This window comes from Microtus oregoni, unplaced genomic scaffold (genome assembly GCF_018167655.1).
Source record: "Microtus oregoni isolate MIOR12 unplaced genomic scaffold, Mior012 000033F_ref0000390, whole genome shotgun sequence".
In the NCBI taxonomy this organism is placed as follows: domain Eukaryota; kingdom Metazoa; phylum Chordata; class Mammalia; order Rodentia; family Cricetidae; genus Microtus; species Microtus oregoni.
Window position 1 is genome coordinate 15,036,313 of NW_024543092.1, and position 72,089 is coordinate 15,108,401.

Here is a 72,089-nt window from a genome sequence, read left to right on the forward strand (position 1 = left end):
TCAGCTTATACAATGTTACTTATATATATGCATATATATATATATATACACACACATACAACACACATACACACATATATTTCAGGGCTGGCCACTTGGTATTGAGTAATCAATTTTGGGGCTCTTAAGACTATTTTTCCCACTCTACTCATCAAAAACTATCAACTGACAGAGGGCAGTAAAAAAAAAAAATCCACAACCAATCAGAATGCAGCGATCATGCAATACGTAATCCCAACTGATACCCCCACAACAGGACTTCTGCCCCTAGGCTCAGGAGCCCCATCAGGAGAGGTTTGGGGAGATTGTAAGAGAAAAGGTACAGGAAGTTTTCTGTGAGATTTCCACTTCTAGAGATGCCAGAGAAGCTACACCCATGAAGCCTACCTACGTGGCTTCCTAAATAGGATCTGAACAAGGGTGACACCAACTGACAGGTTAACGGGAAAAGGGGATTGTTTTTCTTCTTCTTATTTTCAGGACAGATCAAACTCTGCTTGATGGGATTTTAACTCTGCAAATTCCCCATTTTCTCTGTCCCCCACTTCATTTCAGTAGGAAGTCATACATCACAAAGATTATTATTTTTTTAATATCATGTTGAGTGAAAAAAAAAACTGGGGTTGGGTATGTATCTCAGTCGACAGAGTGCTGGCTGAACCTAAATGCAGCCCAGAGTTTGAACATTAGCATAATCAAAATCCAATATGGTTGCACACACCTGTAATCCCACCACTCGGGAAACAGGGCCAGAGTGCTTGAGGTCCTGTCTTGAAGATGAGGCCAAGCAAAAAGATGGGACTGAGTGCTAATAACCTACTGACTGGTGGTCCTCAGTCCTGGGAAATTCGGCACCGTTTACACTCACATCCAGGAGGGAAATCTGGCAATAGTGGAAGATATCTTCAGTTGTCTCAGCTTGAAGAAGGAGGCTCCTGCTAGAGTTACTGAGAGGCCAGGGTGCTACTTAGCCCTACTGCAACGCAGAAAACCTGCCCCCCAGCAATGTCATCCAGCCAAAAATGCCAACAGTAAGGTGTTGAGACAATCATATGCTTTGCTTAAACCGACCATCACCTTGACCTCATCTGATTCATTCTTAGATAGCTCTGCATCCTGGACACTCAGAATACTGCCTGGGATATGATCATTTGTTTGAGAACCTTTTTGTTAACCTCTCCTTGGCGGTCTCATGGTATGATAATTTTCATCGCGAAAATCTGTTACTGACGATCTACCTGGAATTCTTCTTTGGAGCAATTGAACCCTGTCTTCCTTGCTTGGTCCTTGCTGAAGGTGGCAGACAGGTGCTCATAATCTGTGCTGTAGAATGCCTTAACAGTTTTGATACTCATCATTTGAACCTTGGCATACGGAATCAAGTCATACAAAGGGTCCTTTATATCTTGAGGGTGACATGGTTTGGAAGGATTCCATCAATGATCCTTGAGGACTGGTACTGATATTCCTTTAGACCTATTCTCTTTAGGGTCCCCTAAAGAGAGGGTAGGCGCTACTGTAACTAAGCTGATTAGGGTCTCTGGGGTGGAAGCAAGGGTTACATGGAAGAGACATGACAACCCAGTTTGCTGTTTGGCCAACCACTCATGTCATTCCAGACTTTGCCCATGAGATCATGTTAGTGTCCTGCTCCTCCGTATCATGCATTCAGAAGTTAAGTGCACTTGTGTCATGTATGAGAAGAAAGAGGAAAAGGTGGAAATAAGATAAAATGTCACCAGAAGTTCCAGCCAGTTTTGAAGGATGAACCTAGTTGATGTGGTCTATGTCACATGAGCATGTTTAGAAGATATTTCCAAAAACCGTAAGTCCTCAGTCAAACACCAGACCCTTCTACTGGCTTTAGGTCCTTATAAGCTGCCATCACTCTGCACTGTAAATCTGTCTGTCTATCTGTCTATCTATCTATCTATCTATCTATCTATCTATCTATCTACATCTATGTGTGTGTGCATATATACATACAATTATTTTAAATTGTAGTTATTTAAATTGTTGTATACTCGGGCAGAGAAAAGCTCTGAGGTGTGGATTCTTGTGCCGTCCTAAGGGAAACTCCCAATGAAGGCTTAATTCTTTTTTCACATTTTTCCTAATTACAGAAATGATGGATACTCATTGTGGGGAGTCTGAGGAGTTGAAATTATAAAACCTCATCACTCTGAGATAACTATGGTTAATATTTTAACATACTTCTTTTAAACCTTGGGCTCTAAGATTAACACACACACACATACTTACAAGTCAATTCCTCATATGTATTCGGTTTGGTTTTCAACTTTTATCACCAATTACCGGCTCTTCATAAATTCCAAATACAGTTCTGGTTTACTATAGAAAATTCTAGAACAGAATAAAGGTATGCCTTCTTTAATCCCTCCATCTAATGATATCCCACTGTGAAAAGTAAAGTATTTTATCATTCTGTACATTCTAAAGTTTGAGATGAAGGTCTGGAGCTCTGCACAATAGTTTTTTAAACATAATATTATGAAAAGTTTTTCCACATAATAAAAACAGTTTCAGTGTGTGTGTGTGTGTGTGTGTGTGTGTGTGTGTGTGTGAGAGAGAGAGAGAGAGAGAGAGAGAGAGAGAGACTACACAGCTCTTTTATTGGAATACGTTTTTCCTCAATAAAAATCAGAACATTATATATATGAGATTATAGTGGAAATTGATCTTATTTTCACCCTTTTCCTTTCTCTCATACAATATATTTTGTGATTTTTTAAAAGGCTTGAAAATGTACTCAACTATCAAGAAGAACATGTTTTTTACATAGGTGGCACATACATGCAACCTCGAAACTCTGGAGACTGGGGTTGGGGGAGTACAAGTTGGAGACCAGCCTCGTTTACATAGCAAGATGAGAGAAAAGAAAAGAAAACAAAAACAAATAAAAGAGGAAGAGAGAGGGGAAGGAAGAGGGGAAAATATGAGAGAGTTAAAGAGAAAGAAAAAGAAAGAAAACAAAAAAGAACAAGAGAATGAAAAAAGGATGGGAAAAAGCCGAGAAACGACCCTGGGAAGGTCTTCTGTGTGTTCTCCCCTAAATGGCACTATAAGCACATTAATAACTGGATACCATTAAAAAACATCTATGCCTTTATATCCCACATCTTCTGGATCTTTGAAGACTTAAGAAAGAATGCTCAGGTCTTAAAGAAGACCTTCAACAATGCACCTTGTTCTAAGAAATTTTGGTTGGCATGTTTATTTATGGTAGAAGGTTCTAAAAGACTTCTTTCATAGTTAACTTTTAGCAATCAAAAGATTTTTGACTTTATGATGCTTTCATTTCTGCTTTGTCTGATGTTAATTCTGTCTTCACACAGCTCTTTGTTTTTCCAATTAAATGTTTAACAAACATTTAATTTTTACTTTTTTGGCGCATTGCAGATAGGTCTTTTTTGAGATTATAGTGGAATTTTATCTTATTTTCATCATTTCCCTTTTTCTCATACATGACACATATGGGGTTATTTTTGTCATCCTTTAATATTTTTCTGCTGTTACCTTCGTGGCTTGTTACACAGAATATGCCAGGATCTTGCTGGTCTTATCATCCTTAGTCTTTTCGCTGTGTATTTTTATTTATTATTTTATTAGGAATTAGATTCATGCTTTCGTAAACATTGTTAGTTAGCAACCAGACCGAGTGACCAGAAATAGAACCTCGTTTCGACTGGCCGCACAAAGCTGGGACTTGCTGTTCTCACATCACAGGAAGTAAGGTTACGGGTCCCAGGGGTCATATCTGGTCTTTACGCACTTCTTCAGTCACTGCTCTGTCATCCTAATCTAAAAGATGATCCCATGGGATGAGGACGTGCTCAGCGTTCCAAATGTGGCTGCCCCATAGCCTCAGTCCACATCCAAGGAAAAACAATGATGAGGAGGAGGAAGAGGGGGAAGAGGATGAAAGGGAGGAGGAGAGAAGAAGCAACAAGAAGAAAGCCGTTGCTGTCTATAAAACTAACTGGATGCTCCATCCAACTTCTTACCAAACATTTCCAGAGCCACCTCTAGTTACAAGGAGGCTAGAAAATGTGTGTTTGTTTTTGTTTGGTCCTATATTTATTATTCTCTATATGCTATATTATATTTTTATTCTATTTTAATCCCATGAAGTTTTCTACCATGTATACCTAGATCTTTGTTAGTAAGGATGAAAGAGTTTGTGTCATCCACATGATAGGAATCTCATAAGAGCCTTTCTAAGGCTGGGAAAGTCCCTGGCATGAAGGGAGAGGGGCATGGAGGTCCACCTGTGGCCAAGGACCTATGGGCGCTGTCAGCACTGGGGAGGGAAAAGCAGCTCCCTGAGGGGGCGCCATTGTAGGGTCTAACCGAGTAACTGGACGGCCACACACACACAAGAGTATATGAGAAGCAAACATTGACAGCTGTATTGTTTTCACAATAAGGATGCAAAGTGGGGTGAGTATGGAATAGAGGTAGACCAGTTAGGGGATCAGGGAAGTAATGGAATAGATGGATCTGGGAGGAGATGACAGAGGTGATGAGTTTGACCAAAATCCAATGTATGAAACTCTCCAAGATTTAATAGTTTCTGTTAAGACTGTGAAAGCCAAGGGTGAGATAGTGTCTGTTGTCTTTCCAAGCCCTACTTAGGGAGCCACTAATACGCAAACATATTTTAATGTTTGATGCTCATGAAGTCAAACATGTTAGAAAACATTTTTATTAGCAAACCAAATTGCAATGTTAGATTCTATGGCATCTCTTAAGTGAGTTAAAAATCACATTTAGTTCTTAAAACATCCACAGACATTTTATTTTTAATTACTGATTTTTTATTTGATTACACTATTTTTTAATTACTGATTTTCATGTTTTACCTTGGCTCCTTACAGTTTTTAATTTTACTTTGGTTTTATTTTGTTTTAATTGCCTGAAGCGTGTGTCCAATTGTTCTGGGTGGTTTTGTGTGTCAACTTGACACAAGGTAGAGTCATCAGGGGAAGGAGCCTCAGCTGGGGAAATGCTTCCCTGAGATTCAGTCCTAAGGCATTTTCTCATTTAGTAATCATGTAAGGACCCAGCCATGGTGGGTGGGGTCCTCCCTGGGCTGCTGGTCCTGGGTTCTATAAGAAGGTGAGCTGAGCAGGCCAGGGGAAGTAAGCCAGTAAGCAGCTCCCCTCCATGGCCTCTGATCAGCTCCTGCTTTCGGGATCCGGCCCTGTTATGAGCTACTGTCCTGACTGCCTCCGGTGATAAACAGCTGATGGATGCTGATGTATACACCTAATAAACCCTTTCTCCCTAACTTGCTCTCTGGTCGTGGTGTTTAGTCACAGCCATAGAAACCTTAAGACACCAACCAACTTTGAAAATATGTTGATTTCCGTGGTATACATGCTTAGCTACGCTGTGCTGGGCTTGCTTTGTATGTTCACAAACAGGAGGAGACAAGTGTCTGGCTTAACCAGAGAGTTTAAAACACTGCCTTTCTTCTGCCCTTTTTATCCATTCAGGCCTATTTATGTCAATCTGCTCGACTCAGTTTATTCAAATGCTAACCTCCTCTGGAAACACTCTCACAGACACACCCAGAAATTATGTTTTACCACCTATCTTGGCAACTCTTATCCTGGCTTAATGCTGCAAAATTAATAACACCATAAATCCTTCCAATGCCCCCTCTCTAATTCCCAATCTGGATGACTTGCATGTACTCTCTTTTCTATTAGTCAGTATGCCTAGAGGTTTTCTTCAAGTGTCCTTCAGGTTTTCTATTACTATCATATTTTCAGTGTTGTGGCTCTCATAACTTTATTACCTTTATCAATAAATTTCACTGATTCCACTGTTCTTTATTTTAGTGTCCAGAGTAGATTCATAGATATTTATCTCATGTTTTCTTTTATTCCAAAATAAAAACGGAGACAATCTTAAAGAAATTAGGACATACATTAAATCTAACAAAAGCAAAAATATGAAATATCAGAAATTGCAAAACCTACCTACAATAGCACTGAGAGGGAACACCATAGCATTAAATTGTTTAAATAGACACTTAGGATTTGCATTGTTGAACCATATGGAAGCTCTATTTTAAATTTTTAACGTACATAAAAGAGTTTCAATTTCTCCACATTCTTGCTAGCTGTTGATGTGGTCCTGCTTAGAAGAACCATGCTAATAAGTGTGAGGGGGCAGCTCTGTGTGGCTTTCATTTGCATCTTTCTGATGGTTATGGATGCTGAACATTTTCTTGGAACTCCATTGGCTATTGGTTGGCCACCTTGGAGAAACATCTGTTTGATTCTGTTCCTTAATTTATAGCTTGATTTATTTGGGGGAGCTCCTTGACTTTCTTCCAGGAAAGTCAATGACATAAATGTTCGATACTTCTGTACAAAGCCTTCAGCGTCTGCCCCATTTCTTTTCAGTTTTTCCTCCTCATTCTCCAAAACAGTTTGATTGTATGATGATGGCCTAGCATCTACATCACTCTATTGGGGTTAAATGATGCTTTTTAATACTATGTGCCTTGTTTACCTGTGTTATAAAAATTTACCTTAATTTCCTTTTAGTTATTTCTCTTCCTAGTGAGAGACTGTATCTTCTTGTTTCAAGAGTGTTTGCTTTTACCTTGAGGTACAGAGACATAAAGCATTCTTAAGAAGCTTTATTTGATAATTTCAATGTTTGGCTCTTCTTGATATTGTCTTGTCCCTTGAATCTTATATTTCTGACTCTGCATGCTGGGAGATTTTGTTCTGAATCCTGGATATACAGAACACAGTGTTGGATGACTGTGTCCTATAGTCTTCCTCTGGAGGACCTTAGTTCTTGCTTCTTACCACAGTTTGGATACTGAACATTACTTGAATGTCTATGTGTTAAAAGGATCTGGGATCCTTGGAATGGTGCCACTGGAAATTAGTCATCTCGCCGTCACCAAGATGTCTAGGAAATGCAGCTCCATGATGGGATCAGGCTATACACAGCCAAGGAAGAAAACAGGGAAACCACAGAACTATTAAGATTGTAGCCCCCATCTTCTAGCTGTTGAGAACTATTGCTGGATTCCCGGCCACCGGATGGCTTTCTTTTGGACCTTATTCTCTACTGCCATTGAATAGCTCTACCTCTCAGACTATAGACATTCTGTGAATAAAAGCTGAGATGTAAATGAGGGAGCAAAATGGGGGCTGTATCAGCACTGGCTTTTCATGCACCCCCAAATTGTACATGTTAAAGCCCTAACCCCCAGTGTGACGGTCTTCGGAGATAAGGTTTGTGGGAGCTGCAGAATCACGACTTTAGTAAGAGCCGACTCATATTCCTTCTCCTCCATCTGCAGTGTGGTTATACAGTAAGCAGAAAAACACCTATACACTAAGATCTCTCACAGTAACTTAATCTTAGATTTTCCAGCCTTCAAAGCTGTGAGGAATAGATTTTCAGTGGTCCTAGTCACCCAGGCTGCTCCATTCTAGTTTAACATCCCAAACTGACTCAGATTCATCACATTGCCCTCTACACTCTAACCTCTCCCCCACTTCCTGCCTGCTATTGTTTGCTTTTCTGAGTCCTTTACCTTTTGTGTTCTATCTAAATGCTTACATTTTAACCCATGGAACAAATAATAGTGTGCTTGCTCCATCTTGACCAGCACCAGTGGTCTATTGTAGATACATTATTTCCAAGAATTTATTACTTAGCCTATTCTAGTTTTATTATTGATAACTAAATGACAATGAATATTTTATCAGAATATACTGGTTATAGTAAGGTAATGAGAAAATACTGTTCCTTCCAGAATGAAACCTATCTGTCTGACATAGACATTTAAGTTTGCAATTTGATAAAAATGTCTCACATCAAAAGCTTTGCAAAGCTAAATTAGCACAGTTTATGGCATGCGCTGAGCATTTAACCTGCTGGTAAAGGGGAATTAAAAGCCCAACAGAATAACATGGAAACTATGAGACTTCAGTGCAACTATATGTTCTTCAGTGAAACTCGTGCATTGTGTATCTGCAGGGTCTGCAGTCTGCAGTAACGGGCCTCTTCCTCTCTGGCAAACTGTGATTAGAAAGACGCCATATGGTGGCAGTCTGTGTTTTAGATCTAAATGGAGCAGGAGGAGGAGGAACGAGACCAGGGAAAGGGAAGTAGTAGCTCTGGTTGTTAACCAAGTATGGTAAGAAAGAAAAATGAACTCCATTTCTCCACTAACTGCTAGGCTACACACTGGAGGGTTTAAAAATATATGTGACATGTTTCTCTATTTCTTAGGAGGTTTATTGGAAAAATAACTTACACAGCATTACTTTAAAGGAAGTGTAAAAGTGATAGTGCTGAAAAGAGTTACTATGAACCACAGCGGCTAGACTGCAAGGAGATGGAGAAAGGAATGATTGTGAAAGGGTGGGATGGCTGAATGTCATCATTGGGGTGAATATGAAGACAATAGAGCAGCTTGGAAGTAACAGATACTTATGAATCACAGACAGATAACATCACATGGCTCACAGACAGAGATAAAGTTATAAAATTTGCCTAGAACCAGGTCATCTAGAGTATTAAAAGTTACAGGAGAGAAAAAAATAATTGACTTTGGAATTATTAAAAAAGCCAGAGTTCAGGGTTGTTGAGCAAGAAGAGAGGTGTCCTTGGAGCTGTAATTTTAGAAGAAAGGCCCACCTGGAGGGTGTGAACTTTGATGCTTGAGTTGGGAGGAACCTGGAAGGTGGGTCATGCCTTGACATGAGCCAGCCACTGTCTATCTAGGGTACGGAAATTGAAATAGAATGGGACCGAGATAATTGTGAGGATAATAGATGATGTCCCTGAACACCTGGAAAATGGGGCACAGAAAGGTAGTTGTGGGACTGAGCAGAAAAGCAAATAGGTGCAGACAAGGTGGCTCAGTCAATAAAGATGCTTGCTACTAAACCTGAAGACACGCGTTCAATGCGCAGGATCCACATGGGATTGAAGTAGATAACCAACTCCTGCGAGCTGTCCTCTGATTTCCATACAGGTGCACCTGTACAGCTACACAAAGGCGTGCACACGTACACTTAAATCAATGAGCAAATGAGCAATAAAATTTTAATTTTCACAAAAGTAAACAAGTTAATCTAAAAAGGTTGAGCTTGTGTTATTGTAATACAGTCTATTAGAGATATTAATCGGGTAAATAGAGAAGATTAAAAGCAGAGAGAAGAGTCACCTCTGAGAACAGGAAAGTAAATCAGGAGAGTTTAAGTATATATTGGCTAAGGAGATTGGAGAAAAGAAAAGAAAGCTATTGGAAATAGCTGACCTTCTGGGAAAGAAGGTTTAAAAAAAAAAGAGAGAGATGCTTTGATATGAAGAGGCACTGCCAATTCCCTATGGTATCTCAGAAGATGGGGAAAACACCATTTTTAGGAGTGCCAGTAGAGTGGGTAGTTGGGTGGGTGGAGAATGCAAGCAACAGGCCTGTGAAGGGAATGGCAACAGCGGGCTCAAGAAAAATAATGGTGCAAGCAGGGATGCCAGAGTTAAAGAGCAGGGACTGAGACTGAGCAAGACAGGCCCCAGGGCTCTTGAAAGATTCCAGCAATGAAGACCGGCATTCCACAAACCAACCTGAGACAAATATGGCTGTCTGCCACTTGCTTCTTCCCGACTCAGGTAGATCCAATCAGGAAGAAAATTGTCTGTCAACAATTTGAGGGAAGTCTAATGGCGTCAGTTATTGTAGGCCAAAATGATGCGGGAAACAAGCCCTGATGGTGTACTAAATACTAAGTGTTTCTTACAGACTGGGACGGATTTTCTTTCCCTCAAAGGCCTCTCTTGTCTCCTTTCAGAAAAGGTCCTTTCAGCCAGCCCCAGGCTTTGTTAGGTTTATATTGCCACAGAAGATAAACAAATGACACCATGCCCCAAAGATGCAGACACAAGAGAACAAAACCCACTTTTTTTCTTGATAACTGAGCTTGGAAGGCACAAACCTGTGGTCTGAGAGTCTCTGAGTATGAGCAGATATGCCCCCACAGCCTTGCATTCAAACCCAAAGCCCCAACCTTGAGGCAACAGTGTCTCTGCTTGGGAAGTCAGTTGGCTGTGCCCATCTTTCTTCTCTACCCAAACTCCAGAGTGTTTCTTCTCGTCAACCCCCTTCTTTCCTTCTCACTTCACAGCTAACACCTGCTTCTTCAAGACAGTGAGGCAGCAAGAGGCAGAATTCTGCAGAAAACTGAGAACCAGCCACTGCTTCCCACCTTGACCATTACCTGCTCAGCACAGAACTGAGGTCACATCTGGTGGTGTGGAGCCAGCATTTGAGGTGACATCTGCTGGCGTGGAGTCAGGATACACCCCCAAACACTCCTCGCTCAAAGAATCTTACACAAAGGGTACTTGGATAAATGTTAAAAGGTCTTTAGTGTATAGTTTCCTGGGTCTTCCTGACTGTCACTCAGGAATGGTTTATCCTTAGTAATGGCTTCATCCTTAATGACTTAAAGGTGAGCTACAGAGCCCCCATATTAGTTTTCTGAAGTTGTCTGATGCACTTTTTTCAAATAACCATAAAACAGATCTGAGTCAGGGTTGGTGTCCACTTCCCTATAGCTGTTCCACCCGTCTTCCTCAAAAGTGTTAGCAGAGGCCATAGTGACCAAAGCGTGGAAATTCACCTCTTCCAGGACTGACCAGGGGCCCTCTTGTAGGCCACTCTAAACCAGTGGTGTTGGGGGGCAAGTCCAGGTGTAAGTGGATAAACACTGGCTTAGTCAGGAGATCCTGTCCCCACTTCCCTCCTGTCTTCTGGTAGCAGTGACAGTTTAGATAGATTTAGGAGCAGGAACGGTTGCCATTTAGGTTGTTCCTTTGACTCTGGAGGGACTAAGAGAGCTAAGGAGGCTGAGGATGAGTAGCATCAATGGGAGGGGATGTGATGCTAGTGGCTTTTAAGTGGCAGTGTGAGGTAGACTCAGTTCCCTAGGCCTGACCAAAGCCCAAAGTAGAAGGTCTAATTGTCTGGGCAAAGCTCCCATCTTATCTTTTGCATGAGGCTAGAGGAAGAAGGAGGAGCAGCTGGACAGGGCGTGGCCCGTCAGCAAAACGAGTTCTAACTCCCCCCGGCCAGAGTGAAGATCCTTAGGAACACTCGTGGGAAAGAGCAGCTCGAACATAGCTAGCAAAAACGTTCCACACAGGGCTGACATTATGAATTATGTAACTTGAATAATTTCCATTGTCAATAAAGCAGCAAAACTGAGAACAAGAACTAGGGGAGGAGCCCTCCAAGGAGGCAGATGTTCGCAGTACATGAGGCTCCCCATCTTCAGCCTAGGAACATCAGGCTCAGACCAGCTGTTGGGGGTGCTGTGTCGGTTGCCAGGGGGCCCACCTTGCTGCAGTTGCTCTCAAACAAGTCAAAAAGAACATAAATAATGTGTTATTAAATATCCCTATGCTAACAGCGCAACCCTGTATTTACCCAGCACTCTGTCAAGAGCCCAAACCTTTATCCAGGAGACCAGAACACTTGATCTTAACACCTTTGAACAGATGGCAACCACACAAATGGGAGATGCAGGAATAGAAAGGAAAATGAAGGCTCTTCTGTGCTAACCTTGGCCCAGAAAGGATATAATGGGGAAGGGGGAACTGTCAGGAGAAAAATTGCACTCTCTTCAGAAGCCAATGTACCTTTAATTTCAAAAGTACAACCGAGTACCATTTTCTAGACAGATGACTCCCAGCTCTGTATCTCTTGCTGTTCTTTGGATAGCTTCTGTTATTTCTCTTCCATCTGTTATTTTCATTTATTTCAGCTAGATTTTTCCAAATTGGAGGATCTTATTTTGGGAACGATGTATTCCATAAATGTTATCCCATTTGAAGGAACGGTTGTGTTTTTCTCCCTCCTCACCACCCTCCTGTCCCTTTTGGGGAGAAAGGGGAAGAGAATTTTCTGGGTCTGGGAGTCAAGTATATATATATATATATCCTAGGTTCAAAAATTAAGTCTTTCCTTGATGAACTTGCTGATGAATCTCCATGTCCAGCCCCATAAAGCATGGGTGGGCTTGGTCACACCCATGCAGCCTCCTGGAAAGAGCTTCACTTTTCATACCCCTCCAAGTGTTCTCCGAGTCCCTCTTGAGGGAAGACTGCATTAGGCCTACAGCTCCATCTGAGTTGTTGGCAAGCAAGGGAGCGGAAATGCAAATAAAAGGAAATCTGTGATATATCGAGGGAGCCAGTTCTCTTCAGAAGGACTAGAACTTTCGTCAGAAATGCAGCAAGGAGGGAGAGAGAAGGCAAGGCATGCCTTGAGTACACAGCTACCTGGAACATACACCTGTCTGAGCACTCATCACATGGAGACCCTGTTCTATGCACAGCTACCTGGAACATACACCTGTTCTGAGCACTCATCACATGGAGACCCTGTTCTATGCACAGCTACCTGGAACATACACCTGTTCTAAGCACTCATCACATGGAGACCCTGTTCTATGCACAGCTGACATTTCCACGCTGAGTCTTCCAGGTGTCAGCATCTTAGAAAAATATGTGTCATCAATTTTCTCAAGTCTTCCCTAAGCTGCTCTTCCATTCTACTCTCCACTTTGGCTCCCACCATGTTGGATGACTACTGCTTCCAAGTGTGCCATGTGCTTTTCCATAAACATGGTTTTGTATGCAGTAGGTCTGCCTGCTTGCCGTTTGCTCTTTTCTCTACCTGGCAAACTCCTGCAGAGAAATTCCTGGCTCATCTCTTCCCAGCCAGCTGAAATGTTATCCCACTCTGGGATAGTCTCTCCATCCCTCCCTCCCCCGGCTCCAAGGGAAAAAACTCATAACCATTGCCATGCGTTCCTCTACCCACATTCTTTCACAAACTCCTATCTCACTCGTGGCCCTCTGGACATTTGATCTTAATTGTTTTCCCCTTGGCCACTGTCAAGCTCATGTTCTGTTAAGGTTTGCAGGTAGAGAGAAAATCTTATGGCTTCCATTGATGGTAGGTAGATACATATTGGAAGGAAGAGCTTTCCCTTGACATAACAATTATAGCACATAACTACAAATACCACCATAAAATAACTGTTCTCTTTGCTATTGGGAATTAGACTCACCCAAGTTGACATGGGTTCTAATATTTCCTTTGCTATTAACTAGCTGGCAGTGTTCTCAAATCCACTCCCACTCAGCTTTCTCTACCAGTGTCGCAAAAGCCATTTCTTTAGACACAAAGGTCATTTCCCTTCCCTGCTTTGTCATGTCCCAAGATTAAAATAATGAGCTTTGAAGAGGAGTAAGAGCTTCTTTCTGTAGCAGAGACAATCATGGAGATGCACAACTGGGAAAAATACAGAGAAAGAGCGACTATAGATCCCCAACTCAAACCAGTACATCTACAACACAACTGCACAGCTAGGGCTCAAGAAATCAGGAAAGGGGGTAAGAGCCAGAGGATCAAAATATCTGCTGCAAAATATTGTCTTCTAGTCATGATATGGAAGTTACACCCATGAATTCTCAACAGGAAGATTCTAAACAAGACATGTGTAGCGAGCACACCAGTCAACATGCCAACATGGATTGGGGACATTTAACAAGGCTCCACCCCTTAGATGAAGAGCTACAGACAATCAATGGCTTCTGAGAGAGAGAGAGAGAGAGAGAGAGAGAGAGAGAGAGAGAGAGAATCTGCCTTCTCTGTTGATGAGCTTCTTGGTAGGTTGTCCAACCCCAAGTGTTCAACCCTAAACACACATATATATGAACAGTGCTAAACAGAAACAGTAGAATCTGTCTTTCTGACTGATGACTGACTGACTCTCTCTCTCTCTCTCTCTCTCTCTCTCTCTCTCTCTCTCCACACACACACACACACACACACACACACACACACGGGCTAGCCAAGATTCAGTTCTTGGAAGAGGCCACGCAACATCAACTACCTTTTGTCTCCTCATTCTAAAGAGGGAAGAGTAGGAAGCACTGGTAGAAATGATGTAAATACAAACTCCTGTGTGAAATTTTTTTTAAAATTTAAAAATTTAGAATAACAAGAAGAATGAACTTATAGACAAGAAAGCTCTTTGTGGTTCTATAGAAAAATAATATCTGATTGACTTGTCCTGAAATTTGCTGTCTTTGCTAGTCACCAGTCCTTTCCTGCTCACTGGGCAATAATAATGACATCAGTAACAATAGAATTTAAAATATTCCACTACAATGTGGTTTCTTGCTTTTTTTTTTTATTTGTGTGTTGTATATACAACAAAATTATGTATAAATTCTTAGGGAAAAGTTAGATTATCAAATAGACTCTATTATACTAATGTATACTTTAAAAGGAAATATTAAAAATCAGTGTTGAGACATTGGCTGGCCAACCTCCCACCTTGAGCCAAAGAAACCAAAAATAAAGGAGGTTTCATGTTCTCTTTGAAGAGCTGGCCATTGGATAGCCAACCTTCCGCTGTAGGATAAGGAGATGGAGAAGGTTATATAGCCTGCATGGAAAAGCTGGGAATTGCCTATGCCAAGAAAACCAAGAACACAGAGTTTGCATAGATTACCTAGATGGATTAGGGTAGGGTTGAGATTCAAATCAGGCTCCCAGTGATCGTGGTCTATAGTAGGATAAAGAGATTTCCAGAAGAAAGCAGCAGTTGCATTCCTACAACTGGAAGGACAAGGTGTTTCTGGGTTAGCCAGTCAGCATAAAACAGAATTCTTGGCTCTCCTTTTTCTCTCCTTGCCATCTGACCTCTGGTTTGCCATAACTATTGGAGCTATGGACCCATCATTTTCTCTCCTCCAGCCATTTCCATGTGCTTGGATCTTGCACAACCCTTAGATGCCACTTTCCTATTGAGACTTTCCTTTGATTATTGTCTTAGTTAGGGTTCCAATTGCTGTGAAAAGACACCATGACTCTTATAAAGGAAAACATTTAATTGAAGTTCAGAGGTTTAGTCCATTATCATCATGGTGGGACAAAGGGTAAGCATGTAGTTGGGAGGCTGCCTGTTTGCTCCCAGCTGCCCAGAACTGAAATAACCACTCAGAAACTATATTAATTAAAATGCTGCTTGGCCCATTAGCTTATGTATATTTCTAGCTCTTATCTCTTAAATTAACCCATCTCTATTATTTTATACTTTACTACAAGGCTTGTGGCCTACCGGTAATTTTCCAACTGGCAACTTACGTTTTTCCCCTCTGGTGGCTCCATGGCATCTTCCTGACTCTGTCTTTTTTCTCCCAGCATTCAGTTTAGTTTTCCCCACCGAGCTCTGTTATGCCCTGCTACAGGCTCAATGCAGTTTCTTTATTCATTAATCAATAAAAGCAACACATATACAGAAGGACCTCCTACATCCATGCAGGCAGACACAGTACTGGAGCTGAGAGCGCTACATCTGGTGAGAACAGGAAGTCAACTGAGTGTCACACTGAATGAAGCTGTAGCAAAAGAGATCTCAAAGCCCCCACAGTCACACACTTCCTCCATCAAGACCACAGCTACTCCAGCAAGGCCACACCTCCTCATATTGCCACTCCCTATGAGCTTCTGGGGGCTAGTTACAGTCAAACTACCACAATTATCCTTGTGGAATGAAAGTCACTCCCACATCAGTCCCATTTTCTGCTTTGACATTTCTCCTTATTAAATATTTGATAAATCTTTTACATTTTATGACTTATTTTTTTTCTTTTTTGCTCACTGCCTTTCTCCATACATGTAAACCCTATAATGTTAGGAATAGTTGTCCATTTTATCAACTAATATAGCCAGAAGACCTGGGGTGATACTGCTTCAAAAGGCTTTGCTGGGCGAGTGAATGAGGCGCTAAATGACTTGAGCAAAAGCCAGTCCTGACGAGCAATAAGAACAACAAGTGATTCTTCATTGGTGTACACTCTTCTCTTGTTGTCAGTAAGAACTTTGTCACCTCATGCCTAGAAGGTCCCCCTAAGTCACAGTAGACTCTTCAGTCAAGCCTGTGGGTTACCTTACTATGCACAGTTCAAAGGACTTCCCTTGGAAAGTCCCTGTGGTCTCTGGAAGCAATATGGAAGTGTCCTTGGAAAATTTAATCCACCTTAGTCATCTCTCTTGATGATGTTCCATGATCTCATGAGACTTTAGATCTTGCTGTGGATAAAGACTTAACTTGAAATTGAACTTAAATTTTATTATATTTTAATTAATCCCTGAACTTAACTCATTCCCTAGCTAAAAGTGAGATATATAGATATGCTCAGAAATCTCTTTTCTTAAGAAAAAAATGAATAATTCTATGACTACACATCACAGAGTTCAATGAGTTCATTTCTCCTTCCTTCTCTAATTCTGCCATACATTAATTATTACACACTAAGTCTTTCCTGGTCAGTGTAGCAACTGAGCAGGCTAGTCCCTCCTGCATCCCTGTGTCCTGTAACCTTCCATCCTCTTGGCATTCCAAACTCACAAGATGTTAGAAAATGGCTTTGCTGGTAAAATATAGGTTATTCCATTCCTTTGACCTAAAACATACAAAAAGTAATTAAAATAATCTCTTAAACATTTGATGCGCCACATGCTAGTAATATCTATCCATGTTCAATGGGAAACACATCAAAGGCCACTTTTCTAGTAATACTGGTGGGTTTGCCCTGTCCCAGACTTTTCCACTTATTTTATCTTCCAGCTTCAGAGCCCTTCTCTTTGAACATATTTACAATAGAGAAAGCAGATATAATAAGATCTGTTGTGAGGAGAGCACGCAGACAGCAGGATCAGGGGCTCAGCCCCAATCTTCTCAGTAGGGCACAAGACACCTAGATAGCTCTGTGTGATGCTTTGGAGTCTAAAAGCACAATTTGCAACACAAGGCATTAAGGTTCACATGCTCAATTGCTTTGTTCACAGTGAAACATGGAATGCATGCAAAGGGATGTCCAAACTCAGAAGCACAACCCTATGAACAAACATGAACTATGTAGTCTTTCTCATAAATGTCACGTACTAACAATCTGAACCCTTCATTGAGGAAACCTGTACATTCATCAGTAAATAACAGTGTAAAAGGGAGTTGGCAGAGAGACAATGGTATTCTAATACAGGCTGACTATCCCTAACAACACATTTGAAATGCTCCAAAATCTGAAATATTTTGGATAATATCATGATACCACAAGTGGAAAATTCCATGCTTGACCTCATGTAAGAGGTTTCAATGAAAATGTGTCTTACTATAAATATCATATAAAGTTACCCTCAGGCTATGTGCATAAGATATAGAGGAACATAAATCAACTTCATGTTTAGACTTTAGTCCTGTCTCCAAGATCTTATTATGTATACAAAATTTTCCAAAATTGGAGGGGGGGGGCAAAATTCAAACCAGTTTTAGTCCCAGATATTTCACATAAAGGAAAGCCAGCCTGTCACATAAAAGGAAATAAAATCCATCAGCACGAATAGTTAACTGCCCAAAGGGGCTCAGCCTGACTCAAGGCTGTGGGCGATCCCCACTGCTCTCAACTCTGATGACCCTGAATTCTCAAAAGCTTCAAAGAAATTCCCTCAAGTCAGGGTGGAAAGAATTGTTCTGAGTGATCAATGCCCCTCCATGGCAAGCAGAATTTAGACATCAGAGAAGCTCCAATGTGATGATAGAGTGTAGCCACTGTACTGGAAGAATCAAATCCTAAAAGAAATAGTAGAATGTTTTGCAGAATGGTTTTTCATGTTATCTTTAATAAATACAGTCAAGTGCTTTGGTCTGTTCTGGAATATCCCATGACTTCTCCTGATTCCAGAAAAGATCAAAGCACTTGACTGCATTTATTAAAAACAACATGAAGAACCATCCTGCAAAAATCTATTTTGTGGGGACATACCTGAAGAATTTATCCCACTATCAGGTCTTCTCTAAATGGCCCCAGCTCTTTCTGCCATCACCTCGAGATGAGAATTATACTCAGGAGTTTGGGGAAAACAGAAACACCCAGACCACAGCATGAGGTAACAATTTCTCCTGATTCTTATATGGGATTTAGACACCTGTTGGCTTGTACATTTTAAAATCCTGAGGTAAAATGAACTCCTTTCTAAACCTTCTGTTATGGTGTGGCTTCTTCTTCAGTATGGAAATTTTAAGGCAATATGTTTCATTCCAAAGACAGAAAAGAAAATCAAAGAGGACCCACCCCAAGTGCATAAGCAAGGGATGTGAATTGCACTGCAGCACTCCTGTATCTTCATACATAAATCCTAATTACCTCCATAGTACATACTGAGACATAATGTATTTATATGAGGCTTTCTGTATATACACATTGAGATATAGACTGAATACGTCAGCTTAAGTAATTAAAAGTCTTGCCAAGTCTATAATTTTGTTTTTCCATGAGACTTGAATAATTTAGATCTGTCTCCATGTACCCCCCCCACACACAAATAGATAAATAGTACTGACTACAAGATAGAAAGTCTCTCTCGTGAAGAAGAGAGACAAAGCCCAGAGAGAAGCAGTCCAGGCTGATTCAGGGACTTTCAGCTCATATTCCCCACACCTCATTCCTCAGAACCCAAGATGGCCTCTTCCATCTTTCAGGTGGCAAAGGGTGGGGGAAAAAAGACCAGAGAACAGTAGCTGAATTTTAGAAAGTTTTCCGAAGCCTCCTATGGATCCTCCAAAATGGCCCTATGGACAAAGGGCGACTCCTGAGAAGAGAAAGCACTGTCCCCTTATTACACAAAAGAGGACATTCCTGTAAGTGCAACTGAAGAAGACATAAGCAGTTAAAGCTCCCAAAGATTCATAAGCCTGGAGCTCAGCATCCTGGATAACAACACTGGCAGATGAAGTGTGAGCTCCCTAGTGGGCAATATAGCCAGAGGTCTAGGAACTATCAAGAAGAGTTAGGAAGGCTAAGGACTCTTATCACCCACCATCAGAAAGATACCCCCATGAACATGGGACTAAAACCCAGGAAGGAATATAGAAAGAGAACAGTGATATCACCAATGACAAGTTTAGTCCAGATGCCAGAATACACATCATAGGAGGAGCAAGAACAGGTAACCAAGACAGAGAAACGTTCCATGTTCACTGAGGTAGCTGTAAAGACCTGGGAGAAGAATGAAGCTACTTGTGAAAGAGAAGATAGCTTTAACATGAACAGAAAGAGACAGGGAGACAAGCAGGATCATGCCATAGAGGTTAACAGTCTGAAAGAAACTCAGGAGGGGGTTGATGCAAAGTCACTACCACTGAGACCTGTTGAGGCAGCTCCATCAGTCCCATGCTGCTGCACAAGCAGGAGAACCTGAGTCTGATACCCAGAACCCATGTAAAATGTGTGTGGTAGGCAACACACAGTTTGTACTCTCAGTGCAGAGGAGGCAAAGGCAAGAGAAGCCCTGGGACTTGGGGGCCAGAAGTTGAGCAAAATCAGCAAGTTTCATGTTCAGTAAAAAATCTTGTTTCAAGAGAGAGAGAGAGAGAGGGAGAGAGAGAGAGAGAGAGAGAGAGAGAGAGAGAGAGAGAGAAAGAAAGCGAGCAAATAAAGAAGATCAACACCTTCTGTTGATGTCAAAACTCTGCATGCACAAGCCTATACTTGCACACGTGCACATACATATGAACACACTCATACACACAAATAGCTACACATACACACCTCCATGGTGCTTAGGAAGCAGAAGAACAGCTCCCAGAAGAGTGTCAGGGACAAAGTGGAGAGAGACTAGAATGGAGACAAGCTAGAAACCATCGCAAAAAACAACGATGAGTGTCCAGACCTTAGCTGAGGCTGCGTTCATGTTTATTTTACAGTGCCAATTAGAGCACTGTACTTGGCCACATTCTTCTACTCTGCCAGTCACACCCCAGTCCTGACTACTTCTGGATCACAACCTGAAAACATGGGCTCTGTTTGTTCTCCTAGATTTGAAATGACGTGTCTGGGGCCTATGTCATTTCCTAAGCACAGCAGGTCAGATACGGGGATGGCTTCACATTTAAGGACGACAACACCCTGCAGAGGATGCTGTCTGCTGGAAGGCCATTGAACGAACTGACGTTTGGGGAGGAAGAGTGCTTTTGCTCAACAGTCGTGAGTTTCCTACGGGCCTTCTTGAGTCATCAACGGACTGCGCTCCACCGGTTCCACTTTCTTAAGAATTCCAAGAAACCCTGGGACCAATAGAGTCAACACTGCGCTCCATGCTTTGCTTTCTCACCTCCCGTTGCATAAGTCTCCAGTTTTGCCTGAAGCCTGGCAGTTAGTCTGAGTCTCCCTACAACAGAGAGAAACAGTTTTTTGAAAATATTTCCAGCCTCCTCACATTTTCATGAAATTGCCTCCCTCCTGTTTCAGCGCTTACATAAGCCCCGATGCTATCTAATATTAGATCATTGCATTCTCCATGGCTGACTTCAAAGGGAGCATGAAAGACCCATGATGCGGTACTTTCTTACAAATCTCAAGTAAAAAGTAATCATCCCGCAACGCGAATAACTGACCTCTATGTAACGCTTCTCTAAGTCATTCTCAGTTAAATTCTTTGAGAAAGAAATGCATGCTGGATTCGCTCCTACAAGCAAATACGACTGTGCGTAGGGTGTGTGGTTATTATTAGAGCTGTATTATAGTGCGTGTCATTTAAAGATCTGATAATCCGATGAATGCACAAAATATTACATAATGAAACAAAACCCCAAGTCACCTTTTAGGTGTCAGCTCTGGGAACGGCCGAGGAAGGGGAAGCAAGCACAGAGCAGAGAAGGTGTTGACCCCAGGTGAATGTTTCTCTCGGGTGTCTGGTGGCAAACTGTCCTTCCTAACCTTGAATGTTGGCCTCTACATTTGAACCAAGTGCTTCTCTTTGTGAATGATTTTGCAAAGTCAATATCAGCCTGTCATTGTGGAAAACAACCTGAAAGACGGTGTGTGGGTTTGCAGCTAACTGAGGGGACGAGATAAGAGCTGTAGGGGGATGCTGGAGAGATGGCTCAGTGGTTAAGAACGCTGACTGCTCTTCCAGAGGACCTGGGTTCAATTCCTAAGCAGCTACATGGTGGCTCACAACTGTCTGTAACTCTAGGGGACCTAGAAAAACACCAGTGCGCATAAAATAAAAAATAAATTAATTAAAAAGTAAGCTGTAGGGGAATGTGTCTGATTTGAAAAAAAAAAAGGAGGAAAGAAAAGAAAGACTATTTCCATGAACTCTGAAGGGGGTGGGAACAGATGTGAGCACAGTGGGACAGGGGGCTTGAGTTTCTTTCTTCTCTCTTCTGAACTTCTCCCATGCTCAGAAGCCAGAAGCTCCTTCTGAGCACGGAGCCTGGATTTACATGAGGTCACCAGGCTCGTGCCTGGGTTGACTCCTTGCACCATGGGAATTTGCAGTTCCTAACCAGGGAGGTCGAACAAAGAGAAGCTCATTCCCCTGTGCTTTCCTCACCCCAGAGTCCTATTTCAACATAGCGCTTAGAAGCATTTTCAAAGTGTCCGGCCCATTTGAAACTTCCTTTCCTCAGGCTGAGGTGACATTAGGAGGGTAGAGGTGTAAGAAAAAAATTGTCTTGGAAAATATAAAGAAGAAGGGAAACAAAATCAGGAATGGGGGCTCCACCTTAGCCTCAGCAACTAGAGGAAGATGGAGAAAATATACAACAAAACTAACCACCCATAATGCATCTATACTGAACCACAGAGGTGACAGAGCCAGGGAAAAGGGCTGGAAAAATGTCCCCAGAATGTCTGGGCCACAAAGACATAAGGTTCCTTCCAGGACTGAACAAGAAGTATGTCATCATAAACACACACACACACACACACACACACACACACACACACACACCTTGCAAAAAATGAGAAAAAAAAACCTTACAATTATCTTGAAAATCCCAGAAAGTGCCTAGTTGGCAGCACACGGTTAAAAATTACACTTTAATCAGAGAAGGTTCTTGGTTCAGCCAATGGTCGTTAACAGAGAAACTCACAGATGCTCAAGTTTCACGGAAGAAGTGTGTGTGGAATGCACTGCCACAAATGGAGCATCTGTATCACAGCCCCATCTCCTAGTACCTGGCAACCATTTCAGAAAAAGGGACAGAAAGATTGAAAGAGACAGAGGTCAGGGAGGCCTGGAGAGAAACTGTCTTCTAGACCTGATAAGACAGTTGCACTCGTGAGCTCGCGGCACCTGCGGATGACCGCACAAGACCTTTATGAGAGCAAGGCAGTCGATGCTCCAGCATGGAGGTCAGAGGGTCCCATGAGCCCCCGTACCTAACTGAGGAGCTGTAGTTGGTGGAAAAAGAGTGGGTTGCCTTTAAGAGTGTGGCCCCTAGTAGGCTGATCATATTCCCATTGATGGCTCCTCACTCTTGTGTACATATGGGCAGCACAAATTGACTCAATGAGTTACAAAACAAATAAAAAAACACATGTGAAGTGGTTAGGAGAGGGTGAGGAAGTGGGGGTGTGGATATGGGAGGAGCTAGGAGAAGAATAACACTGAATCTGATCAAAACATATTACATATATGTATGAAATTCTCCAAGAATAAGTATATATAGGTATATGTGTGTGCGCACACACATACACACACACACACACACACACACACACACAACCCACTAGCCTCAATGTTCATATTTCTTAAACAGCAGTTGGACATCAATAACAGACGAATTTAATTGCAAAATCATTGACTTATAAATTGAATTTTTTTTTGATTTTTGTTTTCATTTTACATGCCAGAGATGTGAAGTTCAAAAGGGTTAGGGCACAGGTTCATCCATCTACTAAATGTGAAAGATGGTATTAAGATTGTTCTTCGTCAACATGCTTTTCACCTGCTCATGTGGAACAAGAATCTTTAGGTATTTTCATTGGATGAATCATGATTCTCTTCATCCTGTTCTTGCCCTAGGTCCAGCCTGCCCACTCTGCAGCTTCTCTTTCCATAGCACTTCTCAGCTACTTGACTTGGGTTTGGACAAGGAGCTGAACTCACTCAATTTCAACCAAAAAGCAACTCTCTTGGAGGAGGATAGGTATTAGCTAAGCTCTGTATTTATTTTCATCTTAATTTTTTAATGGACTTCAAGAAGCCAACAATCGCCATCACCAATACCCAGGTGAGACATCCTTACTTTAGTAACTTTAAGGTGAAGTTCCGGTCTAGTTGGGAGCTTATGATCCTGTAAGCTGTAGAAAAAACTGAGTCCAGATGTGTGACTTTTGTCTCCTTGCTTGTTTCAGATTCCCAGGTGTCTCTCTTCTCTGCCTCATAGACTACTTCATAGTGAAGTTTACAGAAACACATACCTGAAGGAAAAACCAGGAACCTCACCAGTGCATCATGTGATGTAGCTCTGCTTCTCTTTGTGTGGTTCCCCCCTTCACATCCGTAATGGATGTCTTTGAACTTTAAGAAAGTTGCTTCAGGGGAGACTATGACAAGCTTAAGGAAAGTTTGTACAAAAGCCCTTTTGGCATCTCATTCAGCCTTGAGTGTTCTCTTCAAACAAGGCAATCTTTTCTTGCCTAATAGGTAAAAAAAGACAAATGAATACATTTAGCCTTAATAGCGTTCCTTTTCAACTGGAATGTCTCTGCTATTCCTCTTCTTCTCTTTGTTTTCCCACCACAATGAAACGTACATTCATTTATCCAGAAATATTAATGGTGTACCTTATTTTGCGAGGCACCGGGGGGCACTCTGACAATGATGGGATGAGGCCAGCCATACCTGGGGCTGAAGGAGCTGGGCTGGTCTGCCTTGAGTCCCACTTTAAAGGATAATTAAAACTAAAGGTCCAAAACTAATTCTGAGGAAATCTAAGACTAAAAATATGGGATTGTCCCCACCCATACACCTTGTGTGTGCACATTTGGCAGAGACAAAATATTTATTGTTTGTGAGCAAACACCTGTTATTCTAAGGGAAGGTCAATCTGGAGTTGAAACTTAGTGACACATAAAGAAGAGAAAGCAGATATGTAAGAGATCCGAGTTGGAGGACCAGTCTGAACTGATGATGCTGGTGACTGGACAACATCCGCCTGGAAGCAGACACTGCAGCCTCTAGGAGGGTCAACAGTGCTTCGTGGGTAGATGCATCAATGTGGACCACAAATGCCAGTCTCCGTGATGTTTTTTTGCCCTGACTTGTGGTGGAGGCAAAAACCCAAAAGCCTTCCTAGCCTCTGACACCAGACAAGACCATTGGGGAACAATGATGGTTTGGATGCAGCCTTTGTTGATGGCGATATCTACCCCAAAAGTTCACAGATGCGTTCACCAGCAAGCCCAAGAATTCTACTTCTCCAGAGTCAGGTGCATTCTCTGCCTGGTCTCTTTGTATTTTTCTTTGCTCAACCCAGAGAGCATAGCCTTTCTCTGGATTCTTTCAAAAATGGATAATCCACCACCAAGTAACAACTTGAAATTAAATATTAGCTGTTCCTGTTCTTTAACAATGCTTTTGGTCACCACCTCTAAAAGAATTTCTCACGGGCTAATGTGCCTCCTTAGAACTTCAGAAATCTCTCCTTTCCCTCACACTTTGTCATCCCCTGTCCATCCCACATCCCTCACACAGAGGACTTCAGCTGTTTCTTGAGTTCATTGTTGCTTCCCAGTTCAATCCTTGGAGTATCCAAATGACATAGCAAATGTTCTCTGTCAGCACATTTTATCAAAACAAAAGAGTATCTTGCCTAAGAATAAGGCATGCTACTCCCTTGTCACTGAAGGAGTTGAAATGATTGTAATAACACTCATTTCCCTTTTCTATTACAAGTGTTTGGCCATCTTTCCACTTTAGAGTTACAAAATAGGACTAGAATACAAGAGATATAAAATGCAATGTGTATATACACACACATAAATGTGTTATTATATATATACATGTGTATACATACACATATACACATATATCCATGGATATAGTATAAGTGCATGTGTTCACACGTATGTGTTAAATAAACACATCTTTAGCCTCTAAAACAGGGACATAATTATCTAGCTCCATGGTTTTGTTTTGAAGTCGGAAGAATACTAGAATATCAACCCCCTAAACCTCCACATCAGTGGGCAAAGATTGAACACATTGTTCTATTTTGCCTGTTGACAGAATCCTACCCCTAACCCAGTGGTTCTCAACCTTCCCAGTGCTGTAACCCTTTAATACAGTTTCTCATGTTGTGGTGACCTCCAACCATAAAATTACTTTTGTTGCTACTTCATAACTGTACTTTTGCTACAATTATGAATTATAACATAAATATCTGTGTTTTCTGATATTCTTAGGTGATCCCTGTGAAAGGGTCATTCAAACCCCCAAAGAGGTCAAGACCCGCAGGTTGGTTATCACTGCTACACTAACAGTCTATAGCCACAAAGCAGGCTGCTAGCATTAAGTAGATGTCAAATGGCTGGCTCTGCATTTAAGACCAGCTCCTCACTTGCTTTGAAACAGAAGAGTTGGAAAAACATAATTAATTTGAAGCAAAGCAAAATCCCATCAAATGTTTAACATCTTCTTTTGCCAGCCCTCCACTGAACACTCTTGGATTTGGTTCTACAAAGCAATTGATGTGAAGAAAATGTGACTTGAGACATCTACCTACCACTGAAGACACATGTTTTCTAAAATAATCCTCTTTTAATCATGCCAAGTTTCAGATACAGATATCAAAACTGTGATAAGGGAAATTCCTAATAAATATGTGTGACTATACATTTTAGATTCATGATGCAAATCAATACATTTGCAAATTAATTTAGCATAAGTCATTTAAGAAAAGTGAGTGATAAAGCTGGTAATTTTATTTACTAAAGCTAATTTGAGCAGGTACTTATGAATTCATTATGAGATGAATCAACTTCCATTCAACAAGTTTAGAGAGCATTTAGGACCCATGATTACCAAGGAAAGTCAGGGGTGGGGAAGCAAAACCCCAAAGAAAAGACATGTCAACATTGCTGTTTAATTAAAACAAGGAGCTATGTATTGGAAACATTTTGCTCCTAAAAACTTCCTATCTTTTATCTTTGCTTTGAATTTTAGGTGTTTTTAAGAATGAAGTTCGAACATGCGGGAACATAAATTAAATTATTGCAGCCCTGTCAGCTCAGGAAGCTTTAAGTACTGGGTTATGCGATGAATCAATCCAACTTCCTTCTTAGGAGGTTTTTAACAACTGTGAAAGGAAGATAAGCCATTGGCTCTAGGAGGGTTTTTAATGTGGAGACGAAACGCATCTGAAATGCAGTCCACTGTGATAATTACAAAGTTCAAATGAAGGCAGTGGAAAACCACTGCAAACAAAGAGGCAAATGGTAAGTTTGAGGGTGATTCTCCAACAGTTGCTGACAGCACTCTGTACCAAACAATAGGCCATCAAGATATCCCAAAATAGTATATTCTTTTCAAAACCCCTCTTAGAAAACCAACTCAAAGGAAAAAGTTATATATATAAATATTCATTGCAGTAATAAAGCAAAAGAAAAAATGGAAACGATCTAAGTGCCAGCTCCAAGAATGGCTAAATTATGCATCTTCGACTCAGTGAACTGTTATGAGGAAGGTTAGAAAATAAGCAAAGATTTCTTAAGAACTAGCATGAAATTCTGGCAGTAGGTGAACTGTGAATACCAATTTTACAATGGTTCTCACACTATTGTTTTAACTATTATAGACAATGGAAAAGCAATCTAAAAGAGAAAATACAAAGGGGCTTAAGATTAAATACAGAACTGATCATGGGAACTGGCCCTCCTGGGTCCAGAGTCCCAGGCCTCTTCAGAGATGTGGTGTTACCTGCCTGTTGTGTGTTGGGAACCATCTCCTAGTATATTATATACTGTTTTAAGGAAGAAAAGAATTAATGCTGAGCTGTGGTGGCGCATGCCTTTAATCCCAGCACTTGAGAGGCAGAGGCAGGTGAATCTCTGTGAGTTCAAGGCCAGCCTGGACTACAAGAGCTAGTTCCAGGACAGGCTCCAAAGCTACAGAGAAACCCTGTCTCAAAAAAAGGAAGAAAAGAATTAATTCCATGTTGGAGGAGGAAGAGGGAAATCGTCTTGTTGCAATTAGAACATAAGCAATAATATGAGCTAAGTAGAATTGTGCACTACTGAGAATTAAGTTCCCTCCCAGTTGGCCCCAAATATATTCAAGACCTAATTTCCCCCACCTGTGCGTGGGGCCTTATTTGGAAGATGAACCTTTGCATAAGTAATCAAGTTATGATTGGGTCATATTGGGAGTAGAGATTAGCCTAATGAGAAGATAATAAATTCATAGGAAGAACACTATGGGACATTGGATAGGACTATTAGAGAGAATGCCCATGAGTCAAAGACGGTTGAGGATTTCTGGAAGCCACTCGCCTATAGCCTTCTGAGAAAAGAATGGTCCTGCCATAACTCGACTTCAGCACCCAGAGCCCTCCCACTGTGAGAGTACCTTCTGCTACATGACATCATTTGCTAGTAGTTTTACGGCAGCAGCCCCGAGAAATCAATACAAATATAAGCAAAATGACTCGTTATAGTTAATCTTCATTGTTGACATGACTGGAATTAAAATCACCCTGGAAACGTGCCTCTAGGCTTGTTGATGAGGATGCTTACAAAAAACAAAACAAAACAAATTCAACTGATGTGAGAAGACCCATCTTAAGTGCACACAGCACCGTCCCATGGCCTGAACAAGAGGAGAAAATGTGAACTAATTCCCTGTATTCATCTCTGTCTTGTTCCCTGACTACAGACTCTGAGTCATCAGCTGTCTTCCTTCCCATCATGCACCATGCCTTCCCCACCATGAATGTCCCATGTCCGTCTCCCACATCCCCTCAAAACGTAACCCGTCCTTCTCTAAGTTGCTTCTTGTCAGCTATTTTGGCCACAACAAAGAGAAAAGTAACTAATAAATGAGTATTAATTATACTTAATGATATTTCCAAGGTAAAAAATTCCAAATGGTATTCTTAGCCTGTTATAGAACACAGTCCCTGAGAAACACTTTACAAGTTAAGGGCCAAGAGCTAGACCCATTCACAGCCCTGCTGGCCAGGAGGTTGCTGACTGTAATGTAAGAAAACTTGATGCCAAATACGGGCACCACTGCCCACTGGTGCCTGGAAGTGAATTACAGCCATGCCATGCTTGTTTCTGGCTTTGTAAAATGGTAATAAGAACTGCCTCATTGGGCTATTGTGGGAACTACATAGCTAATAAATGTAAAGTAATTACAACAGTCGCTGTCGCATTAGAAGGCCTCAATAAATGTTAGCTATAATTATCATGTCTGACTAAACATTTTGGTTCCATTCCCATTTTGGAATCATGAAAATTTCATGGGCATATTTTTAGGATTCATATATCAATTTGTAAATTGCTTATATTCCACCATATCAACACTTTTCTTCTCCTAACTGCAACTAATTCCAAGCCAAATTAACTTTATTTAAATTAACCTCAGTAGCCCTAGTTCTAGAACCAAGGAGGTGGGGGAGGGGGAGCAGACAGAAGAGAATAAAAATAAAATACGACTGCTGATTTGAGTTGCTCTGTAATCTAAATCCTCTGAAGCTACGTCTGGGAGCATCAGAGAGGATTCTGAAAGTGGCTGCTCAGACGAGCAGCATCCTGCATGTCAGTGTCGCAAACAGCAACACGATTATATTCTACCCAAGCTGATCTACATTTGAGAGGTCTTTGGAAGTCCTAGTTATACCTAGGTCCGGATCTCTGTCTTCCCCATGAGACTCACCATGGGACCACACATCTGAGCATCACCAGAACGTTTCTGGAAAGCTTTGCTCAGATGACCAGTGAGCTGTTTGCAGGATAATGTGGGAAGATGCTTTGCAGATCAGATCCACCTAAATGCCAGGTCACACAATCAGTCTGCATAGTGCTCACCAGGCATCGGCTAACAGTTGTCATGGTCCTGTTCTTAGACACATCTCAAATGTCATCTTACCTATTGTCCCCTTAATCATCTTATTTCAGTTTTTTCTGGTAATTATGTATTTGACTCCTTGGGTCTTCTTCTTTGATACATAGGACAATACATAGTTCAATAGGTAGGACAACATAAAATGAAGCTTCTGGCTAGGAAAAGGCAGGAAGTGAACAGCTCTCACAGTGGGGAATGCAGCTCTATTCAGTGTCAAAGATTTTTGAAAGAATGGTTCATATTTCTGAAGGCTAAATCCCAAATCTATTCCTGTTGAGAAACTAATTAGCTATCTAAATGCCTCTGACTAATCTTCTTGGCTTTCTTTTAAAAATTAAGTATAAAATAAGACTCCCTGATATCCAGTATTTTCCACAATTGAAAAAAAAAGGATATGTACATGCAGTAAAGCCCAAATATTGTATTCAGATGGAATCCAGTCTCATGGACCAATTCAGACTCATAACAACCCCCAAGACAAATGCCTAAGAGAAATCAGCATGACAGGTAGATTCCTACATTGTCAATATACCCAGGAAAGGGGTCTTTGTATGAAGAGGAGGGAACGGAAACACAAACCGTGCAAGTTATTGGTGCTGACATATTGCTGGCACCGAAAGAAATGCCTGTTATTGGATGTCAGCTTAAGAGTAAGAAAAGAAAGGAAGGAGAAAAGAAAGAGCTGAATAGGTCCGAGGGAAAAGATCAATAACTCTCTCTGATATGTTTTTGGCAAATTGGCCAAGAAAAAGCAGAAGTCTTTACTACCTGACAATCCAGGGGTCTCTGCAGGTAGAAATGGTGCTTCCAGACAATGACTTTAGTGAACCGAGTGAGATGATTTGTTTGTGAATGTGTATTTAAAGAAAGATTACAGATGAACAAGTTGTCATCAGAGCGCCTGGGTCTCCATCTTGCCATTTGACAACCAGTTTACGGTTCCTGGGCAAAGCCTTCCAGTTGGTGAGGGCATAGGGATCCCTAAGCCCAGGCTGCATGCTCAACAGCCAGCCTGAGAGCTGTGGCTATGAAATCAGTCACCTGTAGCTGGACTTCAGGAAGGAAAGGAGATGCAATTATAAGTATGTCATCCAGCCAGCAAGAACCTGGATATATGACTGATTGACAGCTAACAGATACTTCGCTCTCCCTGGAAACCCACTGTTCTGCAGTCATTGCCTTTTGCCTTTGATCTAGACGCAGTTACAAGGCAGGATGTGTAAAGACAGGGTACGGCTTGAGTCGAACTGGGTGACCATGCTGGAAAATTCCTAGGCTCACTTCCTTAGTCGCTTGCAGCAACAATATTGTCCTTCCATGGATTTTACCCATTTTCTTCTCATCTAATCAGGAAGATAAATATTTCTACCTAGAGTTTTCATTACAGATTCAGCAGGGACAGGTGAGCATCGGTGCTCCTCGTTAGCATGCAAACGTAATTGAACAAAACCAGTGCATCAGTGTTTGTGTCCGGGAAGCTGTGGCATCCAACCATTTGACAGAGAGCTGAACCAAACGCCAAGCCGCAGCTCTCCTCCAAATATGGAAACGCAGTCAGTGGTGGCCGATTATTTTCATTACCACAATTTTCATTGTTTCTCATTTTGTATGACAACTTTTTTGATTAACTTTGAAATGTAAGTTTTCCTCTCTGCCGTTTCAGCCTTCTTTCCTCCCTACCCCCACCCTTTGCCACCAGGTCGTTCCAATATGGAATTGAGATAGATGCATCTTTGTTCTTCCTTTTTGTTAAATCAAGTAGCTCTAAGTTTATGTTCACTGCTTGTAGAATTTAACTGAATCTGTGATATGAATAAATAGTCATTTGGGAGCAGGGGATGGAGCTCAGTTGGTGGAATATTTGCCCACCGTGCATGAACACTATACAAGCTGGGTATTGGTTTTCCTGTCATCCCAGCATTCCATTGTGGAAGGAGGAAGATCCGAAGTTCAAGGTTTTTCTCAGCTACATAAAAACTTTCTAGATGGAGAGGAGGGAGGGTTGATCATTTAGCATTTAGCACCTAAGCCTTTCTGACTCTACTGCAAAGCACTTAGCATATTGCATAGTGACCAGGAGTTTCAGGCTACAGGTTTGAGTTTACAGTTTGTTGTTAAGCAAAGCTTGAGCATCATGATCAACTGAAGGTCAAAGCACTTGCCCCAAAGCCCCATTTGACCAGCGCAAGAATCTGTAAGGGGTCATGAAGTACGCTGGTATTCATATTGTGTATTAGGAGACAACTACATGGGGTGGGTGGGGGGGTATCAAGAACCACGTGGTTGATCAGGGACAAGCTGAGAAGTGGTCACTGTGTCTGGTTTCTATGCCACCCGGTACTTAGAGGAACTGCTGTGAGGACTCTGCCACCTGTCTGGCAGTATGTAACCCTTAAGAACCTAACTTCCAAAGGAATCTATTGTTGAAATTTAGCTTACGTACCACAGAATATGTAACTATGAATAACATAATCATGTCATTGTGTTTTTCACAGTTACATGTACTCAGTGATATTTAAAGAAACGTGTTGTATTCTTTATCTCTCTCTCACTCCCCTCTCTCTCTCTCACTGTGTGTGTGTGTGTGTGATATTCACTTCTGAGAATGTTAAGTCAATACATTCCACATGGTACCAGTAAGTATCATGACAGTACTGACATATTTCACATAAATATTTTTGAAAATACATGGTAATGAGAGGGTGATCACAGTACGGATGGCTTAAATCAGCAAATGAAATATGAAGACAGGATGGGTAAGCCCAGAGCAAAAACCATAAGCTAGAATAGCCCCATGGCCACCCTGAGGTACATTATATGTGCTCTTGAACTAAAGTCCAAGGGTGGTGATGGTGGTGATGTTACAAATATTCTATCCTTCTCTCTATCCCTCTCTCCTTTCTCTTTCTCCCTCCTTCTTTCTTTACCTTTCTCCCTTCCTCCCTTTTTCTCCTTCCCTTCTCTTCCTCCTTCCCTCCTTCTCCCCTCTCTACATCCCTTCTCCACTCTACCTTCCTTCTCTTCCTCCCTCCTGTCCCCTCCCTTCTTCCTTCTCTCTCTTCCCTCTCTTCCCGCTTTGAGCATGCTAAGCTAGTTCTTTACCACTGAGTTACAGTCCTGGCCCTGTGGGTCCAAGTGATAACAATGGAAAATGCTTTGAAAGTTCTTTTCTGACCATGACTTAGAGAATTGAAACATTGTCCTTTCAGGTGACTAATGGTTCACAGAAAATAAGTTAACAAAAGGAAAATAATATTTCCTCATATCTGGCATTATTTTTAAAATGGTGCAGGAGTTTGTAGGAAAGAAAGGAAGAAGGAAAGGGGTCTTTCCTTTGGGCTGAAGCCAAGGACAACCACAGAGGAGATGCTCATAGAAGATTAAAACGGGGGAGGCGGTTCCAGGCTTGTGACTAAACCCCAGGTGACATGTGATGTATGGGTGGAAGACTGAACACAGAGGCCAACTGAACATCTGGGGGTGGGCTCCGGGTAGGAGTGCTCTGTGTCTTATTTATGGAGGCTCTTTGTGCTTTGAAGCGTCGGCCAGCGGAGAAGAGAAAGCTTGCTTGGGACTTTTCAGTCTGGCTGAGAGTTGAGATTTCTCTGAGGCAGCGCTATACACAAACTGCAGGTGGAGGCAGCAGGTTTGCCAGAGCATGCAGCATGCAGCGTGCACAAAGAAAGAAAAAGGAAGGAAACCTCTAAATGAAGGCTGTCCCGGAATCCTGAAACCGTCATCACTGCACATCTACGAAGCTGAAACTTTAGAAAGCTTCTGGAAGGGGTTAAAACCTCTAAGTCCCTGCACGGTAAAACACCAAAGCACCAATAAGATCTTGTGTTTTCAACCCCAAGACCCTGGCACAGGCTTGTGACCCTGTAGAGACACTCTCCGTAAGGCCTGTTGCTTCCACAGTCCATGTTATTTGTAGCAAAGCCTTAGACCAACTGTAGGGCCCTGTGCTTTTGTTCCTGAGGAAACATCTGTTCTGTTGTCAGAGAACACATGCCAAAACTCTGAGGTTGTTAAGCAGAGGGCTTTTCCAAAGGCTGTGAATACATCACACAGCCTGGAGCTCAGACCTTGAAAATTTCCCGCAGCTGCCTAGGCTGGTGACAAGGAGGGAGGGAGGGAAAGAGAGAGAACACAAAGCACCAAAATCAGGAATTATAAAGGAGCTACAAGCAAATTTCTTTAGAATGTTGAAGAGTTTTAAAAAGCGAGTATTGTGATTAACATGTCAATAAATCTTAAAGTTTAAACCAAGTGAATTGTATCCCTAAAAATGTCATAGAGGGGTGGCAGGGAGCTCAGAGAAGACTGATTGTGGCACCTGAGTCAGGACCCGAAGTCAGACATTAGCACTCTTTGCAAAGGGCTGCATGTGACCACACAGGAAGGGCAGAGACAAGAGGATCAGTGGGGCTTGCTGGAGCTCAGCAGGAAGGGAAAGACCATGTCTCAAGCAATTAAGCAGAGGGCACCAGACCAGCATCTTTCTCTCACCTCTATACATAAACAAGTATGTACACCTACTCACACACACACCATATACCACACACATATACATGATATATATATTATACATAAATTCACCATATAACGTACACACATGCACATAATATATAATACATAAATTCACTATATACCATACACACATATACATAAATACATACGCAATTCTAAAAGTGAAAAGAAAAAGCACTGACAGACATAGATAAAATACAAAGTTTATCTACATCTACTCAGTTCTAAGCCCAATTTAAAATGAGTTTTTTGAGAAAGAAAATTTGAGACCCAACTGGTTCAACGTTAAATTCTATAAAACATTTGAGAAACGAGTAATATCAGTCATTAAACAAAAATCTTCCAGAAAATGGGAAGTATGAACATTTCTCAAATTTTTTTATGAATCCAGCATTATTCAGATAATAAACCGAAACAGAAGCATTTCAAGAAAAACCTGATAAAAAAATTCCTCCTGAAAATATAAAAATTATCAGTAAACTATTGAGAGATGCCCAGAATGAGTAAGTGTGGCTTGTTTAAGGAGCCAAGGTTAGCCTACCACTTAAAACCAGTCAGTCTAATTTATATGAAAAATAAAGAAGACACACATAAGCATTCGATAGATGCAGATGTTGCTCTTGCAAAACTCAATTCCACTTCATAATGAAAGTTTTCTGTGAACTAAAAATAGCAAACACTTTGTCCAGGCAAAAGGCTTCTATGAGAATCTCAGTTGGAGCCAATCAAATGGTGAAGAACGCCCTGCTCTCCTTGAAGACAGGAGGAAGAGATGTCAGCTTTACCTCTGTCCACCATCACTCACCATTGGGGTGGAGCTTCAGTAAGGTGCAATAAGGCAAGAAAAAGAAATAAATGGCATAAAACCCAAATGTGAGAATTGTATCTCCTGGAGACATCATTACACAAGAAAATCTAAAGACGCCACCTAAGAGCTGCAGGCATTGATCAATAAATTTGACAAGGTCATAACATAACAGCTTGATTGAGGACAGGAAATGCTCCTCCCAGGTGGGGCACACAGGCACACGGGCATAATGAGTGGTTTATGGAAAACAGAAATCACAGAGGACAAAATGTCTCTGACCTCTTCATCTTTCTCTGCTTTTCTTTCCCTCTTAAAGCAGTACAAAAGCGAATTCCTTGATTTACCTCCCCTGTGAGGTCCTAAAGCCCTCATTTCAGAGGCCTTCTTCCTACATTCAGGGTCAAGAAGACTCTAAACAAATAGGAGTTCCCAGGATGCAGTCATTTTATTCCCAGTAGGTAATGCTAGAACTTAGCAGATACCTACTACACAGCGACGGGTCTATTCTGCATCAAAGCCTAACTTCTCCCTCAGTCTTCATTTCCGACAATGCTCTGTCATGCAAAACTTTGATTAAGAACATGGTTCACACTTTTATTTTGTTAATCTGCCCTTTGCTATGGAGATCTGCCACCGGTGAACCCTGCAACGAGCAAGCAGAAAGTATTACTGTTATTCCCTACCATAGCTCAGCACACAGCTACCATACATAACCAATGATTTACTTAGAAGCTCAAAAACACTAAAGTTTACACAATTGTGAAAAATAAACAAAAATGTATTCAGGAATAATTCTGTCTCTTCAGTTCTTTAAAGACAGAGTCATGCACTATACCTCCGACTGATGTGGAAGGCACTATGCAGTCCAAGTAGGCAATAAACTCATAGCAATCTTTCCACCTACCTCCTGAGTGGGGCCATGGTTTGAATTAATATGCTCAAGATGTGAATGGCCTGTACACTGAGAAATATACAGCATTGCTAAGCGAAACACAAGATATAAATAAGCGTAGCATTGCACCATGTGCGTGATGGAGATGTCTTCTGAAATGATGTCAGCTTCAGGGAATGCAAGCTCAAACTCCCATAGATTCTCTATAAAAATTAACATGTTATTTCAAAATATATGCGAGGTGCAAACATTTGTGAGCCAAAACAATTTTGAAAAAAAAATAAAACAACATTGGAGGCTCTTTACCACCTGGTACAAGGTATTACCGTATAAAACTGTACAGAAATTGGAACAGTTTGGTTCTGTTGTAAGGATAGACACACAGGATAAGGAAACAGTAGATTCGAGAGCTAGGTGCAAATTCATATATTCAACTGATGTTTAACCGAGGCACTAAGGCATTCCAATACAGAAAGAGGAAGTTTTACAAGACCACAGGAGTTGGACACTGAAAATAAATGGACTCAATTCCTCTCCTACACTATACACACAAAATATCTGAAATACATTAAAGAACGCCACATAAAAGTTAAAAAAATCACAAAAAAATTAAAATTTATTTATGAGGAAGATCATCATAATCTTAAAATATGCAAAGACTTTTTACAAATAAAAAGTATTATTTCATGAAAGAAAACTCAACAAATTAAGTTTTGCTCTTCCAAATATATTTATTAGGTCATCAAGAAAATGAAAAAAGCAGTCTACATACCATACTGAGCAAAGTATAAATGAATAGGTAGGTAATCGCATAGGAAGACAGATGATAAGCAAGACAGATAATAAATAGATTATAGGTAGATAAATAAACAGATAATATAGATGACAGATACGTAGATAGATAGGTTTTAAATAGGAAAATAGATAGATAGATAGATAGATAGATAGATAGATAGATAGATAATAAATAGGATATGCTTTGGTGAAATTATATTTTTCATGTATCTTTAGGTCTATGCTATGGGGCCAATGAGCTTAGCTCTAAACAGATGTCAACATCATGGGGTGTCTTTAGCCTGCTTTGTAATTCATTGCCCACTACTGTGTTTGGCCTAATATCCATCCTGTGACTATTAAGCAAATCTTTTTGGAAAGTACAAGCAGACACCTAGCTTTTACCATCCCAGAGAGAGAGAATACCCTCAGGGAGCATATCAGCCTTACAGCATAAATGCCACAAATGCCCCACTTTGCTCTACTCTAACCTGCCTGCCTGTTATTTCTACTAATGTATTAAAAATCTACCTTGATTTATGACTATCTTTGCTATGTTACTATAAAAACAGCAGGACACTGTCACCATGTTGGAACACACAATAGGATGATCTGAGTCTGTGTCCCCAGCCACAGATACTCATATTTGGCTCCAGAGAAAACTCTCCTATTCTGTTTGAGCTAAGAGTTGTGTTTTTGCATCCACAGGAGACTGGCCCCTTGTGGTTAGAATCAAGTAATTTCCACATCAAAAGTAACTGCTCCTTAGGGTTGGAGCTAAAGACTGTGACCTGGTCTCTTGGCTTCAACTTGTTTTGGGTGATTAAATTCTCTACTTTTCTGAAAATTTTCAGTCTGGGCTTCAGGCAACAGGGGGATCACTTTGGACTCTCCTCAGTATACAGTATACTCGAATAGAAAAGCAAGGGTTGATTTAAGTTTTAGATGGGATGAACAGCGGAGCTGGCTTGACAACCCAGCACCATATGAGGCCCTGAAAAAAATCGAAGAAACCTCATAAAGTGTGAAAAATATATCCGAAGCCCAGAGAAACAAGGCCATAACAGAATCTTTCCTAAAAAGAAATGAGCTAAATTTTCACTTGGTGAGACGCCTACACAGACACAAATTCTCTTTATGATCAGCCTGACACAAAAACACAAGTCACAAACACAACTTCAGGGCTGCAATCCAGGTCATGTGCTTGCCACCCCCCCGTGTGGAAAGGGGGCCTTCATGGAGCCTAGAACTTTAGAATTTTACAAAATCAAACATGCAAAAAAAGAACAAGCCATTGTGATGCTAATGGAGGTTGTGATGTTTGGGGAGATGTTTCCCAGTCCTTCAAAAGTTCATAAATCAAATTTCTGCCCCTATTTGTATTCCAGAACAAGGTGGGCCTCTTTTAAATTTTTCCCAGCACTAATATGATATCACTACCCCGATGAAAAACAAAATGACAAGAACCACAGTTAATGTTGGAAACGTCTAAATAATTAACATATAAAGGGACATGAGAAGAAAGGACCCCTTTATTTCAGCCTGCTTGAAATGTTCAGGGAAAATTCTTTCATTTTCTTCATGGATTCCGGTATAAGGACAAAGAAACATGGTGGGAATCCACTGACTGTTAATGCTCCTGTGCCTGTTTGATTGGCAGGAAATTTCCTAACCAGGATCCACATTTTGGAACAAAAGAAAAGAGTAGATGGTCCTGAGGTCACTGAAATTGGTCTCTGAGAAGGTGACTTAGGTCTCTGCTCTTTCTCCCTGCCCTGGGCGTATACACCTACCATTAGCCTAACTGACCGCTGGGTGTGACCAAGTTCTGCAAAAAAAAAAAAAAAAAAAAAAAAAAGACCAAGGCTTTTCTGGAGAAAATTCTTCTGGCAGAGTTTAAATACAGGAGAAACACAAATGCACGTGCACACAAGAGAAACAAGCGTGTGTGCGTGTGCACACACACACACCACACACACATGCGTGCACACACACACACCACACACGCATGCACACCACACACACACACACACACACACACACACACACAGCAAGCATTTAGTCCCACAAGAACAGGACAAATAAACAGTCACTGCTTCTTTCTAACTTCCAATAGATTTCTGGTCTACTTGATCTGTTTTGCTTTTACTCTGAACTCTTTGAGGTCTATTAGGTCTCAAAGAGTGAAAAACACAAGCTGGTCTGTCTCCCCAGCAACACAAATCAACCTTCTAAATGACTTCTTAAAAAGGAAAAGGGGAAAAAGCCAGGGTGGAAAATTCATTTAGAATAGTACTGCTGGATCTAAACAGGCCTAGGGGTAACTGTCCATGCATAACTCATGTGTCGGCTCACAACTTCTGGTGTCCCACTGCAGTGAAGAGATCAGAATTCTTAGCTCTGTTTTGATAGCTAGACCCAAATACCTTTGCCCTAGTGAATTAGTTACCACCACCACCATCACCACGACAGTTTGAAAGAAACCATTTCATCTGTGATAAAGACTTGGGTTCAAGTGATGTGTAAAAGCATTGGGTGGCTCTTCGGGGACCAGTGGCAGATGAGACGTTTCTATTCTTTCTCAAACTCTTAAACAGATCAAGGAAAGGGGGCTATAATCTAGTATTACAACGAAACAGAGGAAGGTCAACCACTCACATTGGTTACATTTCAGCTTTATTGAAGCATAATCGACAAATAAAGATTATACATTTTCAAGGTGTACAACCTGATGCTTCCATGTATATAAACATTGGGAGTGATTAGCGCAATCAAATTAATTACATCTATCACCGCATAAGGCGCCATTGTTTGAGTAATAAGCACATTTAAGATCTCTTTTAGCAGAGGTAAAGTGTAGGATGAGGTACTATTGATTGAAGTTAGCACGTTGTACCTCAGAACCCTGGAACATACTCATCTTTGAAACTGAAAGCTTGGGTCCGATCACCAGCAACTCTCCACCTCCCTTGTTTCACACTGGCCGTTCTAACCTACAAGTTAAGCATTGTCAGTGTCCACTCACAAATGGAATCGGACCACACAGGGCCTGTCATTCTGAGCCTCCATCATGTCACTTGTCATAATTTTTTTTACTAATCTCTGTGGTTGCAAACCCAGGATGTCCATCTTTTGATGGCTGAATGGTATTCTGTCATATATATGTTTGGCACATTCTCTTTATTCATCTATGATGGATACTTAGGTTGCTTCTATGTCTTGTCTATTATAAACAGTCCTGCAATAAGCCATGGGTGCTTGTGTCCTTTCAAAATACTGATTTTTACTTCCTTAGATACAGATGCAGGGACAGAATTGCCAGGTCGCATAGCAGTTATAGTGTTAAATTTCTGAAACTCCAATATACTGTTATCCACAAGTGTTGACCAGTTTATATTTGCACTAATGGGGCATTAGATTTGGGGGAGAGGCTGAGCTGTGGGGGGAGAGATGCTGAGTCAAAATGTATTTTAGCAAGAGATTTCTTAACTCTGAAGCAACTAGGTGGGGTCTGAAGAAAGGTGTTTCAATCCAGCCAAAGCATGGCATCTTTTAAACATTTCCAAGGAAAGGGGTAGTCTTACATTGTGAGGATACAGACTTAGTTAATGTGTGACCTGTGCTACATAGGCAGGGCTAGAAAAAATGGACAAATCTGACTTGGGCTATGTGACAGAGGCCACTCTTTGTCTGTGTTGGGGATTAGGGCATACATGATTTAGGATATGTTACAGTGGTCACTGTTTGAGTAGAAGAGTAGGGTTTAGCTGCCTTCCACTCCAGCCAGTAGGACGATGGATAGTGTGGTGGCCCTCCCCATGGTTCTCTCTGCCTGGGGCCTGGTTACATACAGGATCCACGCTCTGTACACAGAGTATGAGGATTTCCTTTGTCCCTGAATCCTTGATCGTACCTATAACCTCTCAGTTTGGGTGACACCCACACTCTCAGGTGTGAGCTGGTATTCTTGGCTTTCATGGCAATCCCATAATGATTAGTGGCACTGAGCCCCTGCCAGCACTTGTTGGGCAGGTGAATATGTCTTCCAGAAAAATAGTTATTCAGGTCCTTTGCGCATGTTAAAAAATGGATTTTTCACTTTTTACTACTGTAGACGAAGCCTTCAAAGATTTGCAGTTTGTGAATATGTTCTCCTTGCATGTCTCCTCTTCATTTTGCTGATTGTTTCCTTTGCTATACAGAGGTTTTCTCAGCTTGAGGCAATCCCACAAGTCAATATGGCTTTGGGTAGCTGTGTTCTACCATATCTGGTAACCACTGATAAGATCGATATCAATGAGCCTTCTTTCTTATGTTTTCTGTTATGGGTTTTATGCTTTCAAATCAGGTTAAAGTCTTGAATGTACAGTTAGCTATTATATATAGTGTAGGGGTAAAATTCCCTTGTGTGTATGGAGATATCAAGTTTTTCCAACACCATTGCTGGAAGAAATCATTTTTCCCACTTTTTGTTGGGGGGGAGGGACTTTTAGCCAATATCAATTAACAGTACAAGTGTCAGTAGTAATTTTGAGCTACTTTTTCCATTGGCCAATGTGTTTATTCTCCAGTATCATACAGGTCTGAATACTATAGTTCTATAATACAGTATTAAATCAAGAAATATGTTGCATTTATATTTCTTATTTATGGTCAAACTTCTCTGTAATTTGGTGAGGTCTTTCTTGGCTCTATGACAAATTTAGTATTTTTTTTTCTATTCCTGTAAACAGTGACATTAAAATTTTGATAGGAATTACATTGAATCTGAAGAGCACTTTACCTAGTAGACACTAAAACAATATTAATTTTTTTCAATCCATGATCACAGAAGATCTTTCCATTTATTTCAGTCTTCTTAAACTTCCTTCAACAATGTTCTAAAATTTATGCATATGCTTCAGACTTTGAACAGCATAGTTAAATTTATTCTTAAATATTTTATTTATTTCATGCTACTCACAAATATTGTTTTTATGCATTTTTAGCTACTTTCATTCCTGATCTTCAAGTTCCTACCTCAAACACACACACACACACACACACACACACACACACACACACTCATGAGAGGGGAGGCATGCAGGCTTCGCGCTACTTGCCAAAGTCTTGCTATTGACCTAAGTTTAAGTGTCTGTCTTTAAGCATTCACAGAGGGGTATTCCTTTGATTTCTCCCAAATTTTTCCTCAAAGATTTATTGTGCTTGCATAAGCCGAGGCTGGAAAAACAGGCCTACTACTTCTCTGTGAAGAACCAGAGTCCAGGGCTGACCTTAAGAACACATCTCTATTTTCCTAACATCTTATTTCAAAGAAATGCTTAATGTGTATGTGGAATGAATGCCCGGAAAACATTTGTTGATTGCTGCACTGGGTCTAAAATCAGCTGGAAGCAGCTTCTCCCAGCCTGCCAATTCTCAGAGACGGCTGAGTGCCTGGCCTTCCTCCACGTTCCTGAGCTAAGGATATTTTCCCTCCCTTAGAGAAATGTGTTCGTAGGAAACCTAAAAACTGAACAACAAGCCACAGACTCAGAGCTCCAACTGGAAATCTTCAATGGGTCCCGGAATCATTGGGCTCCTTTGCTGAGCATAACTGGCATTTCAATTTTAAATAAATGCAGCATTGCAACCCATAAAATTACTTAGTGCTTGAGAGATTTAGTCACAATTCATAAAACTAATGAAAACAAACTAAATCCCATGGCCCTTGAGATTTTCATCTGTATTATTCTATACCTTACCATTTTTCTCAAAAAAAAAGGGGGGGGGGTCACAGTCAATGGCCAGTGTCATACTGGTAGGTGTGTTAAATCCAAGGACACTGAGAACATTTGGTGTTTTTTCTTTTTCTAAAGAAGAAAGATTTTTAGGGGCTAAGGGTAGAGCTGAGTCAGTCAAATGCTTGCCTTCAAGCCCAAGGACCTCAGTTTGATCCCCAGAACCTCTATTTAAAATGTTGGATGTGGTAGTGCATCCTTGTAATCCCGCACTGGGGAAGTGGAGGTCATGGTACCTGGGGTCCAATAGCATGCCAGCCTATCTGAATCCATGAGACCTAGGGCAATGAGAGACCTTGTCTAAAAACCAATGTGGATGGCATCTAATGACACTCAAGGTTGACATCTGACCTCCATGTGCACCTGCACACGCATGCATACACCTGTACTCATGCATGAAAAAAAAATAAAAAGAGGAGGAATATTTAAGCACACACGATCCTTATTGGAGTAAAGCTCAGAGATCTGCTTCTCTTCGTGGCATTCCCTAAGACTACTGTGGAGTCAGAGCAATCCTAACTGTAAGAAGTTAACAGTCCCTTTCCATGTCAAAATGCCAGGAGAATTGTTTATAAGTTATAAAGAAAATTAACTACTAAAAGATCCAAGGCTGTTTTTTGGTTCATTCATTTGCTTGTTTTGTTTAAATCAACTCAAAAGCAATAGGAGCCACTGGAATTGGGGTTCTGTCATGAATAGGCCCCTCAACAACAGGTTCAAGTTAAATAAAGGACAAAATTCTATATGACATCGCAAACCTTGGTGATCTGACGTTTGCTGTTTTCTAGCCACACATCTGAACAACCTTGTTACGAACCCAGATCCATGTCCTGTAATCTGACTCATTTTCACACTTCCACTCTCTCTGCACCCCTTGCACCCTGTTTCTGAGAATCTTTATCCTGCCTACTGGGCTTTCTAAACACCAGTACCAATTCACCCTATTAACCAGCGTGGAAGCACTATCTCAAACACGCCATCCTGAGCAGCCCCGGCATTGGAGGTGTTTCTTGTGCAGTAAGAACTGGAGTTCATAGCGTTTTCTCTCAGCAATCTATGAGCAAGACCCACGTGTTCACACTTGTGTCTGAAATAGTGCACGGAACCTCACCGCAGCTGGATAAAAAAGGAATGAATGAGTGAAAAAGGGGCGTGCCGGTTTGGTTGATGAATTAAGTCATAGATAAAAGAAAAAAAAACATTGCTTCTTGGGCGGCACCTCAGTAGGTAGGTGCTCCCTGTGAACCAGCTCCAATGAAGGAGGAATACACTGTTTTCTCGCCCCATGGGAACTTGCTCCTAGACTTCCCAGGCAGTGAGCAGAGCCCAACATGAAAAAATGCATCCCATCCCAAAAGTCTTGCCATGCTGCTAGGAATAAGTCTGTAGATTAACCCTTGCAACTTCTGACCACAAATTTTAGTTCCACCCTTGAAATATATATAATTCAAGCATCACCCAATTACAGGCAGCTATGTCCAACTCCTATTGTTCTATAGTTTGGATGATTTCATTTTATTTTTTCCTGTGACTTTTTTTTTTCAAGAACATTTGATGTGGCTCTCAATGAAAACTCCATCACAGCTAAACTGTCAAGGTGATTCCTGTATAGATGAATTCATTTGATTTTTAATTTCCACTGCCTCAAGTTCTGAAGACTGGTCAGTCCATTTGACTCAAATGAGTGTAGAACAATGGTTGCTTTTATAGCCACAACAATGGGCATAATCGCAAAGGTCACTCACTACTGAGACCATGGGACCTGGACCAACGGTGTCAGCTTGAGCCTTCTGCTCATTCTACTGCCTGCTTAGCTGGCTATCTGGCACATCCCCTGGGGTGACTTGATGGGGTTTTTAAATGGGATTCTTTCACACACTGAATGTATCTTATCCTAACCAGCCCCCTGAACTTTTATTGATGGCTATGTCATTTATTGTATGTCAGCTTCCTGAGTGTGCATGCCAAACAGCCTTCTGTGCTTTCTTTCCCCATCAAAATCTGTTTACCGGTCCTGACGACTGTGCTTTTGCTGTCCCTGGATGGGGTTACCTGGCAACCCAAGTTCAGTTTCCAAGCACATACGCTTGCTCATCTCACCCGGTCCTCACATAATCTCTGTACGACTTCCATGTATTTGTCTCATGCTGGTTTCCCATCATGAGACCTTAGCTGCTTAAATAACTTGATCGCTGCAAAAGGGCTGAGCCGTCACACTTTAACTGTATAAATGCTTCATTCTCCTAGCTTTTGACACAGTGCTAACATTTGTATGTAATTTATATTGCTAAATATTCAATTCCAAATCCTGACCCTGTTTATATCTCTGTGTTCTGCGATCCTAGAATGTAATACATCTTGCTTAGACTATTACACTTTCTATGCTTTTCTTCTCTTGTCTCTAGACCCGTTATTTTCCCTAATCCATTCCATATCACTCTAGTTTTATTCTTCTACTCCATTTTACATCAAGATACTTTGCAGTTCTTCCCTGTGTAATGAAGAGGAGAATGCTCCGTCGTCTACCTCAGCCATTTACATATTTGGCCAATACCTGTCCGGCTACCTCCGCTCCCATTACATCCCCATGCTTTCCTGTGCTGGCTATTTCTTGAGTATGGCTCTTTCGTTCTGAGTGTGCTCCCTTTGCCCCCCCCCCCCTCCTGGGGGAAATGCCACAGTAAGATACACAGGATAGAGCAGAATAGGGGCTTCCCAGTACGCTCCAGGGACTTGAAGACCTGAGTGTCCAGATGCTGCCACTCTGAACAAACAGCTTTGTCCTTTGTCCCTTCATCTCCTTACCACAGAGAGTGTAAGAACCCTGCCACTAGTCATTGTGAGGATAAATCGTAGGCACACAAGTAGTAAAGTGATTGGAGCAAATAGCAGGTGGTAACTGTACTTGGGGACTCACTGCCTCCCTCAGAGAACACATGCCCAATCAAGATGAGTGTGAGGTGGAGCCGGAGTGACCCCACTGCGGACATCCTCTCTGTCATATGAGCATGTCCTTATTAGGGTGAGCACAGCTCTGGAATCTTTCCCATTGCCTCCCAGCGAGGGAAATCGGGACAGCCGTCACCTCATCACACAGGGGCTAACTGCTCTTTGGGGGAATTAAAATCTGTGCTTCAGTTTCTTGGGAACTAATATTATTGGCGACTTTGCTTCTGATTTTAAGAACTTGGTTTAGCTGAATGTGTGTTCTTCTAGTCTTTGCTGGCTTTTTGCTTTCCCCAGATCAAGGGGTCAAACCCAGTCCACTGAAAACCGGAAGCCACTCAGGAAAGGACACAGGGACTCAGATACGCTTTGTTACAGCCTCAGCAAGGCAGACTTAGCAGCACATGGGTTACTTCAGATAGCTAGTTTGTTTGTTTTATTAGCTTTCAGGGTGTTTGTATTTTGAGACAGGGCTCATGTAACCCAAGTTGTCCCAGAACACACTGTGTAGCTCTGGATGACCTTAAATCCCAGTTCTACGACCTCTGTCCCCCAAGTACTGGAATTACAGTTTTGCACTGTCTTGTCCCAGTTTGCACATCTGCTTTCACTGGTGTGCCAGAGGAGGATCAGCCGAGAAGCCTCCTCTTTTGCTGCCACACCCTTAAGGGGAAAGGATTGTTTTTGGCATGTAATCTCACATGGAATATTGAACCCCATATAGCCAATAAAGAACATGTCAGCCTAGCCCACCCGAGAAAACTTCAGGGTTGGGTATATCAGTCAACTTTCTACAGCAGTATGTGTGCTGTGTGCATTTCCCATTGTTGAACTCCCAGCGAGTCAAGCTTAGTAGATGCTCAGCAAATATTTGAGGACTGAATAACTATAGCCAAAATAAGCCTGAAAATTCAAATTTTATTCTATTTACTGCACATAAAAGTATATATGGTAAACAAGCAAAAAGTGTAACTACGGCTTATTTCTATATGACAAAAGTTTAGTGTGTACACACACACACACATACATATGAATGTTGTTTAGAGAAACAATAGAGCAGGGGAAAGAAGCAAGCTTTTATCCTAGCTGTCTCAGCGCAGTGCAAAAGCAGACCTGAATTTCACCATGAGAAGATACACATGAGAGTTTAGAGCATGCCGCTCCAAGCATCACCGTTAGCCCTGCAGGAAACAGCCAATTCATGAGGCCACATCCTTACCTTGGTCTGTCTCCTTTTGAAGGTCATGGACCTCCAATGGAGGGCTGCACTTCTGTAAGTGGAAGGAAGGGGTTGCCATATCTCTGGAGACAGAGGGACAGAGAGGAGAATGTGCAGGCTCGGGTTGCTAAGTCCTTAGTGTGTTGCCGCTACACCACATCCCCCTCCCTTCCAAATGTAGTTCTCTAGGATGTATCTTCAGCTAACCGAAACATAAGCATACCTGTTTGACCAGGGCCTGTAGGTCAATCATGCGTGTTTTTCTCTTACTAATTGGTCCTTTGTGCTAGGGTATTAGCCACAGACACAGAGATCTCTACTATCTTTTCCCTTTAAATGCACGGCAATAAATAAAAATATTGAATTACCCAAGAATATGTTTTAATGATTTTTTACACCCCTGTGCATGATCATGGAGCACACAAGCCTACATGTTTCCCTATTTCCACACATACAGGAAATAGGCTGTTTATTTACCCACTTGTTCACTTCCTGCCACTGAGCATCAGTGTAGACTGGCTAGAAGCTGAAGTGCTAGCCAGTAATAGATGACAAAAGGAAATATGCTTCTGCCTCAGACAGACCACAGTCTCACAGGGGAACCAGACATCACACAGGGGATTACAGGACAGAGGACTGAGCACAAGGACAGAAAGAAGCAAAGCCCTCTGTAGCAGGAGCATGCAGGAGCCACTGTACCTGGCCTCCAATTAGAAGGTGGGCAGTAAAAGGATTTCTTCAGGAAGCTGAATCTTCATTCTTAAAATTCAAATAAAACTAAATTGAGGGAGAAGTAGAAGAAGGCTGGTACAAGTGGGTGCACAGTAGGTACAGAAGCCAAGAGACAAGTATGCCCCCCTTGGGAGATAGACAGCCCTAATTGCTGAAGAGAGAGCATTTCTCAAAGAGTTTGAAAGTCGGCCATTCAGTCATGTTCCCTCAGTGTAATATGCAGGCCACTACCCCTTCCTGGATCCATGGCAGACATGACTAATCAATCACAGCTTCTCAAAGAACTCAAACACAGCCCCAGACCACCTCTTAGCAGGCACTCTAGGATGGTCATCCCAGCCCATCAGAATGTGAGATGAACTGCACTTCCCATCTGTGTTACAGATGGCAGGAAGCCCAGGAGGTCTGTCAGGAGAGAAGAGGCAGCAAACAGATCTGTGAGTCTGAAAGATTCCTACAGTGGATCTGCAGATAGTGAGATTTTGAAAGGGTTGACATAATAATTAAAAGATACTTTTATACGTTGCACACAAATCATAATACTCAAACTCTCCATACAGACAATTCTGAAGATAATTGGAAAGCAAGAGCTATGGAGCCCACAGGATCAGAGGTGACAAGGTGTGGTTCTATAATTAACACCAGTCCTAAACAGAGCACTTCCCCATCTCCCGGGGTCCCACTTCTCAGCCAGTATTTGCTCATGCAGGATGAAGCTGCTAATGTGTAATTAGTAAGAAAACTATCTCCTAGAGGATGCTACCTCACTCAGGACAGACCATTAGGTGCAGTTGCTGTATCACCACTGAAATGTAGAGATCTAGAAACTTCCAAGAAGAAAGTTCCACAAGAATATGATGATCACCTAGAATGGTCTACTCTGCCATTATAACCGGAGCACCCCGTGACTTCCAAAATAACATCAAGTGACTCACTGAATTAAGCTTTCAGTATAACCAGGCAGTGGTGGTGCACACCTTTAATCCCAGCACTTGTGAGGCAGAAGCAGACAGATCTCTGTGAGTTCGAGTCCAGCCTGGTCTACAAGAGCTAATTTCAGGACAGACTCCAAAGCTACACAGAGAAACCCTATCTTGAAAAAACAAAAACAAAACAAAACAAATAACAAAAAACTTCAGTGTGTATGTTTGTGTGTGTATTTATATACATATGAATTTATGTGTACATTGTTTGTATGTGTATGCATATGTGTATTTGTGTGGTATGTGTGTATGTACATATGTCAATGTTTCTGTATTTTCATACATATTTATGTGTGTATATTGCATATACGTATGTGTCTTCATAACTATGTATGTGGTTATGTGTGTATGTGTATGTATATATGTATGTATGTTTGTGTATGTGTGCACATGCTTTTGCCAGCAGACCTATCTGTAAACAGAGACTGCACTTTTGTTTCCTGGCTGCCCAGAACCGAATAATTACACAGAAACTATATTAATTACAGCACTATTTGACCAATGTCTCAGGCATAATTCTAGTTAGTTCTTAAATCTTAAATTAACCCATGTCTATTAGTCTATGAATTGCCACACGACTGTGGTGTTACCTCTTTTTCTACATGTCTTATTTCCTCGGTGACTGGCTGGTGTCTCCTTGACTCTGCCTACTCTCTCTTTATATCTCTATTTGGATTTTCTGGTAAGTCATTGGCCAAAACAGCTTTATTCATCAACCAATAAAAGCAACACATATACAGAAGGACTTACCACATCATCTCTTGTTTTCTGTCTAATTAAAAAGGATTCTTTCAACTTTAACATGGTAAAATTACATATATAAAACAGTATAAAGCAAGAATTATAGTTACAATATTTAGTTCATTTACATTTGGCAATTAAAGGAAAATACTCTATTATCTATCCTATCATTGTGCGTCTAAAGTATTATATCTAGTTTATCTTTTATCATAACTAGCAAAAACTATAATTATAGCTATCTAGTCTTCAACTCCATCAAAAGACACAGAAGATATAATATTACCTAAGTAATCAGGAAGTGTGTTGTAAGCAACTTCCAAAGTTCTAGAAAGGATAGAGACATCTTACTGCCTGAACAGCCACCCAAAGTTCTTTTATAATGTTGGGGAACCCATCTTCATACAGAGCCATAATATCTGGTAGACTTTTCAGTGAAGCAGGAAATCTGAACATCTGTTCTAACATGTACTGGCAAAGTTCATCAGTTGCTTTCCTCTGTGTCTGTCAGTTTCTTCTGTGAAACAGGAACCCTGATGGACCTCCAATCTTTTGGACAGTTCAGCAGTAACTTTTCTGTGGGTCCTGCATGTCCAGTTCATACACCATAACATCAAGCAGTGATGGAGGAGGGTCATCTGTCTAATAGAGAAACTGGCTTGGCCCTTTGATAAAACAGAAAATTAGGTAGGCAGAGTAAACAGAACTGAATGCTTGGAGGAAGAAAGCAGAGTCAGGCAGATGCCATAGCTCTCCTCTTTGAGATGGAGGCATGTTAAGAATCTTCCTGGTAAGACACCACCTCGTGGTGCTACATCCATTAATAGAAATGGGTTAATCAAGAGGTGAGAGTTAGCCAATAAGAGGCTGAAACTAATGGGTCAGGCAGTGTTTAAAAGAATACAGTTTCCATGTAATTATTTTGGGTAAAGCTAGCCAGCTGCTGGCAATCGGGAGGTGGGAATGCAGCCCGCCACTCCATCTACAAAGCAGTCCAGGCAAGAGCAGTTTTTTACCCAAATGGCTAGCCTTATCACATTGAAGGCAAATTCCACAGCAAGTTTCTTCAATGGCTATCAACCTCTCTAAAGTAACTGGTGCTGCCAGAAACATGTCTCATTGTTGAGAAAAGTCTAAGTTCTTAAAACATTTTAAATGCCATATTCTTTAAGCATTTGAAAGGTTTGAAGAATACTTATCCATCTAAAATATATTTCTGTATATCTAGAAAATCTAACTAACATGACCACAAATTTGACTACTATAGATATCTATTAATCCACATTTTAAATTAAACATTGCATTTTAAAATGAACTGTATAAATACAATACTTTTAACAAAAGTGGAAATATACATATAACAAAATTGACCTTAAATTTTTATCAATAAACCAAAGTGCATACCAATGTATTTATTTCTATATCATACTCCCTTTTTCTCTTTAGAAAGACCTTTACTGTGACCATTGATCATTTATAATCAACCCTCTTTAAATGAAAATAAGCATTTCTAAACAATCATTTTGGAAATTTAGGCAGAGTTTTCACCAAACTACTTCTTGATGTTTGTTGGGCAAAGTAATTTTAGGGTTCACTGAGACCTTTCAGGTAGTCTTGTTCCATCAAACTACATTAGTCTGGAAGGAATCCATCTTCTGGAAGGTTCTCATCTTATGTGGAACCTCTTTTCCAAAGCAATATATCCTTAGATTAACATTTTAAAGTCAAGATACCCAACATTGATATAGTTTAGAATCAAAGGTTTTTCAGCAGTTAACACATTAACAGTCGAAATCCAAAGAAAACAGAATAATATACATAATCCAGCCTCTCTGTATATTTCATTTTTACATAGCTGATTTTTTACTCTATTACTTTTTAATATTTATTTTATTATCTTTACTTCTTTAATCTATGACTGTCTATACTCTTTCTTCTCTCTCTCCTAAGCCCATGTACATTTATTCAACACTGTGACCCATTCAGAGGTCTTTTTTGTTGTAATAGGAGCGGCGGGGCTGCGTCCCCAGCACCCTGGCCACCTGGCTAGCTTATGCCCCGAAATAACAACACACAAACTGTGTTCTTGTAAACACTGCTTGGCCCATTTCTATCTAGCCTCTTCTAGGCTAATTCTCACATATTAATTTAGCCCATTTCTAATCATCTGTGTAGCGCCAGTCTTACCGGGAAGATTCTAGTCTATGTCCATCTGGGTCCATCGCGTGTGTCTGCCTTGGAGAGGGGAGCATGGCATCTCTGCTCCAGTGAGCAGAGCTGTCGAGTCTGAGCTCACCTCCTCTTCCTCCCAGCATTTTGTTTTGTTTACTCCACCGACCTATGTTTTAACCTATGAGGGCCAAGCAGTTTCTTTATTGCTTAACCAATGAAATCAACAGATTGATATATGACACTCCCACATCACTTTTTTGTCTGAATCTCTCGTCTTGTGTATCTGTAATCATTTTCTGACCAGGAGAGTTTTTTTTTTAAATATTTATTTACTTATTATGTATGTATACAATATTCTGTCTGTGTGTATGCCTGCAGGCCAGAAGAGGGCACCAAACCCCATTACAGATGGTTGTAAGCCACCATGTGGTTGCTGGGAATTGAACTCAGGACCTCTGGAAGAGCAGGCAATGCTCTTAACCTCTGAGCCATCTCTCCAGCCCCTGACCAGGAGAGTTTTAAAACGTGGGCATGGCTAGAACTAACCCTGTGACTTTGCTTGTTGACTCTGCCCATGCAACATGGTGCAGGTATGTTCACTGCCTCTTCCAGCCATACTTACCATCCCAACTCCAGGGAGACAGCAAATCAATATAAGCAACTTGTAACACTCAGCTTACAAACCCCAGTTAACTGCTCTGTAGCAGGACATCTTGAAAAAGCCAGAACCACCAGTAAGAACCAGGAAGGCATTTCTTAAAGGGGCCACACATCTGTTCACCACCAGCAAACAGAGCCTATCTGAAAAAAAAAATGTAACTATCAAGAAACTATGCTTGGCTCCTGTTTTTGTGGGTCTAGAAACCCTCCTTTTTTTTCCCTTAAGTTCTTTTAAGTCTTATGTGGATCCATACCAGAGAGTGGGTGCCATTCATAAGCAGAAACTGTGCTTTTGTTTCCCGAGCACCCAGACCCAAATAATCACACATAAACTATATTAATTATAACACTATTTGGCTAGTGGCTCAGGCATGTTTCTAGCTAGTCCTTACATCTTAAATTAACCCATTTCTATTAGTCTATGTTTGGCCACATGGCAGTAGCATTACCTCATTTAATACATGTCTTGTTTCCTTGGCAGCTGGCTGGCGTCTTCCTGACTCTACCTACTCTCTATATATATTTCTGGATTTCCTGCCTGGCTTTACTCTGCTAAGCCATTAGCCAAAACTGCTTTATTCATCAACCAATAATAGCAACACATATACAGAAGGACATCCCATATCACCTATTAATTGATTTGTTTTTAATTCCCAGACTTTCCTGATTTGTTTGTTCCTACTGTGTATTTTTATTCTTTTGTAAATTCATGAATGATGTTGGAATTTGGTAGCCCATATTCCCAGAAATACAGGTGAACAGAGCCACACTGAGAAGGGTTATACTGAAAGACCCTCAGAGAGGACCTTCCCTCAGGAGGAGACCCCCGAACTCAAGGAACAATCCGAGACCACTGGCCGCAAACTGCAAGAGGTTTTTTTATTGAGAGTACACTGGTACCTTCGGGTGTCAGAGTCGCTTTGGAAGACTTGTGCGCCCTCAGGCTGGGCAGGGGGTCTTTTATATGGAAATGGGTGGGTGAGCAGGCATACAGAAGTAGAAGCATGGTTACAGGAATCCCATTGGTCAGTTCAAATGAGGTGATGGGTTCACTTGGGGACAAGTTCCTCGGGAACATGAAGATCTGATAATAGCTGACTTGGCCCTATCTAGGGCACATGTAGTTTTTCCCAGAACTGTTCGTTCCCCTCCTAGGCCTGGTGTCTGACCACATATATCCTGTTTTGGCCGCCTAGGAGTACCGACTTTACCTTGAACTTATGTTTGTTTGTGTGAAGGCCTTGCAAAATGGCATTACAGCAGCTAAGCTGGGGTCTTTCAATACCATGAGGGACAAACAAGTGATGGGCAGGCTCCTTCTAGACACCAGTGACAGTGCCAAAGGAATGTTGGGAAGGTGGAAAACCAATCCAGAAGTCAGAGCCTCCCCGGCAATTAGCAAACGGAGGAGTCTGGAGGAAGAGCCTTGTCCAGTGGGCTTAACATGTGGGAAAATGGTCTCCAGGGGGCAGGACTACAGGCTTTTGAAGAACAGTTCTGTCTCTCCCCATTCACTACAATTCAGAGTGACAAGCCCAGACTGAAGGAGAAGAAAGGCCGTGTAGAACCAAGAGTCCATATTCCTGCCTCTAATGTCTGGGCACCAGAAAGTGACATGGGACAAAGGGTCTGGTGGTTGCTGTTGACCAGTCTGTTATATTATCCTCTCTCAATAAACAGCAGTTTTAGTTCATGGCCAAGTTTTCTGGGCTAGTGAACATGAATGGTAGAGAATTATACAGTGTCCAGGAGGTTACAGGTTTAGTCGTGTATAGTGACAGGTCATTTCTATAGAGAGAACTGTTCTGTGAGTCAGTCGGCAAGCATACAGTGTTCATGCTGGATCAGACTCCGAAGGCCTGTGAGTTGAAGGCTTGGTACCCAGCCAGTGGCACCAATGGAAGGCTGAAGTCCTAGAGGAGGTTTTATGCCACTGAAGGAGTGCCCACAAGTTAAACAGGCAGATTCTTTCTCTTTCTCTTTACACACTCAATCATGAAGTGAACATCTGTGGTCCCTCTCTCCTGGGATGTGCTGTGGAACTGCAGTGTCAAAGTACCAAGGTCAACTGGCCAGGGGCTGAAGCCTCCCAAACAGAGGAAGCAAGTTTCTCTTCTTTCTGGGTTGATTACCTCAGATATTTCTTTACAACGTCAGAAACCTGATAAACATTAGTACATAATGGTAGAAAAGGTTCTTTATTTTTCCCCCAGAGGCAAATCTACCTGACAGAAACCCTTCTTCAGATTTTTCTCTTGCTTCAATACCATCAATGTCTACCCCAAATATTCTGGGGTCCATCCTCTCTCTTTGTTCCACAGGAGAATATCTGACTATGATCACTCTTATTCAGAGAACCCAAAGCAGAGACTGCATAGGACAGATAGGCTTTCCTTACTAATATCAATCACAATGGCTAAAACCCTTCATCTAGTACCGCATGTCAACAGACTGACTATACTCTGTGTGGTCCCAGGGAAACCACTCTTTCTAGGAGGGAGGAGACACAGGAGATACATCAGCACTAGCACTATGGTGAGGCTCTCCTCATGGAGCAATATTGTCATTTCTCCCCATTCCCACAGAGGCCCAGGGAAGAAGGGGGTAGGCATTTTCCCTGTTTTTTTTTTTTTGTCTTGATTTCTGCTTTGATGAGACCCCTTTAAGGACTTGACAGTTTAGCTGTAAAATGTTTAACTTTTGATGGTAAGTTGGCATTTATCAATTGACAGGCCTTAGGAAAGATTTAAATAATAATAAAAATAACACTAAATTCAGATGAAGTCTGTTAAGACTCTACTCAAAACTCTAAGTGCAAAAATAAATTTCAGGTGCTTTCAGAGTTCCTTGATGAGCCGTGTTCGTACTATGTCAGGGAAACAGACTTAATTTCTAAAATAGCAAACCCGCCAGTCTGGGATCAACATTTCTTCCCCAGATCCATGTCTGTCTAAGGTGAAGAGGTCTCCAGGGATGGCAGGTGATTCTGTGGATTGCATCGCACATTATTTTTCTGTCACCACAAACACAATGTCAGGGAACCCTCAGGCCTTTGGCTCCAACAGAACAGGAATGTAAGCCAGAGTCCCTTTCTCGTGTGTGAGTCAGGATGGCCAAGCAACGGTGTTGGGGGTCTGCTGTCCTTGTGTCCTTGACTGTAGGCCTTGCATAGATTGAATCTTTTTCATTTCTCTGTCTGGAAAGCCCTTACGGTTTCTGCATAAGTTTTACTAAAGTTTTTCGTAGTTCTCCACAACATTTAAACAGACCCTAGATTAACACCAGGGCCTTCCAAACCTCAACTTGTGTCAGCTGTTACCCTGACGGGAAGTCACTAGTTTGGTATCTTAACAATGCAGCATCCTGCATCTTTCCCTTGTACAGCTGGCCATCTCCTTCCTCACTGGTACCCAGAGATCACTCCTGATCATCACACACCTGTGTGACCTCCTTACGTGACGGGCACTGTTTTCTCAATGAAGTCTTTGATCTTGTGCTCATCTCCATCTTTCAACATTCTCCCGGTGAGTTCCCTTCCCTTGTGCCGATCCCCATTATTCCTCATTATAAACATGAGGTAATAAATATTATGTTCTGTATTTATATTCTAGTTCCTAGTTATACGACTTTTCTCTTTATTAATTGCATCCTCTTGCTGTTTCTTAAGTCATCTCTTTAATGGGCTTTGTTTCTTCACATCATGTTTGAAAGGTTGACAGGAGAATTTTATTCGACAGATCTTTTCCTTAGCAATGATTTATTTAGACTTCTAAATCCTTGGGTGTATTTTCATCACCATTAAATTCTTTACTGTTGGATTATATTCCTCAAGCATTATTTTTATTCCCAAGTGATAAAGGCTGGTCCCATATGACATGGTGGTTTGCTGGCTCTTTTCAGATGATTTTGATGGCTCATTTCTAGTTCGCTAGAATTTGGTGATATTTTCTTTGTGTCACAACTAAATCACTGTCTGTCTGGAAGTTCTATGGGTACTTATAGGATATGTTATTTGCTGTGTAGCCAGTGTCTAGAAAAGCTTACCGATCATACTGCTTATTTCACAGTAAGGTTATATTTATTATTTTTCTTAGTTTTTTTCCTTTGTATTCTTGATACATCTTATACTTAACAAAGCCACAGCTGCTGGTATGTTTCTTGAGAGGCTGTGGTTTCACATTCCTAATGTTCCCACTCCAGTTTGCTGTGTAGATAATTGCGGAGCCTGGTGTGACTTTTAGCCTGGGCACTCCAAGCATTCATCTCTGTCATTACTAATGCTCTTTGCTTTGAATTTCATCTTGTTCAGTATAATGTTGTAGCTTCTATTTTTGTTAGCTGTGTTTTCCTAACATGGCATTCCCCATAGTTTTCTAAGCTCTCCTGGGTTCTTTCTTTCCTGTGCAACAGAGTATATCATGAATAATAAAAACCCAGAGACAGATATTGGGGTTCAACCTGACGATAAGAAAAACAAAGCATCCAACCACTAGAGAGACCTTTTACCTCTACCAAATTTTCAGATTGAAAGGGAAGTCCTGCAATGCTATCCACCAACCTCAGACTCCACACTCCACTGAGTTCCTGTTTCTTCCCCTAATTATATTCTTCTCTCTGCCCAGTCATATCCCTTCCTGTCCCCAACTTTCTAGTGCTGGGATTAAAAGCAGGTGATTCCCAAGTGCTGGGATCACCTTGTGTGAGCTCTGTTTCTCTTTTAGACAGATTCAATCTTGTGTAGCCCAGGGTAGCCTTGAACACACAGAGATCCATTGGCCTCTGTCTTCTGAGTCCTGGGGTTAAAGGTGTGTGCCACCAAGCCCTGGCCTGAATGGCTAACTAGTATGTCTGCTTTGCTCTCTGAGTAATTAATAAGGCAAGCTTTATTCATTAAAACACACATAATATAATACTGTAATAGAGAGCCGAATGGAGCTGGCAATCCAATTTGACACTTCTTTTTATTTAATTTTTTTTTTTTTATTTTTTATTTTAATTTATTTATTTATTAAGAATTTCTGCCTCGTCCCCACAACCGCTTCCCGTTTCCCTCCCCCTCCCCCGATCAAGTCCCCCCCCCCTCATCTGCTCGAAGAGCAATCAGGGTTCCCTGACCTGTGGGAAGCCCAAGGACTGCCCACCTCTATCCAGGTCTCCTAAGGTGAGCATTCAAACTGCCTAGGCTCCCACAAAGCCAGTACGTGCAGTAGGATCAAAAACCCACTGCAATTGTTCTTGAGTTCTCAGTATTCCTCATTGTCCGCTATGTTCAGCTAGTCTGGATTTATCCCATGCTTTTTCAGACCTAGGCCAGCTGGCCTTGGTGAGATCCCAATAGAACATCCCCATTGTCTTAGTGTGTGGGTGCACCCCTCGTGGTCCTGAGTTCCTTGCTCGTGCTCCGTCTCCTTCTGCTCCTGATTTGGACCTTGAGATTTCTGTCCGGTGCTCCCGTGTGGGTCTCTGTCTCTGTCTCCTTTCATCGCCTGATGAAGGTTAATATTCCTGAGGATGCCTATGTGTTTGTCTTTGGATTCACCTTATTTAGCTTCTCTAGGAACATGAATTATAGGCTCAATGTCCTTTATTTATGGCTAGAAACCAAATATGAGTGAGTACATCCCATGTTCCTCTTTTTGGGTCTGGCTTACCTCACTCAGGATAGTGTTTTCTATTTCCATCCATTTGTATGCAAAATTCAAGAAGTCCTTGTTTTTTACTGCTGAGTAATACTCTAATATGTATATATTCCATACTTTCTTCATCCATTCTTCCGTTGAAGGGCATCTAGGTTGTTTCCAGGTTCTGGCTATTACAAACAATGCTGCCATGAACATAGTTGAGCATATACTTTTGTTGTATGATAGGGCCTCTCTTGGGTATATTCCCAAGAGTGGTATTGCTGGATCCAGGGGTAGGTTGATCCCGAATTTCCTGAGAAACCGAAACACTGCTTTCCAGAGTGGTTGCACAAGTTTGCATTCCCACCAGCAATGGGTGAGTGTACCCCTTTCTCCACAACCTCTCCAGCAAAGGCTATCATTGGTGTTTTTTATTTTAGCCATTCTGACAGGTGTAAGGTGGTATCTTAAAGTTGTCTTGATTTGCATTTCCCTGATCGCTAAGGAAGTTGAGCATGACCTTAAGTGTCTTTTGGCCATTTGAAGTTCTTCTGTTGAGAATTCTCTGTTCAGATCAGTGCCCCATTTTATAATTGGGTTGATTAGCCTTTTACGGTCTAGTTTCTTGAGTTCTTTATATATTTTGGAGATCAAACCTTTGTCAGTTGCAGGGTTGGTGAAGATCTTCTCCCAGTCAGTGGGTTGTCTTTTTGTCTTAGTGACAGTGTCCTTTGCTTTACAGAAGCTTCTCAGCCTCAGGAAGTCCCATTTATTCAATGATGCCCTTAGTGTCTGTGCTGCTGGGGTTATACATAGGAAGTGGTCTCCTGTGCCCATGTGCTGTAGAGTACTTCCCACTTTCTCTTCTATCAGGTTCAGTGTGTTCGGACTGATATTGAGGTCTTTAATCCATTTGGATTTGAGTTTTGTGCATGGTGATAGATATGGATCTATTTTCATTCTTCTACAGATTGACATCCAGTTTTGCCAGCACCATTTGTTGAAGATGCTCTCTTTTTTCCATTGTATACTTTTAGCTCCTTTATCGAAGATCAGGTGTTCATAGGTTTGTGGGTTAATGTCAGGGTCTTCTATTCGATTCCATTGGTCGACTTCTCTGTTTTTATGCCAATACCAAGCTGTTTTCAATACTGTAGCTCTGTAATAGAGTTTGAAGTCAGGGATGGTAATGCCTCCAGACAATCCTTTATTGTATAAGATTGTTTTGGCTATCCTGGGTTTTTTGTTTTTCCATATAAAGTTGATTATTGTCTTCTCCAGATCTGTGAAGAATTTTGATGGGATTTTGATCGGGATTGCATTGAATCTATAGATTGCTTTTGGTAGAATTGCCATTTTTACTATGTTGGTCCTCCCAATCCAAGAGCAAGGGAGGTCTTTCCATTTTCTGGTGTCTTCTTCAATTTCTTTCTTCAAAGACTTATAGTTCTTGTCAAGTAGATCTTTCACTTCCTTGGTCAGGGTTACCCCAAGGTATTTTATGCTATTTGTGGCTATCGTGAAAGGTGATGCTTCTCTGATTTCCCTCTCTGCTTCCTTATCCTTGGTGTATAGGAAGGCAACTGATTTTTTGGAGTTGATCTTGTATCCTGCCACGTTACTAAAGCTGTTTATCAGCTGTAGGAGTTCTTTGGTAGAATTTTTGGGGTCGCTTATGTACACTATCATATCATCTGCAAATAACGAAAGCTTAACTTCTTCCTTTCCAATACGAATCCCCTTGATCTCCTTATGTTGTCTTATTGCTATTGCTAGAATTTCAAGCACTATATTGAAGAGGTATGGCGAGAGTGGACATCCTTGTCGTGTTCCTGATTTTAGTGGGATGGCTTTGAGTTTTTCTCCGTTCAATTTAATGTTAGCTGTTGGCTTGCTGTAAATAGCTTTTATTATATTTAGGTAGGACCCTTGTATCCCTATTCTCTCCAAGACCTTTATCATAAAGGGGTGTTGAATTCTGTCGAATGCTTTTTCCGCATCTAGTGAAATGATCATATGGTTTTTTTCTTTCAGTTTATTTATATGGTGGATTACATTGATAGATTTGCGTATGTTGAACCAGCCCTGCATCTCTGGGATGAAGCCTACTTGATCATAATGGATAATTTTTCTTATGTGTTCTTGGATTCGGTTTGCCATTATTTTATTGAAGATTTTTGCGTCGATGTTCATGAGTGAGATCGGTCTGTAATTCTCTTTCTTGGTTGGGTCTTTTTGTGGTTTTGGTATCAGGGTAACTGTAGCTTCATAAAAGGAATTTGGCAATGACTCTTCTGATTCTATATTGTGAAATACCTTAAGGAGTATAGGTATTAATTCTTCTTGGAAGTACTGGTAGAATTCTGCATTGAAACCATCTGGTCCTGGGCTTTTTTTCGAAGGGAGATTTTTGATAACCATTTCTAATTCTTCGCGAGAAACCGGTCTATTTAGATCATTCACCTGGTCTTGGTTTAGCTTTGGTATATGATACTTATTTAAAAAAATGTCCATTTCTTTTGTATTTTCCAGTTTTGTGGCATACAGGCTTTTGTAGTAAGATCTAATGATTCTCTGAATTTCCTCTGTGTCTGTGGTTATGTCCCCCTTTTCATTTCTGATCTTATTTATTTGCGTGTTCTCTCTCTGTCGTTTAATTAGTTTGGATAGGGGTTTGTCGATCTTGTTGATTTTCTCCAAGAACCAGCTTTTTGTTTCATTGATTCTTTGGACTGTTTTCTGTGTTTCTATTTTGTTGATTTCAGCCCTCAGTTTTATTATTTCCAGTCTTCTACTTCTCCTGGGCGCGTCTGCTTCTTTTTTTTCTAGAGCTTTCAGGTGTGTTTTTAAGTCCCCAATGTATGCATTCTCCGTTTTCTTTAAGTGGGCACTTAGTGCTATGAACTTTCCTCTTAGCACTGCTTTCATTGTGTCCCATAGGTTTGAGTATGTTGTCCCTTTATTTTCATTAAATTCAAGGAAGACTTTAATTTCTTTCTTGATTTCTTCCTTGACCCAGGCGTGGTTCAGTAGTTGACTGTTCAGTTTCCATGAGTTTGTCGGTTTTTTGGGGGCAGCGTGGTTGTTGCCTTCTAACTTTAATCCGTGATGATCTGATAAGACACAGGTGGACACTGAGATTTTTTTGTATCTGTGGAGGTTTCCTTTGTTTCCGAGTATGTGGTCAATTTTTGAGAAGGTTCCATGAGCTGCAGAGAAGAAGGTATATTCTTTCCTATTTGGGTCGAATGTTCTATAGATGTCTGTTAAGTCCATTTGCTTCATTACCTCCAATAATTCTCTTAATTCTCTATTAGGTTTCTGTCTGATTGACCTGTCCCTTGGAGAGAGAGGTGTGTTGAAGTCTCCTACTACTAGTGTGTGTGGTTTGATGTCTGCCTTGAGTTCTAGTAATATTTCTTTTACATAAGTAGGTGCTTTTATATTGGGGGCGTATATATTCAGGATTGAGACGTCCTCCTGATGAATTGTTCCTGTTATGAGTATAAAGTGACCGTCTCGGTCTCTTCTGATTGATTTTAGTTTGAAGTCAGTTTTGTTAGAAATTAGTATGGCCACACCTGCTTTTTTCTTAGGACCATTTGCTTGAAACACCTTTTCCCAACCCTTTACTCTGAGTAGGTGCCTGTCTTTGTGGTTGAGATGTGTTTCTTGCAAACAGCAGAATGTTGGATCCTGTTTTCGTATCCAATCTTTTAGCCTGTGCCTTTTTATAGGTGAATTGAGCCCATTAATATTAAGTGATATTAATGACCAGTGGTTGTTTACTCCGGTTATTCTTATTGCTTTTGGTAGTAGAGATTGTGTGTCTCCTTTCTTTGAGATGTGCTCGTGAAGGGCCATTAGATGCCTGGGTTATTGTAGGCAGTGTTGGCAGTGGTGGATTCCTTGGGTTGCGATTTTCCTTCTATTACTTTCTGTAGGGCTGGATTTGTGGCTACGTATTGTTTAAATTTGTTCTTATCCTGGAATGTCTTGTTTTCTCCGTTGATAGTGAACGATAGCTTGGCTGGGTATAGTAGTTTGGGTTTGCATCCATGGTCTCTTAGCTTCTGCAGAACCTCTATCCAGGACCTTCTGGCTTTCATAGTTTCCATCGAGAAGTCAGGTGTAAGTCTGATCGGTTTACCTTTATAAGTTACTTGCCCTTTTTCTTTTGCAGCTCTTAATATTTTTTCTTTAACCTGTATATTTTGTGTTTTGATTATTATATGGCGAGGAGATGTTTTTCTTTGATCCAGTCTGTTTGGTGTTCTGTATGCTTCTTGAATATTTAAATGAATATCTTTCTTTAAGTTGGGAAAGTTTTCTTCCATAATTTTGTTGAAAATATTTTCTGAGCCTTTGAGCTGTGACTCTTCTCCTTCTTCTATTCCTATTATTCTTAGGTTTGGTTTTTTTATTGTGTCCCATAGTTCCTGAATGTTTTGTGTTGAGAATTTGTTGGCTTTGCTGTTTTCTTTGATCTGTTCGTTTATTTTCTCTATGGTGTCCTCAGCATCTGAGAGTCTTTCTTCTAGCTCTTGGATTCTATTGATTATGCTTGTTTCTGTAGACTCAGCTCGTTGGCCTAGATTTTCCATATCCAGCTGGTCCTCAGTTTGTATTTTCTTCTTTGCCTTCATTTCAGTTTTCAATTCTTGAACTGTTTCCATTACCTGTTTGATGGTTTTTTCTTGGTTTCCCAGGGTATCATGTACGTATTTACTCATTTCTTCAAACTTTTTGTTGTACTTCTCATCCATTTCTATAAGGGCATTTTTTACATGTTGTTTAAGGGACTCTATTATCTTCATAAAGTCGATTTTTTCCACTTCTTCTGTGTTAGGTTGTTCAAATACTTCTGTTGTAAGATCATTGGGTTCTGATGTTTTCATGTTGTTTTTCGGATTATTGGGTGAGTTCTTGCCTTGGCGCCTGCCCATCTCCTCCTATTGATCCTATCCAATGGATCCTTTAGAAACCGGATCAGGTTTCCCTGCTGGCCAAGGGCTCCGCTTACAAAATGCCCTCACTCTCTTTTGTGGTTCCTGCTGCAGGCCAAGAACCCTCTCACCCCTCCGAAGGATCTTCAGGACAGGACCAGGCTCCCCTTGTGCCAGTGACCTGGCCAACCAAAGGCCTACCTCTTTGATTCAATTGTAGTAGGGCGATCTGCTCTCCTTATTGCAGCCTGTCCCAGCTGCTTGGGTCTGGCCACCGCTCAGCCGCGTCTGGCGCCGCCGCCGCTGAGCCTCCGTGCGTCTGGCGCCGCCGCCGCTGCGCCTCCGTGCGTCTGGCGCCGCCGCCGCTGCGCCTCCGTGCGTCTGGCCTTTATTTAATTTTTTTAAAGCTTTTAAGAAAGTCTGACTATGTATCCCTGGTTGCCCTAGAACTCACTTTGTAGACCAGGCTGGCCTTGAACGCATAGATATCTGCTTGTCTCTGCCTTCCTTGCTGGGTATTTGAGTTCTGTATCACCACACCTGGCTGAAACATCTTTTAAAAGGTTAGCTAAATCTATTTTTTATTTCTTTATAATCTTTAGCCTACAGTATCAGTTCACATTATGACTATATCCACATACATAATTTTTACAGTATGCTTTGCTTTGCTTGCTCTTGCTGCTGTTCTAATATTTGGAAAGATATTTGTTTGTTCTCAATTACTTTTTATTGAATTCTTTATAAAATACCGTTGATTGCCTCTTGGCTTTAGACATTCTATTGTTTACCACTAGAGGCAACAATGTGCTCTTACATTCTTCCTTTCCTTCATAATGTAAAACAGGGCAATTAGTACTCTGCATACATGTCTGAGCACTATTAACTGATCTGAAACTTTTACTACTCCAGTCATCAAATTAAGTTTTGACTCTCACCTGCTGCACACAGAGCAAGGTAAGATCTCACGCTGCCTCTCATCTTTGTTTCCCCTCTCTCCCACTGTAGGTGGCACATTATTATTTCTGTCTTTTCAGAGAATATAAAACGTACCTAATGCTTTTAGGTGCACTAGAACTTCCACTTAGCCTTACCTTCAAGGTTAAATGCATTTCATATTTCCCACTAGTCTTTTTCCCTAAAGCCTTGAACTGACACCCTCTGGGCTGGCCACAATTCATGTTCCAATAGATTTACCAGAGCAAAATATGTCAGAAATTGTTTGTGGGTGACCTTATAAATGAAGAGTGATTTACCCACATACAAAGTCTTTGGATCCCTCGGTTTCTCCGTGGGCTTCCTTCTTCCATAGGCTTCTCCACATATTCTAATTGATGCCAGCTGACGTTAATCCACAGAAGCACATAAGAATAGATAGTTGTGCAGCTTCCAAGGCTGAAAAGTGCAATATCAAGGTACGAGTGTGTGCTGGAACTTTCTTGTTCTGTTGTAATATTGCAGGAGGGCAGAGAGAGGAGGAGAAGCAGGGAAGTGGGTCTGAACCTATTCTGGATAAGGGCCCATGAGCATGATAAGAAAACTACTCCAGATCTCAATGACTTGCATTTTTAATATAGTAGTTTGAGCTCTTTATATATTCTGCATATTAACATGAGGCACAGTCAGAAAATATGTCCTTCCAGTTTTCAGACTGTTTCTTGACTTTTCTGGGAAGAAATTTCTTTGTTTAATGTAATTTTATACATTATTTCTTTTCTTTTGTTTCCTGTGTCTAGAATGTCACAGCCTGCCCCAAGGTCCCCTAAGTTTCTTTTAGCCATTTCAGAATTTCAGGGTTTAAATTTATACCTTTGACCCATTTGTGGTTCATTTATACATTGTGAGCGACAGAGGTCAGGTTTCAATCTTCTTCATGATGATATACAGTTTTCCCAGGCACGTTTATCAAAAACGTCATTTTTTTTCTTTAGTGAATGTTTTTTGAACTTTTGTTAAGACTCAACTGGCTGCAAATGTGTGGGCTCCTCTGTGGGGTTTCTGTTCTGTTCTGTTGGTCTCCATGTCTGTGGTTATGGTGACACCACACTCACACTGTATTGGTTACTGTGGCTCTGTAGTATATCTTGATTGTAGGAACTCTTTCTAGCTTTGTCCTTTTTGCCCAGTATTTCTCTGCTATTCACAGTCTTTTGTGTTCCTCTGTGACTTGGGATTGTTGTCTGTGTGTCTGTAGAATGGCATTAGTCTTTTGTTTGGTCTCACATTGACTCTGCATGTCACTCTGGGCAGGGTGTATTTGAGAAATATGATGTCTTTGGATCTATAAACAAGTGGGAGGAGTCTCTGCTTCCTTGGACCTTCTTCAATTTTCTTTGAGTATTTTGCAAATTTCATTGTAGGGGGTCTTTTATTTCCTTGGCTAAGTTTATCCCAATTTAATAAATAGGCAAACAATCCAAATAGACATTGCTCAAAAGTAGAAATGTCCAATAAATCCATGGAACAAAATGTTGAGTTTCCTTAGGCACTAGGGACAGGGAGAACAGAACTACAATGAAGTTCCATTTCACTCTAGTTAGAATAGCTATTATGAAAAGAACTGGCAAATGCTGGTGTGGGAATGAGGAGCTCATAGACACTGTTGGGGGACATAAATTAGAACAGCCACTACAGAGAATAGCATGGAGATGCCCCCAAAACTAGAAATAAATATGCCATTCTATCTAGCAATTCTACTTTGGGGTGTTGTGTCAAAGGAAAGAAATCAGCATACTCAAAAGACACCTGCAAACCGATGGATACTGTTACCCTGTCCATGGTACCTAAGAGATTTAATCAGTTTAGGTATCAACCAAGGATGAATGAATTAAAAATGACACCACATATAGATATAAAGTAGGAATAGTATTCAACTTTAAAGAAGCATGAAATTTTGTCATTTGCAGCAACATTGATGGAAACAGAGGGCACTGTGTTAAGCGAAATAAGCCAGACATAATACCACACGTTCTCTCTCATAGGTGGAAGCTAGATAAAATAAAGTAAGTTAACCTGGAGAGTAGAATATGATTCCTAGGGATTGGGAAGGGTCTTTGGGCAGGGGGACTGTTGAAAAGACATGATTAGATTTCGTCTGTGGGTGCTGTACGCATGTGTGAAACTGTTGACGTCCCTACTAACATTCAGAACTAACAAGCATCAATAAAAAGAAAATAATAAAGAATAATTTGCTCCTTGAATCCTGTACCAACACATGCACAGGGGTAGAGAGCAAGTACCTCGCACAGGTACCTCTTAGCTGTGCCAATGTTTGTTAGATGGCAATAGGAGTTAGGGAAGTACCAACGTTCAGATCAGAGCGCATCTTGAGTCTCTTCCTTTCCAAAAGCTCCTGGTTTCTGTGACTGTCACGAGGACCACTGCTTTATCTTTAGAATCAGCTGTGTGATGTCAGTGCTAACAGTTTGCTATCAACCTTTTATTTTGAGAAAGGTGTTGTTAATTATAAATTAAATGCATCTGTGTGCCAGTGGGCTCATTTGCTTCTTTGTGTATATTAATCATATAAATGTATGTCCAATACCAAAGACTTAAATCTAAATGCATGTATACATGAACAATGCATAATGGAATCAGTATATTCTGCATACATATGCATAAACACTATATACTGTATATATAAACATTATGTGTGTATAAATATATATTTACAATATATACATATTTAGTATATATATAGAGAGAGAGTAGAGGGGGAGAGAAAGAGAGAGAGAGAGAGAGAGAATGAGAGAGAGAGGGGGGGGGCGCGTAATAACTTCAGGAGGGTAAGAGGAGACCTGGAAGGACTTAGAGGGGGAGAGAGAGGTAGAAGTGATATAGAGGCAGTGATTGCATATGGGCTAGTTTTTTCATTAACAATACAGGACAAAAAGCCTAGGGCTTGAATTCTGCCACAGAGCAGATGTAAGACACTGAGGGTTAAAGAAGCTGAACCATTTCACACTAATATGGCATAGTATACACAATAAACAGAACTTTACAGTTATTTTTAAATGTTGTCTTTCTCCCATTTCCCCTCTATACTTGCAAATGTAGTTTCCTTGTTGCCTTAGTTTATATATGGTAAATAAACACCTTTTTATCATTTTCCAATTATGACATTTCCTTTCTTTTTGGGAGGGTGTACTGGCAGGGCACTTTTTAAATATCACAACTCTGCCCTATGAACTCTGGGAAGGTCTATATATTGGTGTGTATGAAACATGAGCGCTGTGCACAGCATTTGATCCTTAGAAAGAGAATGGTGTGATGACTAAGCTAAAACTGTTTCTGTTGGACAGGTCACCCACATGGCAACCTTAAGGAAACACTGTAGAAAACCATCGTTATTTAATCAAAACCATCCATTAAAACAGAGAATTTAATAGAAAAAAAAAGCACTGGCTGATCTTTCAGAGGGCCCAGTTGTATCACAGAAGCTTACAATCATCTGTAACTCCAGTCTCAAGAAATCTGACATCCTCTTCTGTCCTCCTTGGGCACCAGGAATACAAGTGTGCACAGATATCTCTATACAGACTCAACATCCATTGCAACAGTTTGAAATGGGAAGAGCTATACGACCTTTATTTACCTGTCTCCCTTCCCTGCCTAACTTTTCTGTTCCCTTCCGCAAAGCTCAGAATTAACTCTGAAGATTTCTGAGCACAGTATTTTTCCAGCTGTGTAATCATAAGGGAATCCAAACTAAAGTCATATCAACTCTTGTAACAGCAAATAATTGAAGTTGGAAGACTGCAATTACACATGTGAAATATACAATTAACAAACCTGTCTGGCCTCGATGAAATGGAATGCATAGGTTCATAAAATTAACAAAATAAGTGAAGCATCTGTACACCAAAATTACACACAATGATAAAGTGGATCAAACATACCCAGTAAACAAATGGCGGATATGCCATTCATGCACTGGAAAATTCAGGAATAGAAAAGATGTCAATTTCTTCAAACTGACTTACAGTCTAGTGTGAGTCATACAAAAATCTCAGCAACATTATTGCTCACTGTTAGAACACTTGCCTAATAGACATGAGGTCTTTGGTTCTGGTCTCAGCAATGATAAAGAGTAGAGGTTTTCAATCTGTAGGTCACGACCCTTTTAGTGTGTTGAACAAGTATTTCACAGGGGTCACATATCAGATATCCTGCATATCATATATTTACACTACTATTCATAACAGTAGCCAAATTACATTTATAAAGTAGCAAATGAAATAATTTTATAGTTGGGGGCTACCACAAAATAAGAAACTCCATTAAAGAATTGCAACAATAGGAAGATTGAGAACCACTGATACAGGATGGAGAGAGAAAGAGGAGGTTCACTGAGAGAGAATTCGGTCAATAAAGCGCTTGCCATGTAAGCATAAAGACCTAGGTTTGGATTCCCAGAGCTCACATGGAAAGCAGTACCATATACACACCTGTAGTTCAAGCACAAGGCAAGCAGAGACAGGAGGATTCCCAGGACTGATTCGTCTGTCTAGAAAACTCGTGAGCTCCAGATCTGGTCAATGACCCTATCTCAAAAACTAAAAAGAGTAAAGTGGAAAAGTCATTAAGAAAGTCTGATGCCAGCTTCTGGCCTTCCCGTGAATGCACACGCAGAAACACACACACAACAGATAAATTATAAAAGGGAGGAAGAAAGGAGGGAGGGAGAGGAAGGGAAGAAAGGAGGGAGGGAAGAAAGAAGGGAGAAAAGAAAGGGGAAAGGAAAAGGAAAATGTTATGAACCTGACCAAAAAAAAAAAATGGTGAAAACTTTGAAAGAGTTAAGTCAGATAAACCACTTCATCCAATTTGAATATTCACTACATCCAATTTGAATATTCATTATATAAAACAATAAGCCTCTGAGAATCTGGTTAACATCTAACCATAGAGATGGACAGATGAGAATGTGAATTCTAGTCACAGACCCCATGGGACGGCCATCAGAGTCAACAAAGATGCAATAATCACACTGGAGACACAACGGTCTGTTCAATGAGTGCTTCTGAAGTGACTGGCTCTCCTAACAGAGAAATGCAGCCAGGTCCCAGAACTGACACAAAATTAAGTAGAGTTGACCATAAACTTAAATATAAAAGCATAAAAATTTTTAGAAAAAATAAGGTAACATATTTGGAACCAAAGACTTAAGACTTATATACAAAACACCCTAAGAGAAGAAAGTGATTTAAAAAAAATAAAAAGCTTTGCTTTACAAAAAGAAAAAACTACATTTAATAGGATTAAAAATGTGTCAGGGGCTAGTGAAATACATTTACAGAATCTACTACTGTTACTTAACTACTATTACTAAATACTTGTATTTACAATGTACATTCTTTCAAAGAAGGATAATAATTTCATAAGGCTGCTGAGATTGTTCTGAGGATAAAAGGACTTGCTGCCAAGCCTAATGACCTGATTTGATTCCTAGGATCCACATGTCTGCAGGAGAGAACTGAGTCTCAGAGAATTGCCTGTGACTTTCACATAGCCGTGGTATATGTATGCCTACACAGTTACAAAGACACATTCACACACACACACACACACACACACACACACACACACACCAAAGGAAGAAAAGAACAGATCCCATAGGAAAGTATGACATGGTAAATGAACTCAGAACGTTGCCTTCCCAGGCATGCGGGGCAAGTCAAGGTTACATATGGGGTATTACCACACACTTGTGAGAACAGAGAAAACAAAAGAATGGGAACTCCAGACTCCAGCAAATATGCAGGGGAAATGTATCCCATGCGTGCATGGTGGGAATGGTTTGAAACACAAATGTGATTGCCATAAGACTCAGCAAACACACTTCTCTGCATCCACTCAGGAAGAAGGGAAAGTTACAGTCACAGACTGCCTGTGCCTGAATGCCCAATGGATGGGTATCTAGGTGATGAAACTGGCTTCTCAGATGATCCAGAATGACCACAAAATGTGTTCCATTTCAACCAAAGTGTAGCTATTCTCCCATTCTAATGTGAGTTCCAACATCATCTGGTGTTGCTTGCCCCAAAAGGAACCTCCATTTGGGACTGAGTCTCAATCCCAAGAATTTGGCAAGCATTGATTATTCCAGACTGAACTCATACAGATCCAAACGAATGAGTCAGTTCATGAGAAATGAAAAAAATGACATTTTACAAGTGATTTGTAGTAAAATTATTTTTTAAGTAAAAAGAATCAGACATAAAAAAATATTATGTGATGTAAACAGAGACCACTCGTTCATTTCCAGGCTGCCACACCCATATAATCACACAGAAACTGTATTAATTACAACACTGTTTGGCCTATTAGCTCAGGCTTCTTATTAACTAACTTTTACATCTTAAATTAATCCATTTCTATTAATCTATGTATCACACGAGACTGTGGCCTACCAATAAGGTTCTGGTGACATCTTTCTCCTTTGGCAGCTACATGATCCCTGTGACTCTGTCTACTCTGTCTATATCCCTTTCAGCCTGATTATATTCTTCCATGTCATAGGCCAAAAAAGCTTTAAACATTAACCAATAAAAATAACACATATAGAGAAAGACATCTCACGTCAATGTGAGATAAAATGGCACCTGTTCTCAAAGAACACATCAAACAAACTGGCATCTTACTATCCAAAATAATCCTGTGCTTTGTAGTCTAGTGTTTACTCTGGGAGGATTGTCTGGAGGCTACACCCCCTAAGGAGGTCCCTTCTCCTCACAGAATGATCAGAAATATAACAAAGTGTAGGTCTGAAATTGTAGATCTCACTAGGCTGCAGAGTATTGTGTTGATTGAGTGTGCAAAGGCACGAGACCGAAGCCAAGGAGATGCTTCTGCTCCTCTGGGAGGATGCTGCTGTTCACCGCGTTCTAATTCTGAGAGGCTGGAGGGTAATGCTCCAACTTCAGCGTAAAGCATATAGTTTCTGGAAATAGTTCCTGCTGATTGAAATGGTGGCTGACTCAATAGTTAGCGGAATGTTGTATAAAACTCAGAAAAGCCTATACAACCACACTTCTTGATCCTTTAATGTTCCAGACAAATTAGAAAGCCGTGGGGTGGTGAGAGGAATCACTGCTAATATTTCCTGCCTGTTAGACAGCTTCCTGGAAATGTAAACATGGAAACAAATTTCTCAGCATTTCATACATATTAGAGATATCTGTATTGGACCATTTTCCTTAGTACAAAATGAATGCATTTGTTCATTAATCAAGGAAAAGAAAAATCTCTACAGTTTGAACAAACGAGAATGCAGTGGATTTCCCCATAAGAGAATTTTAAAATAAAAGAAAAAAATCCTTCAAGGATACGTTATTCCTTTGTAGCACACAGTGGTAATTAACAAAAGGTGTGGCCATGACAATCCAGAATTGACACACACAGTGGAAAGAGCAACATGCTTGAAAACAGAGAGAGAGAAGAAAGCGCCACGAGCCGAAATCACTGTGGGGCGTTCTGTGTCTGTGGTATTCACCCAGTCAGGTCTGCGTAGATGTATGTTAAAGACGCTACAGTCTCTGCTTCCATTGGAGCTATCTTTTCAACAAACGAAACTCTGACCATGAAAGTAGTTGAACAGTGAAATTACAAAGCAGCTGTCAGAAGGGCCCGTGTGGGAGACACATTCACCATAGCGGGAGTGCTAGGAATCACAGACGCTTTTTTAATAGATTCAGAGACCATTGGAAAAAAAAAAAAAGGTCTCCTTCTGCAGTAATTGAATTTGACACCAATGTTCTTTGGATGCTGGGGCTGTGCAGGGTATTTTCCCATCCACATCTAGGCTAAATTGGAGATGGTGACCTCTGATAGACTAGAGCGATCCAGGAAGTAATAGAAACCTCACTTCATAGAAACTGGTGACAGGCTGGGATTAAATGCTGGGCTGGCTGGGAGCAGGCACACTCCTTCCTGGAGGACTGATGGACTTGAGAGGATTGGAGGATTTTTTTAGTGTTCTATAAATGCTTCTTTTTCTGGCTGACTGACTAAATTGAAAATTAGAAATCAAGACCATCTTGCATTTGGAACAGATGCAGGTCTGAGATCCAAACGAGGTGTTCTAGGTTCCCAAGTTCAATACCATTTTGTAGACTTGTTACAGTGGCTAAGCAGTACTGTGGGCTCTGACAGCCTGTCACACCTAAAGGGTGGTATTTGCAGTACATCTTCAGAATAGACATGCCTAATTGTGCAGGGGAGGGAATTGATTAAGTCCAAGCACATCAGAGATGCTCCTTTATATGGCCAGATAGAAGAATCTCATAGAATACTTAATTAAAGCAAACTCCTTGAGCCACTATATAGATACAGAGAACACATGTGTATCTACATTATTGAGTTATAATCCCTAGGCCAGAAGATTATGGGTTTTGTTTTGTATATTTTTTGTTAATCAGCATGTTTACTGCAATGAATATGTGCTTATTTCTAACCAGAAAGCAGAAAGACAGTGACGAAAAGATGCAAATGCATTTCCAATTATTTTAACCATTAAAATTTTTGTTGTGCATACTTGATCATTAATTGTTAACAAGTTAGGCAAAGATTCATTAAAGATATTATATTTAGACTCCCAGAAAAGAAGATCATTAACAATCCCTTCGTCTCCATAGGGCATTGGTCCCTGTGGTACCCACAGAGTACCAAAATCTACAGATGATCAAGTTCCTTATGCAAGTATATACATATAGCATTTGCATACATGCATAGAGTTTTTACAACACTATGTGTAAAATCAATGCTATGTAAATAGTTCCTCTAGTGAGCTGCTTTAAGGAATAATGGCAAAAGAAAACCTCTGTATATAGATGGGGCAAATGCAGCCTTATCTCCTGAACACACTGAGTGGCATCTACAGGTCTGAACCAGCAGATGTACGATGATAGGCATTTGTATGCCCTACCCTTCTGGAAATAGCCAGGAGAGAATTGAAATAGAGAGTAAAATCTATAAACATGGGGAATTGACACAAACACATACAGAAAACTCAAAAATATGTGCAATCAAAATCACACACTTTCCATTTCTTAGTCTTCTACTTTAAAAATTAATCAGTTGAATAAACTTTGACACAACCTTACTATCAGAAAGAATGACTTGGATCTGTGTGAACTGACTTACAGGATTGCATTTTTTCAGAAAGGTATATAAAAGTATATGGTTATGGTTATAAATAAGAAAATATATACCTGTATACTTTATAGCTACATATGCCAGAAGCTAATATTTATGAAGTCCTGGCTTATAATGGACATTCAACTTCT